At 48.2% G+C, this 60,948-nt stretch overlaps 2 protein-coding genes across 10 annotated transcripts in view; one reads left to right on the forward strand and one right to left on the reverse strand.

Moving 5' to 3' along the window:
- Positions 1-4,712, reverse strand: part of GHRH (growth hormone releasing hormone) — a 10,871-nt gene extending 6,159 nt beyond the window's left edge. The window contains exon 1 of one of the 2 annotated variants that reach the window (XM_015457697.3): positions 4,641-4,712. The gene's annotated coding sequence lies outside the window, so the exon portion shown is untranslated. Of the gene's footprint in view, positions 1-1,065; positions 1,509-4,640 lie in introns of those variants that run through there. The other variant, XM_065523121.1, reaches the window with a different exon arrangement.
- Positions 4,713-32,834: 28,122 nt separating this feature from the next.
- Positions 32,835-60,694, forward strand: MANBAL (mannosidase beta like). Of its 8 annotated transcripts, none has more exons than XR_012419341.1 (5): positions 32,835-32,866; positions 39,166-39,310; positions 44,642-44,847; positions 58,807-59,433; positions 59,753-60,694. XR_012419341.1 is itself a non-coding variant. In XM_045362956.3 (4 exons), exons 3-4 carry the CDS (start codon positions 44,698-44,700, stop codon positions 59,858-59,860), a joined length of 258 nt encoding a protein of 85 aa, XP_045218891.1. In that variant the 5' UTR covers positions 32,835-32,866; positions 39,166-39,310; positions 44,642-44,697; the 3' UTR covers positions 59,861-60,694. The 8 variants fall into 8 exon arrangements, 3 of the variants coding, with proteins under 3 accessions (XP_045218891.1, XP_005569015.1, XP_005569013.1); XR_006689876.3 differs by having other exon boundaries at positions 58,807-58,970; XR_012419342.1 differs by lacking the exon at positions 39,166-39,310 and having other exon boundaries at positions 32,835-33,192.
- The last annotated feature ends 254 nt before the right edge of the window (positions 60,695-60,948 follow it).

The raw sequence follows: 60,948 nt of genomic DNA on the forward strand, positions 1-60,948 counted from the left end.
CTGACTTCACTTTCTTCATCTGTAGAATGGGTATGATGGAGCTACCCTGCCAACCACATAGGGTTGAACTGAAAACCAGTGACGGTAGAGAAATTTCCCCTTGCCATAAGGCATTAGAAGTGGGATTTGGGGCCAGGCACGGTGGCTCATGCCTATAATCCCAGCACTTTGGGAGGCTGAGGTGGGCGGATCACCTGAGGCCAGGAGTTTGAGACCAGCCTGGCCAACCTGGTGAAACCCTGTCTCTACTAAAATTACAAAAATAAGACAGGAGTGGTGGCATGTGCCTGTAATCCCAGCTACTCGGGAGGCTGAGGCATGAGAATCCCTTGAACCCGGGAGGCGCAGGTTGCAGTGAGCCAAGATCATGCCATGCACTCCACGCTGGGTGACAAAGTGAGACCCTGTTTCAAAAAAAAAAAAAAAAAAAAATTAAATAAATAAAATAAAATGGGATCCCTTAGCAAGGAATGGGGAAGGTCAAAGAACCTTTTCTCAATGCCCCCTCATTCAACCCCATCCAGTGTGGCAGTGATGGCAGGCAGCAAGGGCAACTGCTCCGCTCTGAGTCAGACAAACTGGAAATTCAAATCCTAGCTCAGCTGTCATTAGCTGTGTGTCCCAGGACAAGTGGCCTCCCCTCTCTGAGCCTTATTTTCCCTGGCCATAAAACTGAGATGGTAACTAGACCTCCTCCTTTGGCTCCTGTAAGGATCTGGTGAGGTGAGGTGCCTGAACCAATAGGGAATTCTCTAGAAACCTTTGCTGTGGCTACCTAAGACTGACCCTCTGAGAGGGCAGGCTCTTCCTGTTTTAATTTTGTTTGGAGTTGGAGAGAGGGGAGAAGGGCTCTAAGTCTTGCTCCAGACGCTTAGATTTCGCTGAAGGGTTTTAGTCCTGGAAGAGACCGAAGAGCCGGGGGAGCCAGCGTGGCACAGTCGTCCCATAGGTCCTGTAACTACCCTTAATTGGGGCCTGCGGACACCATGCTCTGCAATTAGGGGAAGAACAGCCAGCAGGGGACAGAGCCCGCCCCTGCGCAAGTGCCACTGTGTCGGCCCAGACCTGCCTGAGCGTGGAAACACGGCTGCCATCGGGCGACTTGGCCCCCTAGGAATTCGGTCCTCCCATCTCCATGGGTTTCTCCCTCTCAGCAGGATGTCTCCTCCATGGGGGTGTAGATCCATCCAGGGGCCCAGCCGGCCCCGGAGATGGCCAGCACCCCCGCCTTTCCCACGATCTCCCGACATGGCTTCCTTCCCTCCGGCTCCTGGGTCCTGCTGAGGAGTTCCGGCAGGCAGGGCCAGCGCTGGCAGAACCCAGCTTGTTCTCCCGGCCCTCTCAGGGTATCGCCCTCCTTTCCGAAGGCACTGAAATCTCCTCTAACCCAGGGATGCCTTGGGCCCCCAGGCAGCACTCTCAGGGACCGCTCATTGCAACCTGAGACCCTGTGCCTGCAGAGCTGGAGGGAGCAGCAGCCCAGGCCTCAGCGGTCAGTCCCTCCCTCCCTGACACAAGCATCCCCACTCCCCTACCCCGCCCCGAGCGCACACTGGCCGTCCTCCACTTCCTGCTCTGCTCGAGTGAGCACTGGCTGCCAGTGAATGACAGGGAGCTCACTACCCCCAGCCCTGGGGCTTACTTCCAAGTGGTTCTTTATTTATTTATCTTGAGACAGGGTCTCACTCTGTGGCCCAGGCTGAGACAGAGTGGTGCAATCATGGCCTCAAACTCCTGGCCTCAAGCAATCCTCCTGCCTCAGCCTCCTGAGTAGCCGGGACTGCAGGCATGTGCCATCATGCCCAGCTAATTTTGAAATTTTCTGTAAAGATAAAGTCTCACGATATTGCCGAGGCTGGTTTCAAACCCCCGGGCTTAAGCAATCCCCCCGCCTCAGCCTCACAAAGTGTTGGGATTACAGGCATGAGCCACCATGCCCGGCCCAGGCAGTTCTTATTGTTAGGAAGTTTGTCTCATCATGTCAAGCCCAAATCTCCTTCTTCTGCAAATATTCGTTAAGCCTCTACTGTTCCGGTAAGGACTGGGGCTAGAGAAAAGATGAGAACATGGGATCTGCCCCGAGGGCTGGCTGTGTAACTTCCGCCTGCTGGGCCAGAGCCTCTGCACCTGCAGCCAAACGACCAGCCCTTTAGATACGTCTCGCATCTGACTTAAGCCTTTGTTCCTCAGACCAAGGCTCGGCAGCCTTCCGTCCTCCTCATCGCACCATACCATGTCTGGTCCCCTTCTCCCCACCTGGTCCAGGCTGCCTCTCCAGAAGTGGAATTTCCTAAGCTGGGAGACCTTTGGACACAAGCAGCGCCCCTTGACAGAAACCACTGCCTTTCCTGCCTCTCCGCTGCGGCCTGGCTTTCTTGCCTTCTTTGCTGCTGATGTTTAAAGATTCAGGCAGATCTGGGTCCCCGATCACCTCCCTCCCCTGCTCAGAAGCCCCTGGCTCCCCACTCCCTCCAGAATAAAGCTCAAACCCCTTGTCTTGACTTAAGCTTTCCCTCTGCCTCCTGAGCTCCTGCCCCTTCTCCCAAGGACTGGCACAAGGGATTCCCAGCCCCTGTGCCCTACCAGGCTCTACAACCCACCCTTGCACTCTCCCTCTGGAGCAGGCATCCCCGTGCTCCTCTTACAGCTGAGGAAAAGAGCCCAGAGGGGACAAGGACCTTTTCCATGGTCCTCCATCAAATTAGTTTTGGAGTGGGCACTTCAGAATGGGCCTCCCCATTCCCAGGCCAGCAGACTTCCTCCCGCTCCATGCAGCAGCTTCCCAGGTACAATGCTCTATTCACAGCATTCCCCGTTCACAAGGGGCCTCAGCCTCCATCGCCCGCACGTGGGAAAGGGTCTGAAAAAAAGGAAAACTTCTTGCTCTTTGTCGTTGGGCCTCTGGGGAAGAAAGAATGGAGACAGACAGGAACACCTGCTTGACCGGCCCCTCCCTATGCACACCCGGTAGTTTCAAGGAGTTGAAAATAACCTTATAGAAGGGCAGACTTTGATGGCGAGGGCAAGTCACAGTAAACATGATAATACCCCGCTCATTCAAGATAAGGCTCAGTAACTGCACAGGCTAACCAAGGGGCTCAACATTTGCCACAAATCCTGTGCCCCAGGCATAGGTCAAGACACCATGGCAACCTCTGAGCTATGAGAACCTAATCCATGGGTTTGCAGATCCCACTGGATGAAAATGGGAAACAACAAGAATTACCCAGTGTAGGGTAAGATAAGAATAGAGGTTATGTCACTAAGGATAAAAAAGCTCCAGCCTGAGCAACATAGCGAGACCCCATCTCTACAAAAAATGAAATAAAATAAATTATCTAGGCATGGTGGCACATGCCTGTAGTCCCAGCTACTCTGGAGGCTGATATGGGAGGATTGCTTGAGCACAAGAGGTTAAGTCTGCAGTGATCCATGATAGTGTCACTGCACTGTAGCCTAAGTGCCAGAGCAAGACCTTATCTCAAAGAATAAAATAAAATAGCTGTCAACAGACATATTCCACATGACAACTTAAGGAGTCAAAATTCACCGAATGAAGTGTAGCCAAGCCCAACAGCATTGCTGACAACGCTGATGACTGAAGGCACTCCAGAGTTTATAATCTATCATGATCATTGGTTAGCTTCCTGCAGTGCTTACTGATTCTGTGATTAGATGTACTTGAGATTGCCTGGATTCAGGATAAACAGGCACTTAATCTACATCCGTTGGCACCTTTTGCCAGCCTTCATGTCAGGAATGTCAGGAGAATTCTGCAGATTCACCTGCAGCTAACGACAGAGGTCAGGTCCCAAGCACCCAAATTCGCAAGGGCATTTTTGAAAACCCAGGGAAAGAACATCTTTAACTTTCCTTGAACATTCCCCTTTGAAATTTGAGCACCCCAAAGCATCGACATCCTGATCTGGTTTATAAACTGTTTCACCGACAGCACTCTAAGTTAAAAGAAATCTAAGTTTTTAATGAGGAAGCATCTTGAACTGTCATTCAAAAGAGTGATACTCCAGCTCATTCCAGAAGGGGTTTGAGGCGGTCTATGGTGAAAGACACAAATACTTCAGGATCATTAAAGCAAGGATCAGGAGACAGGCGTGGGGTAGCGGAGAACTCCAAGGGCAGATAATTGTGTCTAAAACCTGGAGTAAAGAGTGCGGCTGCAATTGAGCAAGAAAGCAAAATGTTATCAATTTCCCAGCAATTACACTGAATCAGTTCTGAGTGATCAATGAGCAGTATTGATTTGCACAGCCACTTGGCTCATCTCTGATCCATGGCAGAATCCCATCGCTGACAGGAAAATCGAGCCAACTCACATTTGCCCCCGAAGCCTGCCCACGCACCCTTGAAGGAGCACTGAGACCTCAACGCCTGCGACAGACACCTGGAGCCAGTCCGCCACGCGCCCAAGTTAAGAGAAGCCCCAAACAGCACCATCAAAAGCCTATTCCAGAGCCTCTATTGAGGGGTGGTTTTATCCAGAGAGGGGCTCAGATGTACTCACCCGTCCATGGGTAAAGAGGATGGTGGTGGGCCTCTTGGACTCAGTGTTTCTGAGTTGGTGAGAAGGTTAACTTTTCTTGCCCCCAACCAGCCCAGCCCCCAAGGGCCACCCCTCTCACCTGATGCGGCAGATCTCCCCCTGCTCCGAGGCACTGCTCCAGTCCACGGGCCCTGAGCTGGGTGTTGGCTCCGGCAGCCGCCTGGCGTCCCCATCATTTATCCCTTCATTTTCCTAAGCGTCGTCAGCGTCAGAGAATCAATTACCCACAAGTCAACCAAAGGACTGTTTTTAGCATCACATCACACTGACAAACCCTAATAGGTGAAAGAGGTTTGGCCCCTTGCAAATTAAGACTCCTGGTAAAGTCTCCCTTTACCTTTGACAGGGTGGACAGAGTACAAAGTTGTAACATCATTCCAAGAGGATATAGAGAATATATACTGCCATAATAATGATCGGAGAACTCGGCTGGGCGCGGTGGCTCACACCTGCCATCCTAGCACTTTGGGAGGCTGAGGCGGGTGGATTGCCTGAGCTCAGAAGTTTGAGACCAACCTGGGCAACATAATGAGACCCCGTCTCTACAAAAAATTTAAAAATTAGCTGGGCGTGGTGGCACACAGCTGTTGTCCCAGCTACTCAGGTGGCTGAGGCAGGAGTGTCACCTGAGCCTGGGAGGCGGAGGTTGCAGTGAGCCAAGACCACACTATTGCACTCCAGCTTGGATGAAAGAGCAAGACTCTATCTCAAAAAATATATTTTTTAAAAAAGAAAAAATATGTGTTAAAAATAATTGGAATACTCATAAGACTGAAACACCAAGAGTTTATTGATTCCCCAAGATAAATGTGCCTTTTTAAAAGTTCCTATAATTTAGTTTTGTCCCTGTGTAATTTTATTTCACTTTTGGGAAGACACATTACGAATAAACGTTATTCTCTCCTTAGTGGGGAATTCGTTCACTATCTCCCTTGTCGTCCAATTATCAGAATTCTGCACTATTTGATTTACACCTGCTTGGTCACCCGCTGTTTTCAACAGCTAACGTGGGAGCATCCGTCGTCATTTGTCAAGGCAGCCAGACATTGGCAGTTGCCTCAGAGAAGTGTGAAGTGAGAGGGAAGAGATGGAAAACCGTGGGAGAGTTGTGCTTCCAGATTTCCCTAGCCTATAGCTAAGAAATCCTCACGAATGACATAAAAGCATAGGAGGCAGAAGCTCTGGTTTCCCAGGCGGCCATTGTGAAAGTGTGGAAAGAGCTCCAAGCCTCGAGTCTAGGGACCTGCTACCTCTTCCAAGCCTGTCAATCATGACCTCTATGACCCTTAGGAAGTTACTTCTACCTGGCTGGGCACGGTGGCTCACACCTGTAATCCCAGTGCTTTGGGAGCCTGAGGTGGGTGGGTCACGAGGTCAGGGGTTTGAGACCAGCCTGACCAACATGGTGAAACCCTGTCTCTACTAAAAATGCAAAAATTAGCTGGGTGTGATGGTGGATGCCTGTAACCCCAGCTACTCAGGAGGCTGAGGCAGGAGAATTGCTTGAACCCGGGAGATGGAGGTTGCAGTGAGCTGATATCGCGCCACTACACTCCAACCTGGGTGACAGAGCGAGACTCTGTCTCAAAAAAAAAAAAAAAAAGGAAGTTACTTCTACCCTCCAGGCCTTAGTTTCTATCTGGAAACTTGAGAGTTGACATAGAACAGCAACTTCCAAACTTTTTTTTTTGAAAGGGAGTCTCTCTTTGTCGCCCAGGTTGGAGTGTAGTGGCGTAATCTCGACTCGCTGCAACCTCCACCTCCCAGGTTCAAGTGATTCTCCTGCCTCAGCCTCCAGAGTAGCTGGGATTACAGGCGCGTACCACCACGCCTGGCTAAGTTTTGTATTTTAGTAGAGATGGGATTTTGCCATGTTGGCCAGGCTGGTCTCGAAGTTCTGACCTCAGGTGATCCACCCCCCTCGGCCTCCCAAAGTACTGGGATGACAAGTGTAAGCCACTGCACCCAGCCCAAACTTTTTTTAAAAAGTGGCAAAACTCTTTCTTTGGAAACCTACAGAAACAGGTTTTTAATATGGGGCTACTGTGGTTGAAGAGGGGGAAGTGGAGTGGAGACCACCTTGCCTACCCCTGAGGTACCTCAATGGGTCACAATTACAAGCCAGTAGTTTCCAAGAGTCCCCTTAGCAACACTATTTTGTGTTTCTGTTTCTTATCCTGCACTGAGCCATGTTCTCGGCATCTAGCAAATACGGGATGTTTCTCATAGAAGCAAAGCTTGAGTGGTATGTCACCTTGCTGGCCAGGATATGAAGTGGTCAGGTCAGGCCAGATCCCCAAGGATTAAAAATGGGCTGATAGTGGTCAGGTGCAGTGGCTCATGCCTGTAATCCCAGCACTTTGGGAGGCCAAGGCGGGCGGACTGCCTGAGCTCAGGAGTTCAAGATCACACTGGGCAACATGGTGAAACTCCGTCTCTACTAAAATACAAAAAAATTAGCTGGGCATAGTGGCACGTGCCTGTAATCCCAGCTACTGGGGAGGCTGAGACACAAGAATCGCTTAAGCCCCAGAGGCAGAGGTTGCATGAGCCGAGATGGCGCCACTGCACTTCAGCTTGGATGACAGAGTGAGACTGTCTCAAAAAAAGTAAAAATAAAAGGCAGGGCGTGGTGGTTCATGTCTGTAATCCCAGCACCTTGGGAGGCCGAGGTGGGCGGATCACGAGGTCAGGAGATCAAGATCATCCTGGCTAACTTGGTGAAACCCTGTCTGTACCAAAAATACAAAAGAATTAGCCAGGCGTGGTGGTGGACGCCTGTAGTCCCAGCTACTTGGGAGGCTGAGGCAGGAGAATGGCGTGAACCCGGGAGGCGGAGCTTGCAGTGAGCCGAGATGGCGCCACTGCTCTCCAGCCTGGGTGACAGAGCGAGACTGTCTCAAAAAATAATAAATAAATAAATAAATAAATAAGCTGATAGCTTTAAATTAATTATTATTAGTTTAATTTTTTGGAGACAGGGTCTCGCTCAGGCTGGAGTGCAGTGGCGAGATCTCAGCTCACTGCAGCCTTGACCTCCTGGGCTCGAGCAATCCCCAACCTCAGCCTCCTGAGTAGCTGGGACTGCAGTTGCATGATACCATGCCCAGCTAAGTTTGTTTTAGTAGAGATGAGGTCTCACTATGTTGCCCTGGCCAAAAATTAAATACTACTTAAAAAAAAAAAAGTGCAGATCACAGCATCAGGGAGCAGACAAAAACGTTGGGAGACCCAGGGCTATGGGCTCTCGCACAGTCAGGAAGTGTGGGGTGAATCCTGGAAATGCAAAGTGTGGACCATTCAGAGCTGGGCACCCAGAGTGGATGCTGGGCCAGGGCACAGATGCAGGTTATACGGAGTTGGCTGGAGAAGCCATGGGACTCAGAATCCAGTCTCGGTTGAAACTGTGTGCCAGGCATTGTGCTACAGACTTCACGCCCTACCTCAGTTTTCTTATTTGTAAAATGGGAGTGATAGAACTCAACTTATGAGTCTGTTGGGTGAAGATTATTGTGACATTGCATAAGGGGCAGACCTGGCAGAGGACAGACCTCACAGTTTAGCTTTGACAATTGCTATTCTTGTCATTGCGATAAATGAGGAAACAGGCATAGAAGGCTACGTGCTCAGCCACAGCCACAGAGCTAGTCAGTAACTGGAAGAGCTATGAGTCAAACATGTTTTCTGACTTCCTTGCAGCCCCAGCTACTCGGGAGGCTGAGGCAGGAGGATCACTTGAGCCCAGGAGTTGGAGGCCACAGTGAGCTATGTTCATGCCACCATACTCCAGCCTGGGCAATGGAGTGACACCCTCCCTGTCTCTACTGAAAAAAAAAAGGAAAAAAAAGTTTTCTGATTTCCGATTTTTTTTTTTTTTTTTTTGCCCCACAATATGGCCCTTCCTGGGCCTACCAGTTCTAAATTTTTTTTAAGAAAAGAACTTTAACAGTTTGGCTGGGCACGGTGGCTCACGCATGTAATCCCAGCACTTTGGGAGGCTGAGGCAGGCAGACTGCCTGAGGTCAGGAGTTGGAGACCAATCTGGTCAACATGGTGAAACACCATCTCTACTAAAAATACAAAAAAATTAGCCAGACCAGGTGGCATGCGCCTGTAATCCCAGCTGCTTGGGCGGCTGAGGCAGGGGAGTTGCTTGAACCAGGGAGGTTGTAGTGAGCTAAGATGGCAGCACTGTGCTCCATCCTGGGTGACACAGTGAGACTCCGTCTCAAAAACAAACAAACAAAAAACAATTCACGTATCATAAAGCTCACTTGTTTTAAGTCTATGGCTGCATGAGTTTTCATACATTTATACAGTGGTGCCACCATTGCCACAATCCTGTTTTGGAATGCTTCTGTCCCTCCAAAAGTTCCCTGTAGCCCATTTGCTCTCAGTCCCCATTCCTGCCCCCCACCCTAGGCAACCCCTAATCTGCTGTCTCACAGTTTTTCCTTTTCCTAGGAAATTCCTGTAAATTGAATCTTTTATATGATGAGTAAATCATAATAAATCAAATAAAGTACGCACTTTTTGGTGTCAGGCTTCTTTCACCCAGCACAATGTTTTTGTTTATTTGTTTCTTTGTTTGTTTGTTTTGAGACGGAGTCTCGCTCTGTCGCCCAGGCTGGAGTGCAGTGACGGGATCTCGGCTCACTGCAAGCTCCGCCTCCCGGGTTCACGCCATTCTCCTGCCTCAGCCTCCCGAGTAGCTGGGACTACAGGCGTCCGCCACTTCGCCCGGCTAGTTTTTTGTATATTTTGGTAGAGATGGGGTTTCACCGTGTTAGCCAGGATGGTCTGGATCTCCTGACCTCGTGATCCGCCTGTCTCGGCCTCCCAAAGTGCTGGGATTACAGGCTTCAGCTACCGCGCCCGGCCTCAGCACAATGTTTTGATCTTCATCCATGCTGATCCAGGTATTAACAGTTTGTTCCTTTTTATTCCATTGTATGGATGTATGACTGTTTGTTTACCCATTCACCTTGATGGACATTTAGGTTGATTCCAGTTTGGGGCTACTGTGAATTATGCTGCTATGAACTTTTTTTTTTTTTTTTTTGAGACAGGATCTTGCTCTGTCGCGTAGCCTGGAGTACAGTGGCACAAGCTTAGCTCAATGCAGCCTTGACTTCCTGTGCTCAAGTGATCCTCCCACCTCAGCCTCCTGAGTAGCTGGGACCACAGGTGTGAGCCACAGGTGTGAGCTACAAAATTTTTTTTGTAGCAGTGGGGTCTCTCTATATTGCCCAGGGTCTCTCTCTATCAAACTCTTGGGTTAAAGTGATCCTCCCACCTCGGCCTCCCAAAGTGTTGAGATTACAGGTGTGAGTCACCCTGCCCGGCCTGCTATGAACATTTCAGTAGAAGACCTTGTGTGAACATGTTTTCATTAATCTTGGGTGGGTACCTAGGAGGGGAATCGCTGGGTCATATAATGAGGGTTTAGCTTTTTCAGAAACTGCCAGTCTTTTCCAAAATGGCTGTACCACTGACTTTCCCCCCAGCAGCGATGGGGGTCTGTCCCTGAAATTCTTAAATGAGCATCTATTTCCTCATCTCACAAACCTCTCTTAAGCAACTAATTAGGCCCACGTAGAGCTTGCTGGATTAGCTGTCCAGCTCCGAGTGGCTTGGTCCCTTTTGTGCAGTTACGGGAGTGGGGCGGGCCTCTCCCCTCCGCATAGCATCTTCTGGGGTACTATGAGGAACGTAGAGTGTTTGGACACAGTGCTTGTCTTCAAAGAGCTACAGGAGGAAGCTGAATCACTACCCCGGGCAGGTAGATCCAGAGAGGGACACAGTATCCGTATAAACGCTCCAAGAATCGAGAGAAGGGAGAAGTCACGTAAACCCAGGAGTTCATCAGACACGAGTAGGGAGAAGCTTAAAATGGGAGCACAGGTTTAGGGGACAAATGGATTTGGATTTGAAACCAACTCTGCCATTTGCCCCATGTGAGATTCTAGGCAAGCTCAATCCCTTAATCTCTCTGAGCCTCAGTTACTACATCTGTACAATGGGGTGATAAGAACTACCACTCCAGGTTGTTGTGAGAACCAGAAATACGCTTGGCCAGGCGCGGTGGCTCACATCTGTAGTCCCAACACTGGGAGGCAGAGGCAGGCAGGTTGCTTGAGCCCAGGAGTTCGAGACCAGCTTGGGCAACACAGCGAGACCCCCGTCTCCACAAAAAGAAAGAAAGAAAAAGAAATATGCATGTTGGTGTCTGATATGTAAGTGTCTTGGCAAATGGTAGCAGTTATTGTAGTTTTTCAGAGCTGAGCTCTGAAAAAACAGGCAGCTTGGTGGCAGCCTGGCGGCGGGAAGGGCTGGGAGCCATCCTGGTGACAGGCTTTATTTGCAGTAAATTCTCAAACCCACTGAGAAAGAGCATAGTGGGGCGGGGGGTGGGGGAGGATGGGGAACTAGAAAGAACCCAGAGAATGAAAACCCAGCCCCTTCCACCGATTCCCACCGCCGCCTTGTCCTTGTCCTCCGAGTGGTGATGAGAACGCCTCGGTCGCCGCCCAGCTCACTTTCCCAGGACGTGTTTTAACCCAGCGTTAATTAGTGATTGTGGCTGCATCTAGGGCTGGGGGCTTGAGCTGAAGAAAGAAAGTGCCCCAGAGAAAGGCAGACTTTAAAAGGCCCCAAAAGGCTGGGGCAGTGAGGCTCTGCGGAGAAGGAGACAAGCCGTGCATTTGTGTTGCAAATTTCCAGTGTGTGCAAGCCAGCCATTCAAAGAGGGCGATGCTACTGGCAGCCGGCATGGGGGTGGGGAGGGAAAGGAAGTCCACAAAGGGGGCCTGTCTGAGGACCTCAGACCCTGCTTTGTGAAAGCTGCTTTCATCCCCCTCCCTGGTTGATGGCAGTGTTCCCAGTCCAAGGCCACTGTGCAAGGATGCAGAGGCCTGGACCCCAGACTCCCAGATTATCTTGACCCTCCCTGCTTGCCCTTCTAGGCCTGTTTTTGTGGCATCACCAACAGCAGGTGTCTGAGTGCTCCCGGGTACTGTGTCAGAGGAGACCGGGTTTAAGTGGTGTGGGCTTGCTAGGTGGCTTCAGGCAAAGTCACTTGACCTCCCTGAGTGTCAGTTTCCTCTTCTGTAAAATGGAGCTGATGTGGTCCTTTCTCCTGCTTCACAGGGTCCTACCCAAACAGAAGGGCCTGTGATTGGATGGCAGCTCAGAGCTTCATTTCTTTCTGAAAAAGTCTGCATCTGGGAAAGTCATTAGAAGAGCTCTTTTAATGAAGAGATGAGGTCAGTTGTACTTAGCGAATCAATGATGCAACTCTGGGCTCCTTGGAAATGTTACTCCCATGAGTATTTTAATTTTTTTTTTTTGAGACGGAGTTTAGCCCAGGCTGGAGTGCAATGGCACGATCTCAGCTCACAGCAACCTCCACCTCCCGGGTTCAAGCAATTCTCCTGCCTCTGCCTCCCCAGTAGCTGGGATTACAGGCATGTGCCACCACGCCCAACTAATTTTGTATTTTTAGTAGAGATGGAATTTCACCATGTTGGCCAGGCTGGTCTTGAACTCCACTCACCTCAGGCTCCCAAAGTGCTGGGATTACAGGCATGAGCCACCGCGCCCAGTTCCATTTTTTTTTTTTTTTTTTTTTTAGACAGAATCTTGTTTTGTCACCCAGGCTGGAGTGCAGTGGTGTGATCTCTGCCCACTGTAACCTCCGCCTTCCAGGTTCAAGCGATTCTCCTGCCTCAGCTTCCCAAGTAGCTGGGACTACGGGCATGAGCCACCATGTCCAGCTAATTTTTGTATTTTTAATAGAGACAGGGTTTCACCATGTTGGCCAGGCTGGTCTTGAACTCCTGACCTCAAGTGATTCGCCCGCCTCGGCCTCCCAAAGTGCTGGGATTACAGGCATGAGCCACTGCACCTGGCCCATGAGTATTTTGAACATTCACCGTGCTTGGAAACTTTGGGCCTGCCACAAGTCAATGAGGCACGCTAGCCAGGTTGGTTTTTGAGTTGGTAGACTTGGTGCAGGTGCCAAGCTGCTTCACAGGAGGCTGTCCCCAGCTGATCCTCGGGCAACCTCTCCCTGGTGAAGATCCGACCATACTTCAAAAGCCTCTTGGAGGCCATCTCTCCAAGAAGCATTCTTCCTCCCTGGCCTTGCCTGTGGTTGAGTGATTTTGTAATTTTATATGCAGAAAAATGTCTGCTTTCCTGAGACCCTTGGGATGCCTGGGACCAAATCTTTGAGCCCTCTAAAGCTTTCTAATCAAAGTGTGGTCCATAGACCAGCAGTATTGACAGTACCTTGGGGCTTGTTAGGAGTGCACAATGTCAGGCTCCACTCTGGACCAACTGAATCAGACGCTAAAATCTGTGAGGATTCTAAAGGCATCAGGCACCCTGCTGTGTAAACGCCCAGGATTCTGATCAGATAAGAGGGCCATGGCCTCAGGCAGCCGGGAGATGTCGCTGTTCCCCAGTCACTGGCGTTGTCAGGTTTTACTACCAGTGCCAGAGGCCCCGCGTGTGGGGCTTTGTTCGCTGTGAAATCCCAGGACCACGAAAGGGTCAGGTCAGGTTTGTCATGCCACCCTTTTGTCGGCCACTCAACCTGCCCCTCCTCCCATCTCTCCCTGCCTGTTCCTGTCCTGGGTTCCCAGCGATGTTTCCAGATAGGGAAGACTGTGTGATCCCCAAGCCCAGCCCTGCCCCAGGATCTCAGGAGAAAGCCCACAGGAGATAGTGCATCTGGCCGGGCGCAATGGCTCATGCCTGTAATCCCAGCACTTTGGGAGGCCGAGGTGGGTGGATCACTTGAGGCCAGGAGTTTGAGACCAACGTGGTGAAACCCGTCTCTGCTAAAAATACAAAAATTAGCCGAGCATGGTGGCATGCGCCTGTAATCCCAGCTACACGGGAGGCTGAAGCAGAAGAATCACTTGAACTTGGGAGAAGGAGGTTGCAGTGAGCCGAGATCGTGCCACTGCACTCCAGTTCGGACAACAGAGTAAGACTGTCTCAAAAACAAAACAAAACAAAACCAAAAAAAACCCCCGAAAAACCAGAAGTGTATCCTACAGGGTCTCCCTCAGCCTGACTCATCAGACAAGAAGAGCTCAGACCAGCAAGGAGGAGGTGTCTACAGGGACGACCCGCCTCGCTTGGAATCTCTGAGTTGGGGGATCTTAGTGACAAGAGGACCTGCAGACACAGTGGGAAGAATTCCCATGATTTGAGTGTCCACAGGCAAAAGTCAAGGCCTGCCTGGGACTTCAGTTTCCAGTTTCTATTTTCTGTGTCAGGAGCCAAGTTATCTCATGGCCTTACTTCCCCTCTGTGGTTACAGTGCAGCTAAAGGAACCCTGATAGCCTTGACTGCGGCAAACTCAGGTTCGAGTCAGGGCCAAACGGACCTCACTCCAGACTGGAAGCAGAGTCACTGGGGTTTCCCTCCAGGGCCTGGAGCTCCCACTCTCTGGGCCTTTCCCACCCTGCCGGGTTTAGCCCCTGAACACCCAGGCCACAGAGCAGAAGGAAGAGCAGCCTCCACACCCAGGCCCCCCAGCTCCTGACTCCCCAGTGGCTGCGCCCTGTTGAAGCTGGAACCTCCTCTAAGGCCCAGAACCTGGGATCCATGGCTGAGACCTGGCTTCCTGCCTAGCTCCTGTGCCCCCGGGGTCAGCCCCAGTCACCACCACCCAGTGACTCACGGAGTCCAGCTATCCTGGATTTCCGCAGTCTAGCAGTAACATCTACGTGCCAGTCACGTAACATATATGATCTCATCTCTTTCAACAACCTTGAGCCTTAGGGACACATAGTGCTCTCATTTCATGGTGGAAGAAGCTGAGTCTTGGAGATACTGGGTAACTCATCCAATCTCATACAGATAGTACATGGAGAGGCCAGGGTTAGGAGTGGGGCTTGCCTGCCTCCAGACAAGCCCACCTGCCCCAGAACAGTGCTATCCCTGACCCTGCCTCAGCAGCCTACAGGTGATTTCTGCCAGCTTGATTTCCCATGGCTTGGTATCAGTAGGGTCTCTGTGGGTCCTGCGAGGTGGAGTGATAAAGGTGATGTGAGGATTTCCTATAGCAATGACAAGGACCCTGCAATGGAAGATGGCACTGCACTTTACACTCGCGCTTGTCATGGTGATAGTGACATTTCTGATTAACATCAGAACTTTGGTCTGCTGATTTCACCCGTGAACCTGGAGCCAGAAGCCCCAGGATCCCATCTGACCTCTGACCCAATTCCCACATCCTTCAGGTGAGAGATGGTTCCAGGCATGCACAAACATTCCAGAATATTAATTGATGATGAAAAGTCATCATTAATTTATTGGCATATTTTATCTTTTATTCCTGCCTCCTTCCATCCTTTGATAATTTATCCATCAGATATCAATGAAGTAATACACATCAGGTGCTAAGTGCCGTGTTTGGTGTCCAGGAGCCAAGGAAGAGTAAAGCACAATTCAAATGAATTGATATTTATCAGGTACCGCTCTGTGCCATTCACTGAGTTGGGGGCTCCAGACATTCTGTGGACTTGCTTTGATGCAATTTTCATCCTAGCTAGACAAGTGGGCAAACGGATAATTACACAGTGTGATATACACAGTCTCTAATGGAGGTGCATACAAGGAGCTGTGGGAGCAGAGTGGGTGGGGACTTCTCCCTGCTAAGGAGCAGGAAAGGCTTTGCCTAGGATGTAACTTTTTTTTGGGGGGGCGGTTGGGGGGACAGGGTCTCACTGTCACACAGACTGGAGTGCAGTGGCATGATCTTGTCTCACTGCAAACTCTGCTTCCCGGGCTCAAGCGATTCTCCTGCCTCAGCCTCCGGAGTAGCTGGAATTACAGGTGCGCGTCACTACTGCCCGGCTAATTTTTGTATTTTTAGCAGAGACGGGGTTTCACCATGTTGGCCAGGCTGGTCTTGAACTCCTGACCTCAAATGATCCACCCCTCTCAGCCTCCCAAAGTGTTGGGATTATAGATGTGAGCCACCTCATCTGGCTTCTTTTTTTTTTTTGAAACAGGGTCTCACTCTGTCACCCAGGCTGGAGTGCAGTGGCTTGATCTGGGCTCACTGTAACCTCTGCCTCCTGGGCTTGGGTGATGCCCCCACCTCAGCCTCCTGATTAGCTGGGACTACAGGCACGTGCCACTATGCCAGGCTACTTTTGTATTTTTTGTAGAAACGGGGTTCCTCCATGTTGCCCAGGATGGTCTAGAACCTGTGGGGTCAAGCAATCCACCTGCCTCAGCCACCCAAAGTGCTGGCATTATAGATGTGAGTCACTATGCCTGGCCAGGATGTGACTTTTAAGCTGGATCTTGAAGAAAGAGGAAAAATTAATCCAGCCCGAGCAAACACCTGGTTAGTGAATAGCAAATTATTTGGTGTAGCTGGAGTGAAGGTTCTCACATCTTTTTGGGCTTCGGACCTGGACCCCAGATTCAGTTGTCCAGGGTAGGGCCCAGGGTTCTGAATTTCTAATCAGGGCCTCACGTGGTTCTGGTACAGGTGTGAGGGTCCACAGACTAGGAGACCTAGGCCTGTGGTTTCAGCGGCAAGAAACGTGGATGAATCTGGAATAATGCATTAGGGCCAAGCTATGCAGGGTGTCAAATGCCATGCTAAGGAATTTGGACCTGTCCTGTTCTCAGTGGAGACAGTCCACTGGAGGCTTTCAAGTCCTGCAGTGGTGGTTTGGAAGGAGAACACTGCCAGCAGCCTGGTGGGCGGAACAGAGACCTGAGAGGCTGGAGGGAAGAGGTTCAGTGAGGAAGCTGTCACAGCTGTCCAGGCCAGCCATCCTGGAGGCCTGAGCCAGGGGGTTGAGGGGGCAGTGGGCAAGGAGCATGGGAGTGGAGGCACTGGATTTGAGAGGGCTCTGAAAAATGGGGCCCAGGCCTGCAGTAGATGGATGAGGAAGGTGAAGGAGAGGTTGTTGAGAATGGGCTGGGGAGCCCCAAGGGCTGATCAGGATGCACCAGGGGGCAGTGGATTGAGGGGAGGAGCAACAGAGCCGATTTGCACGTGTTGAGTTTTTCACTCATGGGACCTCCAGGAGGATGTGGGTAACAGGCATTGGATCTTGTCTGAAGCTTGGAGAAGGTGGTTGAAGTTGAGGGGAGAGTATTTTTTTTTCCCCTGGAGACAAAGTTTTGCTCTTGTTGCCCAGGCTGGAGTGCAGTGGTGCGATCTCGACTCACCACAACCTCCGCCTCCCTGGTTCAAGCGATTCTCCTGCCTCAGCCTCCCAAGTAGCTGGGATTACAGGCATGCGCCACCACACCTGGCTAATTTTGTATTTTTAGTAGAGACGGGGTTTCTCCATGTTGGTCAGGCTGGTCTTGAACTCCCAACCTCAGGTGATCCGCCCACCTCGGTCTCCCAGAGTGCTGGGATTACAGGTGTGATCCACCTCATCCAGCTGAGCCTTTGAAGAGCAAAGAGGTATTGGAGGACTGTAAACTGCTTACGAATCTTCAGGGCGCGTGGAAGCAGAATTAGAAAAAGAGGCCAGGTGTGCTGGGCCACACCTGTAAGCCCAGCATTTTGGGTGGCCAAGGTGGGAGGATTGCTTGAGGCCCGGAGTTTGAGACCAACCTGGGCAACAAAGCAAGACCCCCCCTTCCCATGGCGAAAGAAAGAAAAGAGGCAAGAAGAACCCACTAGAAAAGTAGGCTGTTTGGCTGTTTGTCAATTTATTATATCCACTTTGCAGATGGGGAAACTGGGACTCAGACAATTAAATAACTTGTCCATGGCCACTAGGCTCATCAGGGTAAGGCTGGAGTTTTGAACCTAAGTCTCTTTGGCTCCAGTGCCCATATTCTCTTGACTGAGTCTCCGGGAGGCAAATCCTGTCCCCAGACACAAAATAAACAAATTCAAAGACTGGGGGTGAATGGGTGGAGGTGAGGAAGATGCAGCAAAAAGAACTTGCAGGAGGCCGAGCGCAGTGGCTCATGCCTGTAATCCCAGCACTTTGGGAGGCCGAGACAGATGGATCTCCTGAGTTCAGGAGTTTGAGACCAGCCTGGCCAACGTAGTGAAACCCCGTCTCTACTAAAAATACAAAAATTACCCGGGTGTGGGGGCAGGCACCTGTAATCCCAGGTACTCAGGAGGCTGAGGCAAGAGAATCACTTGAATCCGGGAGGCAGTTTGTAGTGAGCCGAGATCATGCCATTGCACTCCAGCCTGGGGGACAGAGTGAGACTCCATCTGAAAAAAAAAAAGAATAACTTGCAGGACAGAGGCAGGGGAGACCAGCACACCAAGTGAGCCTATTTTTCATTCCTTCTCCCACTAGAATATATTAAAGCAAATCCCAGACTTCACATTATTTCATCCATAAATATTTCAGTATGTATCTTAAAAAGATAAGGCTCTTTTTTAGACATAGTCACAACCCCATTATCACACTTTAAAAAAAAAAATCTAACAATAATTCCTATTAAGGGAACCTATTGAGGACAATCTGACAAGACCTCAGAATGGAAGTGGGCTTGTGTATCTTGAGCCGGCACTGTCACAAAGCCATGATAAGGAATTTAAATTTTCCCAAGATAATTACAGCCAAGGCGAACAGGGGATTGGAAATGCAGGAGATTTGAGAAGCTTGTCTGGCTCTGGAAAGAAAATGTTATAAAGGAAGAAAAAAAAAAAAAAAAAAGACTGGAAAGGTTTACAGAGTACAAAAGACAAGATTCTCCTTTCTTTCTGACTTCCCCTTTCCTCATGCGAGGGTCTTTAGTCATAAATGAGAAATAGGAACCCGGGCTAGAGTGAAACCAAATGGATAAAAATAACACAGCAAATACAGTATTGCTAAATGCAATGATACAGGCATGGGGTTTATTTCCCACCAAGGCCGTGCAAACTGCTCACTTCTTAGATAAAGGCTAATAGTTGCTGCTATTCAGAATCCCAGCTTCCTGAGAGGTCACGTCCATTGTTTATTAACTGGCTATTGTGGATGCTGACCTTCTACTAGGTAGGCATCAAGAAATCAGATTTCTAGACCAGGCGCAGGCTCACACCTGTAATCCCAGCACTTTGTGGGGCCGACGCAGGTGGATCCCTTGAGGTCAGGAGTTCGAGACTCAGACTGGCCAACATGGCGAAACCCCGTCTCTACTAAAAATACAAAAATTAGCCAGGCGAGCCAGGCACAGTGGCTAATGCCTTTAATCCCAGGACTTTGGGAGGACGCGGCGGGTGGATCACCTGAGGTCAGGAGTTTGAGACCAGCCTGTCTAACATGGCGGAACCCCGTATCTACTACAAGTACACAAATTAGCAGGGCGCGGTGGTGGGTGCCTGTAATCCCAGCTACTCAGGAGGCTGAGGCAGGAGAATCGCTTGAACCTGGGAGGTGGAGGTTGCAGTGAGCTGAGATCGTGCCACTGCACTCCAACCTGTGCGACAAGAGCGAGACTCCGTCTCAAAAGAAAAAAAAAATAGCCAGATGTGGTCTCTATGAAAGATACAAAAATTAGCCAGGCATGGTGGCAAGCACCTGTAATCCCAGCTACTCGGGAGACCAAGGCACAAGAATCGCTTGAGCAGTGAGCTGAGATCGTGCCACTGCCTCCAAAGGCAACAGAGTGACTTTGTCTCCAAAAAAAAAAAATTTATATATATATATATATTGGTCCAACTCCTCCATGAAATTGCTCTGTGACCTTGGACAACTTCCTTGACTTACCCGAGCTGTCTGTAAAGTGAGGGTATTAGACTATAAGACCTTGTCGTTTCCTTTAAGATCTGAGTTCTCTGATTCAGTGAATACCTAGTAAAACAGTGCTTACTTCCTAGGGTTTAGAAAGCCTTACTAGGATTTGGCTCAATGTTACGCTGCATCTGCAAAATGCTTGGATTGGCTGGGTGCGGTGGCTCACGCCCTGTAATCCCAGCACTTTGGGAGGCCGAGGTGGGTGGATCACCTGAGATCAGGAGTTCAAGAGCAGCCTGGCCAACATGGTAAAACCCCGTCTCTACTAAAAATACAAAAATTAGCCTGGTATGGTGGCGGGTGCCTGAAATGCCAGCTACTTGGGAGGCTGAGGCAGGAGAATCGCTTGAACCCAGGAGGCAGAGGTTGCAGTGAGCCGAGATCATGCCACTACACTCCAGCCTGGGTGATAGAGTGAGACTCTGTCTTAAAAAAAAAAAAAAAAAAAAAGAATACTTGGCTAACCTCGATGAAGGATGCTATGGAGATGCCATGTGTTGATCATGCAGGTTCATGCTACAAAATCACCCAGCATTGCTCTTGGCTGATCCCCCAGAGGAAATCCGAAAGGCAGCACTACGTGAGGTCTCTGGAAATGGACAGTGGATGGAGAGCATGTGGAAACTGCACAAAGCCATCCACAGATGGAGCTGGCTGCCTGAGGCCCAGGAAGCAAATTGAAGAAATAAGTTGAAATGACAGCCCAATGTGGTTTTTTTGTTGTTTTGTTTCATTTTAATGGCAGGTAAAGGGGTTGATGGACGGTGACCAGGGATGTGGGACTGAGATGGAGCTAAAGGGAAGGCGGCTGTGAAAGCAGTTGCCATATGTTGCTGGGATTCTGGGACTTTGACCTGGGGAACTGCATTTGAGCAGAGTCTTAAGAACTTGAGAAGTTCTTAAGTGAGGAAGATGCAGAAGAACTTGAACCAGAAAGGGCAGGGGAGAAACAAAACAGACCCCATCCTGGGCCAGAAGAGAAGCCCTTTTCTGACACCTTGCCCTCTGTCCGGCTCATCATCACGTGAGGAAGGAAAGGCTGTGTGGCTCATGGCTCCAGCTGCTCTGATTTCTTTCTTCAGTTCCTCCTAGGTGCTCTGTTCTTTCTCCCTGCACGGCCTCTGCTGTGTCCTCTCCCTGGAAGGCAGCTCTTTCTCCCGATCAACTTCCACTCAGACCTTAGCTTAAATCTATTGCCTCCAGGAAGCCCTCCTTGGCCTTCTGATAAGACAACCACTTCATTTTAAGTCCTTACATCATTATTATAGTGCTCCTCACTGTTATCATTCTTATTTATGTGATTTTATCATTCTTTAATGTATTTAATGAATTTATGTGTATTATGTGATTTATGTGTTTCAAAAAAATGTCTAATTTTGAAATAATATCAAGCTTTTAGAAAAGTTGCAAGAATAATACAAAAAACTCCATGGGCTGGGGGCGGTGGCTCACGCCTGTAATCCCAGCATTTTGGGAAGCCCAGGCAGGTGGATCACTTGAGCCCAGGGGTTCAAGACCAGCCTGGGCAACATAGCGAGACCTCATCTTTACAAAAACCAAAATAAGCAAATTAGCTGGGTGTGATGGCACGAGCCTGCAGTCCCAGCTACTTGGGAGGTTACGATGGGAGGACTGCTTGACCCAGGAGTTCAAGGCTGCAGTGAGCTATGACTGTGCTGCAGCACTCCAGCAAGACCTTGTGTCTAAAAAAATAATATTTCAAAAATTAAATAATTTAAATTAAATTAATTTTATTTATGTATTTATGGAGATAAGGTCTCACTCCGACACCCAGGCTGGGGTGCAGTGGCACAATCTCGGCTCATTGCAGCCTCAATTTTCAGGGTTCAGGAACTTCTCCCACCTTAGTCTCCTGAGTAGCTGGAACTCTAGGCGTGCACCACCATACCCAGTTAATTTTGTGTGTATATATGTGTGTGTGTGTATATATATATATATATATACACTTTTTTTTTTTTGAGACAGAGTCTCGCTCTGTCACCCAGGCTGGAGTGCAGTGGTGCAATTTCAGCTCCCTGCAAGCTCTGCCTCCCGGGTTCACGCCATTCTCCTGCCTCAGCCTCCCAAGTAGCTGGGACTACAGGCACCTGCCACCATGCCCAGCTAATTTTTTGTATTTTTAGTTTACAAGTGTGAGCAATTGTGCCTGGCTTAAATTACCTTTACCTTAATTAAATAAATTAAATTTTATTCAATTTTTAAAATTAAATAAAAATAAAAATAAAAAGAACTCCTGGCTGGGTGGGGTGGCTCAAAGCCCAGCACTTTTGGAGGCCAAGGTGGGTAGATCAATTGAGCCCAGGAGTTCAAGACCAACCTGGCCCTCATGGTAAAACCCCGTCTCTACAAAAAAGTACAAAAAATTAACTAGGCATGGTGGTGCACACCTATAGTCCCAGAGACTTGAGAGGCTGAGGTGGGTCTCTTGAGCCCATGAGGTGGAGGTTGCAGTGAGCTGAGATTGCGCCACTACACTCCAGCCTGGATGACAGAGTGAAACTCTGTCTCAAAAAAAAAACAATAAAAAAAATTTTAAAACTCCCAGATTCAACAATTGTTAACATTTTGTCACATTTCCTTTGTGATTCTCTCACCCCGTCTCTTCATATATATGTATATGTATAGATTATATGTCACATACTTACATACACGTAATATATGACTGTTATTTTTTCTGAACCTCTTAAGCGTAATTTGCAGATATCTTGCTCCTTTACCCCTAAACATTTAAGCATTATTTCCCAAGAATAAGATCATTCACTTAACAGCCACAGTTGTATAAATGATCGGATTTTTGGAATAACATCTGTTTTGACTTAAATGTAGGTTCCATGAGGGTGCAGCAGTATCTTGCTTTTCACCCATGTGTGTGTCTCCTAGCATAGTGCCTGGTGCATAGCTGGAACTCAAAATATTTGTTGAATGTACGAGAATTCCTGAATTCCAAGGGCTTGTCATTAATATGGTATTCTTGCCCAGCGGCCAGCTTTCTCACTCAGCCCGCTGTGCATGTTGGATGGAATTGGGTGTTCAGACTTCTCCTGTCCATCTCTCAGTGGGGAATCAGGATCCCATCAAGGTAAATCAGTGCCTGAAGATTTGGCTTCTGTCATTTCTGTCAAATCCTCTCCAGCCAGCTCTGACCCTTGCCGAGCTACATTCCTTTTTTTTTTTTTTGAGATGGAGTTTTGCTCTTGTCCCCCAGGCTGGAGTACAGTGGCATGATCATGGCTCATTGCAACCTCTGCCTCCTGGGTTTAAGTGATTCTCCTGCCTCAGCCTCCCGAGTAGCTGGAATTGCAGGCGTGCGCCACCACCCCTAGCTAATTTTTGCATTTTTAGTAGTGATAGGGTTTCATCATGTTGGCCAGGCTAGTCTAGAACTCCTGACCTCAAGTGATCTGCCTGCCCTGGCCTCCCAAAATGCTAGGATTACAGGCGTGAGCCACTGTGCCTGGCCCTGAGCTATATCCTTGACTGGCAGCCGCCTCTCCTCTGGCTCAGTGGCAACTATTAGCCATCACACCCAGTTAATTGACCCCATGAGAGAGTTCTGGCAAAGGCAGCTGAAATGCTGGCCAATCTTCCCAGGCAGTTGCCTCTGTGAGGGACTGGCCTCAGCCTTGGAAACTGCCCTCTGTGCCCTTGGCCCACCAGGTGCTTCAGTCTACCTTACCGCCCGTGTTATGCTCTCCTGTTAGGATGTCATAGCTTTTAGTACAGAGGAGGCCAATGAAGGGCATGATGTACTCAGGGAAAGTAGGAGCTGGGGCCCACAGCCCACCGAATCCTGAGTTGGAGAGGCTTTTAGATATCAGGTAGGACAGTGGTTTTCCAAATGTGGCCCCCAGTCAGCAGCAGCCGTGCCTCCTGGGCACTTGGTAGACGTGCCCCACCCCAGCTTTATTGAATCAGGAGCTGATTAGGGCAGGGCACAACTGTCTGTGTTGTAATCAGCCCTTCAGGAGGTTGAGATGCATGCTCAGGTCTGCAACCCTTTGCTTTAGGCCCACCCTGCAGTTTTCAGGGTGGGGGTGGCGGGTTCACTCTGCTCCCTCCTCTCACATAGCACATTCTCTGCTCGTTCTTGCCCATCTGCAGCTACCGGCTTTTTAAAACAATGTTTTCAGAATAAAAAATAAGCTTATCACGGAGTTATTACATTACCATGGCAACCTGGCAGCTGACTAGACAGAAGCAGGTAGCACAACTGCCTTGGGGTCTCAGTGGCACTAAAGTAATCGTGGATTTTTGCTCTGTGGGCTGTTCTGCCTATGCACAGCTTCGTTTCTCTTGTCTTTTCCTCCTTTTTTCTCCTCTTTTCTGTTTGGACCCTTATTCCTCTCTCATCTCATCAGGAGCAACAAGTGTTCTCATTGTTTTAGATTTTCCAAGAGGCTGCCACATCTGACCTCTCCTTTGAAACCGACAATAACCCCAGGAGGTAGCTGATATGAGCAGGGCTGTTTGACTGCGTTTTTTGTTTGTTTGTTTTATTTTTTTAGATGGAGTTTCGTTCTTGTGGCCCAGGCTGGACTGTAATGGCACAGTCTTGGCTCACTGCAACCTCCGCTTCCCGGGTTCAAGCGATTCTCCTGCCTTAGCCTCTCGAGTAGCTGGGATTACAGGCATGGGCCGCCATGTCCAACTAATTTTGTGTTTTTAGAAGAGATGTGTTTGTCAGGCTAGTCTTGAACTCCCGACCTTAGGTGATCCACCCTCCTTGGCCTCCCAAAGTGCTGGGATTACAGGTGTGAGCCACTGCGCCAGGCCTTGACTATGTTTTTATCCTCATCAAAATGTTGTATTAAAATTTTCTTGAATCGATTGATTTATATTTCAAGAAGGAACATGCACAGAAGGCAAAATTCAAAAGGTACAAAATGGTGCATGTTCAGAGTAAGTCTCTGCGTGATTCTGTGTCCAGGTCTCCTCCCTGGGGTGGGGGTCCCATGATCTGTTTCTTGTGCTTCCTTACTGGCTTGCTGAGATAGCCTACACACATAAAAGGTTTTTTTAAAAAAACCTTCTTTCACCTTTGTTATTTACACAAATGGCAGGTTCCATCCCCACTGCTCAGTACCTTGCTTCCTTCATGCAGTCTGTCTTAGGTATCCTTCTCCAGTGTTTAGAGTTGCCTTATGCATTTTATTTATTAATTAAATTAATTTTTTAAAAATTTGAGACAGTCTTGCTCTGTTGTCCAGGTTGGAGTACAGTGGTGCGATCTTGGCTCACAGCAACCTCTGCCTCCCAGGTTCAAGTGATTCTCATGCCTCCGCTTCCGAGTAGCTGCGATCACAGGTGAGCACTAATTTTGTGTTTTTAGTAGAGATGGGATTTCACCATGTTGGCCAGACTGGTCTTGAACTCTCAACATCAAATGATCTGCCCGCCTTGGCCTCCCAAAGTGCTAGGATTTCAGGCATGAGCCATCGCACCCAGCCGCCTTGTGCTTTTTAATAGTCTATTCCATAGTGTAGATGTATTATCATTTAAGCAGTCCCCTGTTGATAAATATTTGGGTTGCTCCTAGTCTTCTGCTATTTTCATCCTCATTTAACAGCTAGAAAAACTGTGATTCAGAGAGGGACATGACCTGTGAAAGTTCCCAAAGCAAACGTTGGCATCTTCAGGCATTGCTTAGCTACAGAATGTAAGAAAAAAGGAAGAGATGACTGACCCCTGAATTAGAGAAAAGACAGAGCCATCCAGGGACCCAATTTCCTCTTCTGCCGCACTAGTGTCTTAACTAGTTCAGTTAAATTCTTCTAACATTGCCTGATATGTAATTAAATAATCATTTATGGAAGTATTTTAAATCTGTCTTCCTTGCTAGACAGTAACCTTTGTCAGGCCAGGGGCTATGTTTTCCTCACTCCTTCATCCCTAGGAAGGACTACACTCCTAGCAAGTACTGAGCATATAGTAGGTGCTCAATAAATACCTGTTAAATGAATGAACGAATGGATCAGGATCGTGTGTGGTTAAGACAGTGGACTTAAGAGATCTCGCTTTAGAGATCCTGGGTTTCACAGTTATTATTATGTAATCCTAGATCTATCATCCAACTTCTCAATACCTCCATTTCCTTAGGTGTGACATGGAAACGCTCCCTTGGGATTGCTGGATCAGGTGAGCAAATGCAGGTCAGGTATCCATCACAGGGCCTGTGTGCAGTGAGGCCTCAGTCATTTCTCCTAAGCCAGAGCTTCTTCCAACATCATATGCTGCCTGGAAATTCTGATGAAGGAACCTAAGAATCTTCAAGGCGGAGGTAATTTGAGCTGGGCCCTGAAGGAGGAGTAAGATTCCAGCTTATGTGGCCAGGGCCAGATTTCTTTACTGAGTTCATCCAACTACAAAATGGAGATGATGACACCCAGTTTCTGTCTCCCTCTGGGAGCGCTGGTCTGGCTTAAAGTCTCTCAAGAGGATAAACATCATACAATTAAAAGGCACCATCATTACTCAAGTGGAAAAGTGCCCTCCCGGGACAAGTGATTCTGCTTGTGCTGTGTATGACTGGGTATTTGGTGTGGATTTAACCCAGGGCGTCAACTGTGCTGTCACTTAGAGCTAAGTGTAACGGGGCACTTAGTAAATGTGGAGGTAGATAAAGCCGTCCAGATGCTGGATGTGGGTGAGCTTTGTGCTGCCTCTGGGACTGAAGTGCTTTAGAGAGATGAAGTTCTGGAGTCTCTTCTTGAGTGGCACTGGGAGTGTAAGCCCCAGCTTGGGCCTTTGCTGCTGCTGTACTCTTCTGCTGGAGACTAAAAGACACCTATTCTGGGAAGCCTTCCCTGATCACCAAGACAGAGTCTGATGTTCTGGGTTTTTCTGTCACCCCACACACTTCTCACAATATCCTATTGTCTTAGTTTGTTTCTCTGCCCATCTTCCCCAACCAGAGCCCAAGATATTGTCCCTAGGATTTTTCTGACATACAGTCGGTGCTCAACAAGTGTCTGCTGAATGAAGCTTTTCACTTTTCACAACCGAACCGTGGGAAATGTTGAGTCTCAAGAACAGATCAAGGGGTTTGATTTTCCTGGGAAGGGTAGACCCTGTGTGGTTTTGGCATGTGATCCCTCTTCTGATGGAAATTCTGTTTGATGCCCTTTCTAATAAGCCCAGGGTGGAAACGTGAGCCTATCCTCCTTTGCAGCAGACCTGAGCCTGCAGATTTACAGATATCTGAGTGTGGAATCCAGCCTTGAGTCCCTACCTTGTAGAAAGCAGGAGGAGAGCAGGCCTTGAACAACTGAAGTTGCTTATCTGCTATGAACCTCCTGGATGCCCAGAGAAAGAATCCAGAACGTGGCGAGTCTCCACTGCTGCCTGGGCCCTGTTGGCTCAAAGATGAACCTGTTGCTGGCTTTTCTGGCACACGGAGACTGTCCCCACTGCCCGGAGAGGCCCCTCCTTGTGGTCCTGCATTCTGGATTCAGTGGGATCCACCACACTCAGCATTCTTGGCTTCATGCTGGAGCTGAGCATAAGGCGAGAAGGAGTTGCTGGGAACACTGTGATACCTGGCTCAGGCAGGAACCACCCAAGTCAGGTGTGATGAGATCTTGGACTGAGAGCCACCTGCTCTGAACAAGGCCCTGGACTCTGGACTTACCACCATCTCTGACCAACCCTTCCAGCTGGTCTTTCTGCCTCTGGATTCAGAGTCTGGAGTCGGGCTTCTGGCTGGTCATGGTTAGGTCCAGTGTCCACGCTCCAGCAGGAATTGAGGGGAGCGTGTCCACCCCATTCGTCTGCATTTATCTCCCTGCTTCTTGGGATTCCCACAATGGGGGCTCAGATGCTGGGCAGCCCAAGTGACAAATGCTAGCAGGGTTCCCCTTCTATGAACTTGATATTCTCTTCTGGAGGGCTCCATCTCCCAAGCCCATCTCTGCCCCATGCGGTGTCTGCTGAGGTGCCTAAGTCTGGAGAATCCACTTTCAAGATAGTTTCTTTGTTCAAAAAATGTTTTATTTCTTAATTTTTATTTGAGACGGAGTCTCATTCTGCCACCCAGGCTGCAGTGCAGTGGCACGATCTCAGCTCACTGCAACCTCCAACTCCCTGGTTCAAACAATTCTCCTGTCTCAGCCTCCTGAGTAGCTGGGATTATAGGCACACGCAACCAGCTAATTTTTGTATTTTAGTAGAGACGGGGTTTCACGATGTTGGCCAGGCTGGTCTCAAACTCCTGACCTCGTGATCTGCCTGCCTTGGCTTCCCAAAGTGCTGGGATTACAGGCGTGAGCCACTGTGCCTGGCCCAACATTTTAAAATGAAAAATTAAAACATATACAAAAAAGCCAAAAGAATTGTTCAAAAAACACTATACCCACCATCTATTAAGTTGGAACAAAAGTAACTGCGGTTTTTGCCATTCCTTAACCTAACAGATTCTACGCTTCACTTTCATTCTGCCACATTTACTTTATCACACATGCATCCATCTCTCCACCGCCCCGAGGTGGCTGCTTCTCTCTTGGGTCTGATGCCTGATGCTCCCTGCACTCTTTCTCCCTATGTGACCTGGGCTTCTCACAGCTCGGTGGTCTCTGGGTAGTCATTCTTTTTACATAGTGGCTGATTTCCAGGCCAGTTCAACACCATGCTTGAAACTGACACATCATCTCTTCCATAGTTGTCTACTGCTCAAAGCAGTCACTGGGTAGAAGAGCATGTGGGATGGGGAATACCAGCCATCCTTAGGATAAATAGTCAGCTGCAAAGGGTGGTCAGTGGAGCCTTGAAAAGGAGGTATTGGGGCTTGGTGTGGTGGCTTGGGGCTTGGTGTGGTGGCTTACGCCTGTAATTCCAGACCTTTGGGATGCCGAGGCAGGTGGATCGCTTGAGCTCGCGAGTTAGAGACCAGCCTAGTTAACATGACAAAACCCCATCTCTATCAAAAATACAAAAATTAGCCGAGTGTGGTGGCACATATCTGTGGTGCCAGCTACTCAGGAGGCTGAGGTGGAAGGATTGCTTGAGCTGGGGAGGTGGAGGTTGCAGTGAGCTGAGATCATGCCACTGCACTCCAGCCTGGGAGACAGAGTGAGACCCTGTCTCAAAAAAAAAAAAAGAAAAAATGAAAGAGAGAGAAAGAGGGAAGAAGGGGAGGGGAGGGGAAGGGAGGGGAGGGCAGGGGAGGGGAGGGGACGGGAGGGCAGGGGAGGGGAGGGGACGGGAGGGCAGGGGAGGGGAGGGCAGGGCAGGGGAGGGGAGGGGAGGGCAGGGCAGGGGAGGGGAGGGCAGGGGAGGGCAGGGCAGGGGAGGGGAGGGGAGGGCAGGGGAGGGCAGGGGAGGGCAGGGCAGGGGAGGGGAGGGGAGGGCAGGGGAGGGCAGGGGAGGGGAGGGGAGGGGAGGGGAGGGGAGGGAAGGGAAGGGAAGGGAAGGGAAGGGAAGGGAAGGGAAGGGAAGGGAAGGGTGGGAAGGATTGGGGCTAAATCCTAAGGAAAGAGAATGAACTTGTCTTGTGGACAGCCAGAAGAGAGCATTCTAGACAGAGAGACCAACAAAGGCAATGACTTGAAGTGGAAAAGCGAATCTTGTACCTCTACTTTCCCTTTTCCACATCCATATCCAGCCCATCATTCGGGACCCACATGGAGCTGCCTCCCCCACGAAGCCTTCCTCGATACTTCAGTCCCTGCTGATCCTTCCCCTCTTCCTAGAGCCTTCATGTGTGTACACTCATCTGACTTGCACAGGAAGGCTGGGTAGTGCAAAGGTTATGCACGCAGTCTCTGCGAGGCCTTAGGGAAGTTGCTTAACTTTTCCAGCCTTAGGTTTCTTCACCTGTAATGCCTATTTTATAGGGGTGCTGGGGGAGAATATTGATATGTGTAAAGTGCTTGGCACCTTTACACATATGAATATGCAATAAACAGCAGCTACAATTAATACAAAACTGGCTCACTCGGTCAAGTGTGACTCTAAGAAAATATTTTTCAGAGCAGAGGTTATGGCTTTTTTGGATTTTTCCTTCATTGTGCAATCACTGTGCCTTGCATAGATATTAGGATAGAAATAAGCCTGCCACAAAGCTCTCCACCGTGCTGTGGTGCTCATGGAGCCATGCAGGGAATAGAGACAGCAAAACTCAGCTGCAGGCCTCTAGGAGCTTCTAGAGAGTGAGCAAGTAGCTGTGCCTGTCACTGGGCCTGCAGCAGTCACTCGGGCGATCTTTTACATTTGGATACAGAGAGTAACAGGTTTCAAAGAACCTGCATACTCGGATTAGCATGCAGGGGCTGCTCTAACAAAGTCCCACAAACGGAGTGGTTTAAACAACAGATATTTACTTTTTCCCGGTTTTGGGGGCTAGGAATCTGAAATCAAAGTGTCGGTGGCACCTTCTGAGGACTGTGAGGAGCCTGTCCTATGCCTCTTGCCTAGCTTCTGGTGGCCTGCTGGCCATCTGTGGTGTTCCTTAGCTGTAGAGGCATCGTCCTGATATCTAACTTCATGTTCACATGACGTTCTATGTGTGCATCTGTGTCCATGTTCCCCCTCTTTTAAAATAAATTCTTTTCTTTCTTAGAGACAGGGTCTTGCTCTGTCACCCAGGCTGGAGTGCAGAGGTGAGATCGTAACTCACTTCAGCCTCCAACTCCTAAGCTCAAGCGATCCTCTCATCTCAGCCTCCCAAAGTGCTGGGATTATGGACAAGAGCCATCACGCCCTGTCGAAATTTCCCCTTTTCGTAAGTATAGCAGTCATACTGGATTAGGGACTACCCTAACACTCTCATTTTAACTTGATTACCTTTGTAAAGCTCCTATCTCCAAATAAGATCCCATTGCGAGGTACTGGGGGTTAGGGCTCAAACACAGCTTTTTGGAGGGACACAATTCAACCCAGAAAACACTCTCCTCACTCACACCCCGCAGTGAGTCCAGGGCAAGTACCAAGTCCCGTCCTAAACATGTGCACCCTGCAGGCCTCAGTGTAACCCCCTCAGCTATTCTTACGCCCCAAGCCATTTCTCACTACCCAGCCTTTCCACTACCCATCGTGCTTTTTCCTCCTTCTCTTTGCCTGGCAAAGTCCTCCTCATTCTTCATTTCTTTTCTTGAGATGGAGTATCACTTTGTTGCCCATGCTGGAGTGCAGTGGTGCGACCTCGGCTCACTGCAACCTCTGCCTCCCAGGTTCAAGCAATTCTCCTGCCTCAACCTCCCAAGTAGCTGAGACTGCAGGTGCACACCACCATACCTGGCTAATTTTTCGGGTATTTTTTTTAGAGACGGGGTTTCGTCATGTAGACCAGGCTGATCTCAAACTCCTGGGCTCAAGCAATCTGCCCACCTAGCTTCCCAAAATGCTGGGATTATAGATGTGAGCCACCACTCCTGGCCTCATTCTTCATTTCTTACCAGAAATGCGATATCCTCAGGGACGTCTTCCCCGATCACTTCTCTTGATTGTATCTCCCGTGTTATTTCGTCTCTCACGGTTCCCCCTTCTTCCTTCCCAACACATCTCTTGGTTTTTAAGTGTACATTTATCTGTGTGAATGATTAGTGGGGGTGACACATTGACCCCTAGTCTATAAGCACAATCAGGGTAGGGACCCACCTACTCACCATTGTCTTCCCAGTTTCATAGTGCATGATTCAGAGTAGAAACTCCATAAATATTTGTTAAATGAATAAATTATGCATTTTGGGTTCCCCATGCCACCTCACATAGTATGGGATTAGTGAATGTTGAGTGAATTATTTGTCTTCCTAGAGAGTGAATTCCTTTAGGGCAAGATATAGGTCTCTTTTTGTTTTTTGTTTTTTTTTTTTGAGTCTCTGGTATCTAACCTCTGTTCCTTGAGCCTCTATGTATGTTATACTGCATAACCAATTATCCTAAGACTTAGGAGTTTAAAACAGTATCATTTAGTATTTCACAACTTCTGTGAGGCAGGCATTCAAGTGACGTTGCCAGGTGTTTCTGGCTCAAGGTTGCTCTTAAGTTTATATTGAAGATTTTGGCCAGGCCACAGTCATTTGAAAGCTTGACTAGGACTGCTGGAGCCACCTGGCTCATACACACGGCTGGCAAGTTAGAGCTGGTTGTTGGCAGGCAGTTCAGTTACTCCCCATGTGAGCCTCTCCACAGGACTGCTTGAGTGTCCTCACAACACGGATTCCCCACGAGTGATCAAGACAGAGCAAAGAGGAAGTTCCAATGTCTTTTATGACTTTATCTTGGAACTCGTGCTCCAAGATTTCCGCAATATCTTAGAACTCGTGCTCCAAGATTTCCGGGTTATAGAGGTCAGTCCTATTCATGGTGGGAGGTGACTACGCAAGGGTATGGATACTAGGAGCCAAGAATCATCGGGGTTTATGGAGGAGGCTGGTTATCACACTCTCATCTAGGTTTCTTTTTCTCCTACTACTTGCCCCCCACCCCTTCTTAATCATGGAACACTGTTCTTTGCCTTCAAAAAACTTATCCTGTTATATGATTACACATTCATTTAATTAGTCTGTCTCCTTCCAACAGACTGTAAGCACCACAAGGGCAGAGACTGTACGTGCCTGGTTTAGCACTGTGTCCTCAGTTACCAGCACAAAGCATAGAGTAGGCGCTCCGTGAATGCTTTTTGAATGAATTATAATGATTTGCTTCTGTCTGAATTATAAGAGGTGTTTCTGTTTGTCTCCTCTCTGCATTGTAGGCTCCTAGCTTAGGACCTGGCATAAAATAAGGAAATGAATGTGAGAAACACTTTTGAAATGGTGACAACACATACATATTAACATTTTGCAGGACATCTGCACACCCGTTTTAGCTCACCAGCTACCAGTTGTGACTGTGCTCTGCTCTGGGAGACGGCTTAGCTTTGCATAGGACAAAATTCTAATCTAGTTTTGCGCAGTTCTTAGGAATTTGTTACAATGAGACGGGCCAGGCTATACAGCCCATTGCTATGAATAAGTAACTTTTTTTTTTTTTTTTTGAGGCAGAGTCCCATTCTGCTGCCCAGTCTGGAGTGCAGTGGCGTAATCTCGGCTCACTGCAACCTCTGCCTCCCGGGATCAAGAGATTCTCTTGCCTCAGCCTCCCAAGCAGCTGGGATTACAAGCGCCCGCCACCACGCCTGGCTAATTTTTGCATTTTTGGTAGAGACGGGGTTTCACCATGTTGACCAGGCTGGTCTCGAACTCCTGACCTCAAGTGATCCGTCCAACTCGGCCACCCAAAGTGCTGGGATTACAGGCGTGAGCCACCGTGCCCAGCCCCTAGAAATAACTTCTTTTGTTTCAATTAAAAAAAAAATGTGCTGAAACGAGCTGAGGATATAGGAGCTTAAAAAATTGACAAGTTCGGGATTTCGTTTCCCCAAACCTCTTTGTCCAGCTCAAACCCACAGAACAGGGACAAAAGTCGACAAAACCCATCGGTGGCTCACCCAGAAAGCAGGCAACGCGGGCGGAACAGAGCCCGTTGGTTGCTCAGTGCGCGTCACTTCCGGGACTCAGGGTCGCGGGGAACTACTTCCAGGGGAGCGGCGCGGCGGCGCGGGAGGTGAGTGTAGAGGCCTCGCGGCTGGGCGGGAACCGAGAGAGAGCCGTGCTTGTCGCAGCGGTCTGGCTTTTCCGGCCGGCGTGTCCCCAGCGGCGCCGCTCAGCGGGCCAGGCTGTCGCTCCGCTCAGGGCCTGAATAAGTTCCCGCGGCGGTCGTTCAAAAATTACTTCCGGAGGGGAGTTTGAGCCCCCCGGGAGGCGGAGGGCCTCGCCTGGTGCAGCCCTGCGCTGTCGTCCGGAGGCTGGACCAGAACCCAGGGCTCCTCATGGCCTGGTCCGGGCCTTTCCTCCCACGGGTGGAGCAGTAGGAGAACCCTGAGCTCCAGAGTGAGTCTGGCTAGGGTTGGAATCCATATGGCTGTGTTACCGTGGGCAAGTCACGGTTCCTATCTGGCCCTCAGTTTCGTCCTCTAAAATGGATATACACTCTTGTACTGCGGGTAAAGCGAGGTGGTAAATGTGAAGCCCTTAGTAGGTGCACAGTGCGTGTTTGTTGGACGAATTCTTTTTAAGAGAAGCGAGAAATGAATATGAGAAACACTTTTAAAATGGTGACAACACATTTAGATTAATAATTATATTTTGCAGGGCATCTGCACACCAGTTTCAGCCCACCAGCTACCAGTATGACTTTGCCCAGAGAAGTGGCTTAGCTTTGCATTCTAATCTAGTTTTGCGCAGTTCTTAGGAATTTGTTATAATGGGACAGGCCAGGCTATACAGCCCATTGCCGTAAAGCGGTAACTTATTTTCTTTTTTTAAAAAGCCATTCTATTTATTTATTTAGAGATGGAATCCCTCTGTCGCCCACGCTGAAGGGCAGTGGCGGGATCTCGGCTCACTGCAACCTCCGCTTCTTGGGTTCAAACGATTCTCCTGCCTCAGCTTCCTGAGTAGCTGGGATTACAGACGTGTGCCACCACGTGTGGCTAAGTTTTGTATCTTTAGTAGAGAAAGGGTTTCACCATGTTGGCCAGACTGGTCTCAAACTCCCGACCTCTGGTGATCCACCAGCCTCGGCCTCCCAAAGTGTTGGGATTACAGGTGGGAGCCACCACACCCAGCTTTTTTTTTTTTTTTTTGAGACGGAGTCTCGCTGTGTCGCCCAGGCTGGAGTGCAGTGGCCGGATCTCAGCTCACTGCAAGCTCTGCCTCCCGGGTTTTTACGCCATTCTCCTGCCTCAGCCTCCCGAGTAGCCGGGACTACAGGCGCCCGCCACCTCGCCTGGCTAGTTTTTTGTATTTTTTAGTAGAGACGGGGTTTCACCGTGTTAGCCAGGATGGTCTCGAACTCCTGACCTCGTGATCCGCCCGTCTCGGCCTCCCAAAGTGCTGGGATTACAGGCTTGAGCCACTGCGCCCGGCCTTTTTTTTCTTTTTAATTAAAAAAAAAAAAAAAGTTCAAATAGAGATGGAGTCTCACTATGTTGCCCAGGCTGGTCTCGAACTTCTGGAGGCAAGATATCCTCCCTCCTGGATCTCCCAAAGTGTTTGGGATTACGAGCGTGAGCCACTGTGCCTGGGCTAAAACAGTAGCTTCTGACACTGGTTTCTACTCCCCAGTCTGTTTTCAGTTGAATTTTCACAACAGAATTTAAACTTACTTCATTAGAAGCCAAGAATGGCCTACTAGCACAGTACACAACGTTGGGAGATGGTAAGGCCTGTGGCAGTTGTGAAATCTGAGTTTTTTAGTCTTAGGAGAAGATTTAGTATTTGCTAAGTCTTGAGAGCTATACTTGTCTCAGTGGTTATTTATTTGTTTTGAAATGTTGACCCATTCTTTTTTTCCCCAGTAACATTTTTGTTTTAGAATAATTTTAGATTTACAAAGTTATTGCAGAGATACTTGAGTGCCCATATAGCCTACATTTCCCCTATTATTAACATCTTACATGTTGTCACAATTACTGAACCAATATTGATACCTTATTATTAACTCTAATCCGTACTTTATTCATATTTCCTTAGTTTTTCCCTAATGTCATTTTTCTGTTGCAGTGTTATCCGGGGCACCCTATTACATTTAGTCATCATATCTCCTTAAGCTCCTCTTCTCTGTTATCGTTTCTCAGACTTTCCTTGTTTTAGATGAACTTGAGGGTTTTGAAGATAGTACTGACTGGTCAGATATTTTGCAGAAGGACCTTTAATTAGGATTTGCCTATTTTTGACATGAGTAAGATCAGGGTAGTAGGTTTTGGGGGAGGAGGACCACTGATAGGGTTTGGCTGTGTCCTCACCCAAATCTCATCTTGAATTGTAACTCCCATAATGCCCACATTTGAGAGGGACCTGATGGGAGGTCATTGAATCATGGAGGTGGGTTTTTCCCATGCTATTCTCCTGATAGTAAGTCTCAGGAGATCTGATGGTTTTATAAAGGGCAGTTTCCCTGCACATGCTCTCTTGCCTGCCGTCACGTAAGACATGCCTTTGCCTCCCCTTTGCCTTTCGCCATGATTGTGAGACCTCCCTAGCCATGTGGAACTGTGAGTCCATTAAACCTCTTTTATTAATTACCCAGTCTCGGGTATTTCTTCAAAGCGGTATGAAAATGGACTAATCCAACCAAGGAGGTAAAGTGCTGTTCTCATCATATCATATCAAGGGTACATACTATCATTATGAGTTATCATTGACATCTGTTGACTTGGGCCACCTGGCTTGAGGTAGTAGTCAGGCTTTTCCAGTGTAGAGTTACTTTTCCTCCTGCACTTTCTGCACTGTACTTTTTGAGAAAGTCATTATGTACAGCACACATTTAAGGAGTATGGAATTATGCCCTATGCTTAAAGGCAGAATGTTACGCAAATTTTTTGGAGTTCTTCTCTGTGGGACATGTGTCTGTTCCCCTATTTATTTTTTGCTTACAGAGCCATTTATTTGTATCGGTGTGAACTCATGGATTTGTTTTGTTTTGTTTTGTTTTGAGACAGCCTGTTGCCCAGGCTGGAGTGCAGTAGTGCAATCTTGGCACACTGCAATCTCCACCTCCCGAGTTCAAGCGATTCTCCTGCCTCAGCCTCCTGAGTAGCTGGGATTACAGGCACCCACCACCATGGCTGGCTAATTTTTGTATTTTTAGTAGAGTTTCACCATGTTGGCCAGGCTGGTCTTGAACTCCTGACTTCAGGTGATCCACCTGCCTTGGCCTCCTGAACTGCTGGGATTACAGGCGTGAGCCACCACACCTGGCCTGAACTCATGGATGTTTATTTTATACTTTGGACCAGAATCCAGTGCTACTTTATTTTGTTGCTCAAATTATTCCTCCATTGGCCATTGGGAGCTCTTCCACTTGGCTCCTGTATCCCTTTGACATATCCCCCTCTATGTGTTTTGCTTTGTTTTGTTTTGTTGAGCACCTTCTTTCTATTCCAGACTCATCTAGTGTGTTTCTGCCCCAGTCCTAGAATTAGCCATTTCCCAAGGTGCCCTGGCTCCTTTTATTGGAGAATGGCCCAGAAAACAAGATCTGGGCTGTAGGTACGCTCAGTGCTTCTCAATGTCCTTGCTTCTAGGCCTTCGCAGTGGACAGAGCAAGAGACATATATATAGATGCCCAGATGTAGAAGTATTTCCATATATAACCACCTGTATCTGTGTTCAGCTAAACATAACTGATGTCCAGCTCTTATCATGACCACGTGGATTGTTCTAGCTCAGCAGTCCCCAACCTTTTTGGCACCAGGGACCTGTTTCGTGGAAGACAATTTTTCCACAGACTTGGGGGTGGGGATGGTTTTGGGATGATTCAAGTGCATTACATTTATTGTGTATTTTATTTCTGTTACTATTACATTGTAATATATAATGGAATGACCATACAACTCACCATAATGTAGAATCAGTGGGAGCCCCGAGCTTGTTTTCCTACAATTAGACAGTCCCGTCTGGGGGTGATGGGAGACAGTGACAGATCATCAGGCAATAGATTCTCATAAGGAGCACTCAGCCTAGATCCCTCACATGTGCAGTTCACAGTAGGGTTTGTGTTTCTATGAGAATCTGATGCAGCCGCTGATCTGATAGGAGGTGGAGCTCAGACAGTAATGTGAGTGATGGGGAGCGGCTGTAAATATAGATGACGCTTTGCTTGCTCACCTGCCGCTCACCTCCTGCTGTGCGGCCTGGTTCCTGACAGGCCATGGACTGGTACTGGTCTGTGGCCTGGGGGTTGGGGACCCCTGTTCTAGCTTCCTTTTCTTGCTTATCTGTAACCTCGCACTCCGCCTGTGACGAACCCGACTCCCACCATTCACCATACATTTACTTAATTGTTCATCTTAGCATACATGTATCATGGTTTTAGAATTGCTCCGCCTGTATCCCCTGTGGGAAACAACTTATCAGCTAGAGTACAGTGTGTATGTGCAGTTCCTTTTGCCTTCAGTCTTACGGCTCCACTCATTTTCAAAGTTACTTAGGTCAGCACCCTATTCCCCTGCCACCCTTTCAGTGAAGTTGTTTAATACATTTAGATTCAAAATGTCACATTCTGCATTCCATCCTGGAACACCCTGACTTCATGCGTGTGTGTGTTGGTGTGTTTTAAAAACCAGGTCTCACTATGTTGCACAAGCTGGTCTAAATTCCGGGGCTCAAGCAGTCTTCCTGCCTTGGCCTCTCACAGTTCTGGGATTATGGGTGTGAGCCACTGCCACGGCCTTCCTATGTGTTTGTAAAAATATTTGCATACATTAAAAAGTTTACGCTTTGTGCTGTCAAGTTTTTTGGGTTTTGACAAATGCTTAATATTTTGTATTCCTAATTATGGTGTCATACAGGATAGTTTCCCCTCCTTCAGGGATTATTTTTAACTTCTTTCAGATTTCACCTCAGCATTCCTGTTGCTTTTCTCCAAAATATATCTATAAGCTGAGAATTTACCACCTCCATAGCTACCACCCTGGTACAAGTGTGTCTTTTGACTCTTAAAGTAGCCTCTTCACTGGTCTCCTTGCTTTCAGTCTTGTCCCCTACAGTCTATTGTCAACAAAACAGCCAGAGGCATCATTTTGAAATGAGTCAGACCATGTGATTTCTTTGCTAAGAACCTTCCAGTAGCTCCCTTTTCACTCAGAGAATGGCCAGAGTCCTCATAACGGCCTGCAGCTTGCTTACTTGACTGTTCTTGATCATGACGCTTATTCCTGCCTCAGGAACTTGGCCCTTGCTGTCCCTCCATCCTGGGATACTCTGGCAGATGTTTAAATGACTTATTCCTTTGCTTTCTTCTTTCCTCTGTTGAAATGTCACCTTCGCAGAGAGGCCCTTCCCCGACCACTTCATATTAAATAGTACCCTCTTCCTCCTTCCTGTATGTATTGTAATACTCACCCCTGACATTGCATGTGTATGTGTGTGTTTGAGTACTTCCAGTTGAATGGAAACTCCGTGACAAGGACTAGACCAGTGCCTGGCACATAGTAGATTCACAGTAAATATTTGTCCAATGAATTAATGTCTTCTGTCAGCAGTGTCTGGCACTCAGGGGTGAACTTTGCAGTATCTAGTAACCTCACGAAATTATTTGCCTCATTCAGTAATAAATAATTAGGCACCTTTTGTTAAATTCTGATAGAGGTATGAAAGTCTCCCGGTGTATGAAAACCTCTACCCGTAAGCAAGTCTGGAGCAGGACAAGGCTAGAGGCCAGGATAGCAGCTCTGCCCTGACTCACCAGTAGAGTCTAGGGAAACCTCGTGGCCTCTCAGCTCCTCCTTGTTGTTAAATGATGACGCTGTTGGTTGAGGCATCTGCTCTTGCTTTCAAGGTGGGAAACAGAGGCATAGGCTTAGTCATTTACCAGATATTTACGAGTCAGGACCTGGCATAAACTCAAGATATACTCAAGATCCTTGCTGTTCAAGAGATTACAATGGATCAAGTAGAAAACAGTAGATTCCAGTGTAATATTTCTCAAAGAATAAGAAATAACATTCTAAAATTTGATCCAGCACATACATGCTCAGATGTAGATGGGTGTTTAAAAAGCTTCAGCATATAATACCGGCCCTTAATGTGATACTCTCTGGTATTTTCTATTGTTATTTACCTACTTAAATAAAGTGCTGCCTAATAAAAGAAAAAATGCTGGTTGCAGCCCCCTAAATGGTTTTCGTGGCTCACTAATGAGCCACAGCCTACAGTTTGAAAACAATTGACATAGTGGTTAAGAGCCCTGGCTCTGGAGAAGCTGGCCCCTTTGAATCTTGCCTTTGCCACTTACCAGCCAGGTTATCCCTGGGTAGGTCACATAACCTCTCCAAGCCTTGGTTTTGTCATCCTCATTAGTAATACCACCTCCCAGCGTGGTGGCGAAGTGCATGAGTTGCTGCCTGTAAAGTGCTGTTCACAACACCTGGCCATTCATTTGCCGACTGCTGCTGCTGCTGGGACAATGGCTGGGGAACAAAGCCTGTCACAGCGAGTTGAAGGGGTAAGTGTCTCCTAGTTGAGATCTGCAGGATGAATAGGACTTGTTTGACTTTGGTCATCAGGAAAGAAAACTCAGAAATACTGGCAGGAGAGCTGGGAAGTAAAGCGCAGAGGTGCAGAGAGAACTAGATGAGAGCTGTACAGCGCACACAGTATGTGTAGAGCAGTTTGTTTTCCAGAACCTTTTCACAACCAGCCTCCTATTATACCTGTGCTGTCCAGTAGGGAAACTTTGGCCACATGTGGCTTTTTATGGTTAATTAGTTAAATAAAATTAAAAATTTAGTTTCTCTGTAACCTCATTTAAGTTTTCAATAGCCACATGTGGCTGGTGGCTACCATTTGAAGAACACAAATACAGAACATTTCCATCACTGCAGAAAGTTTTATTGGACAATGTGTCATTATACCCTAACAAAAGTCTTGTGAAGGAAGTAGGTAGGGCATAGATTTTTCTTAGATACTTTATTGTTTCATAACAGTCCAAAAAATTAAAACTCATGACTTCACCTTAACAGCAACTATTTATTTCTGTGGCCTCTTTTGATCTTTGGCCCATGAAATCAGCTTATAGATGGTTCCAATCATAGTGTTTATACAATTGCTTATTTTTTTTTCAATTAATGTTACTTTGCAAAGACTTTCCACTGAGCTGATCCACAATGTTTGTGTTTGCCATGTTAGTGAAGAGGGATTATACGGTGATGTACCCTCACTGGGTTAACTGCTTGCTGATTGCTGGACGCTGGCTTGCTTCCTGTTTTTCGGTATTATGAATAGTGCTGCCATGAACTTTTTTCTACCTGAAGGCTTTTTCTTCTTTTGAATTGTTTCCTTACTATAAATTCTAGGAAGTAAGTTATTCAGTCAAAGGATATAATCACTATTATGGCTCTTGTTATATTTTGTCTAATTGCCTTTTTTTTTTTAAAGGCCTAAATGTATTATAGGTATTATTCTTGCTTGGCTCATGAGAACATCCTGTCTCCAGAGGTCAAGGGATTATTAGCCCAAAGTGTAGCTACTTGCAGATAGAGCCGGGGCTTTTGTCCTCTGCTTCCCGACTCTTGCCCTATCTTTCTATTGTACCACTCCAAATATTTATTATCACAATGTTGCTGTTAGTAGTAACACTAGTGAATCCGGGTATTTATAACCTCATAAAGCTTGTTACAGCCTTAAGCAAAAAGCTTGGGGCCAAGGGCATTTTAAAAAATGCACACTTTATGAGGTGCAACTGCGGAGAAATGAGAACGCATTCTTAAGCGTTGGTATTCACGTGGTGGTGCTGGTAGAGGCTGTTACATTTCTTCCAGTGAAGCTGTTCTTGCAGCCGCCTTGGAATTTACTTCAGGGCCAGTTTATGAGCCACCCCAAGTAATCTGCTTGGAGTCTGAGCATCATACCTTGTATTTGACCAAAAATGGTATTCCTGAGCTCAGTGCCACCTGATTCACTGCACTTGGAACCAGATGATGTTGGGCTCTTTCCAGAAGTCAAATCCTTTCTGGGAGGATGAAGATCTGCCAGCTCTGAGGATTCTGGGAAAAAAAAAAAAAAAGCCTCAAGCTTTGAAGGCCATTTCCATGGTAGACAGACTGATGTGAAAAGTGGCCATCCTGTTGCCCCAGGCACATGACCTTCCAAAGTGACCAGGTTGAAAGGGAAGCAATATCGTGTGTGAGTCCTGCTCTGTTTACCTACGAAGGTCGTTTTTATTATTCTCGGTGACTTCATGTTGGAAACATGGTGCAAAGCAGTGAAGCAGCAGAACCAAGGTGGAGACAGGCCTTTTTTTTTTCAGATGGAGTTTCACTCTTGTTGCCCAGGCTGGAGTGCAATGGCGTGATCTCAGCTCACTGCAACCTCCATCTCCCGGGTTCAAGCGATTCTCCTGCCTCAGCCTCCCAAGTAGCTGGGATTACAGGTGCCTGCCACCATGCCTGGCTAATTTTTTTGTATTTTTAGTAGAGGTGGGGTTTCTCCATGTTGGTCAGGCTGGTCTCAAACTCCTGATCTCAGGTGATCCGCCCGCCTCAGCCTCCCAAAGTGCTGGGATTACAGGCGTGAGCCACCGCGCCCTGCGAGGCAGGTCTTTAGGATTGTCTCTACCCCAGGGCTTCCCCATGGAAATATACAAGCTATGTATAATTTTACATTTTCCAGTAGCCACATTTAAAAAGCAAAAAGGGGCAATGCCTGTAATCCCAACACTTTGGGAGGCTCAGGCAGGAGGATTGCTTGAGCCTAAGAGTTTGAGGTTACAGTGAGCTATGTTTGTGCCATTGTACTCCAGCCTGGGTGACAGAGTGAGACCCTGTCTCTAAATAAATAAATAAATAAATGAGTAAAAAGAAACAGATTTTTTAAAAATTGTGACAAAATATATGTAACAAATTTACCATTTTAACCATTCTTAAGTTTAAGATTCAGTGGTATTTGCAGTGTTGTATAACCGTCATCACTGTCTATTTCTAGAACTTTTTCATCTTTGCAAACTGAAACTCTGTACCCACTAAACAGTAACTCCCCGTTTCCCTTCCCTCCAGCCCTTGGTAACCTCAATTCTACTTTCTGTCTCTGAATTTGCCTGTTCCAGGTACCTCATATAAGAGCATTCATACAATATGTGTTCTTTTGTGTCTAGCTTATTTCATATATATTTATTCAAAGCTCATAATGTTTTCAAGGTCCATTCATGTTGTAGCATGTATCAGAATTACATTTCCTTTATGGCTGAGTAATATTCCATTGTATGTATATACTACGTTTTGTTTATCCATTTTTCTGTTTATGGACTCTTAGTTGTTTCCATCTTTTGGCTATTGTGAATAATGGTGCTATGAACATTAGTATCTTGAGTCCTTGCTTTCAATTCGATTTTTTAAAATTTTAAACAGGGTCTCTCACCCTGTCACTCAGGGTGGAGTGTAGTGACGCAATCACGACTCACTAACTCACTGCAGCCTCGACCTCCCAGCTGAAGCAATTCTCCTGCCTCAGCCTTCTGAGTAGCTGGGACTACAGGTGTGCACCACCATGTCTGGCTAATGTTTAAATTTTTTATAGCGACAGGTTCCCACTCTGTTGCCCAGGCTGGTTTTGAACTCCTGGGCTCAAGTGATACATTTGCCTTGGCCTGTCAAAGTGTTGGGCTTACAGACGTAACCCACCGTGCCCAGCCAATTGTTTTTTACGTGTATTTTTTGGTGTCATGGTGGGATGGGGGCAGGGTCTCGCGCTGTCACCCAGGCTGGAGTGCAGTGGCATGATCACGGCTCACTGCCTTGAGCTCCTGGGCTCAAGTGATCCTCCCACCTCAGCCTCTGGAGTAGCTGGGAATACAGGAGTGAGCCACCACTCCTGGCTAATTTATTATTTTTTTTGTAGAGATGGGGTCTCGCTATGTTGTCCAGGCTGGTCTCGAACTCCTGAGCTCAAGTGATCTGCCCACTGTGGCCTCCCAAAGTGCTGGGATTACAGATGTGAGCCACTGCAGTCATTTCAACATGTAATCAATATGAAAACATTATGAATGAGATAGATTACATTCTTATTTTCATACTAAGTCTTTGAAAATGGGTGTCTAATTAGCATCTAAATTCAAACTCGCTGCGTTTCAAGTCGTAATAGTCGTGTATGGCTCATGGCCACCATATTGGATAGCTCAGACTTAGCAAAACATTGCATTGTGGCACAGATCTCTGGAAACACAAAGGGTTTTAGATTCAGATAGGCCTGATTCCAAAGTAAATTTGCCCCTTTATCATTGGGATGGGCAGAAGAAAGCCACTGATGGGTGCTGTGGTAGAGGGGGAGCAGTTCAGTCATGCCAGTGGAAGAGGAGGGTGACAAGAAAGGCATGTTGGAGAGATGACACTTGAGCTCAGCCTTAGAGGCAGAGTTGGGGCTTTGTCAAACAGTCAAAGTAGGAAAGGACATTCTTTGCAGAGTATGCAGCTTGAGCAGAGGCCCAGGATTTTGAAAGAGCCCAGTGCTCTTGGAGAACCACAGCAGTTCTTTCAGCTCTACCAGGATATTAGGAGCGGGGGCCCTGCCGAGAGGAGAGGCTGGAGAGCTGGGCTGAGGCAGGACCTTGCACCACTGGCCACCACTGCCCCTGTCATTCACGCCATCAGCAGCTCTTGTCTGGCTTATTGGCAGGGGCCTCCTCCTGGCTCTCCCTGTGTCCACTTTGCCCCTCCCCTTGTTGTCCCTCCTCCATTTAAAAATGGAAGTCAGATCATGTCACTTTTCTGCTCAAAACCCTTCAGTGGCTTTACATTTTACTCAATCAAATTGGAGGTATCAGGGTCCGACCCCGTTCCTCTCTGATCTTACCTCCTTCCACCCTCCCTCCTGATCACTTCTCTCCCTGTATTGGCCTCATTTCCCCACCCTGGGGCCTCCACACTTGCTTTTTTCCCTGCCTGGAACATGTTTCCCTCAGATTCTCAAATGGCTCACTCTCTCACTTCTTATCTCTTCCACTCTATTCCCATCTCTGTTCTTCAGAGACAGCCTTCTTGTCACAAAATAAAGTGATGCCCTTAAGTTTTTTCCAAAATGCTTATCACTACCTGGCATATCACATCTCAATGTGTTCATTGTCTCCTTCCATCCTGAGCATGTAGGCCCCAAGAAAGCAGGGGTTTGTCTGTTTTGCTCATTCTTCAGTGCTTGGTATTCAAGAAATACTTGTTGAATGGATGACTAGATGAATAAATAAACAACAAAACCTGAAACGTGGCAAGCCTTTAGTAAATGTATGTTGATTTGAGATTTTTGTTGAAGTGCTTCCCTTTGCATTTATTTATTTTTCTCAACTTTATGTTTGGAAAACATCAGACGTACAGAAAAGTTGAAAGAATGGTTCAGTGACTAACCATATGTCCCCAGCTTAGATTCAAGAATTGTTAACATTTCACAATTCCTGTATATATTCTTGGGGGGATGTGTGTGTTTGTTCAAGCTAAAAGTCAGTTGCTGGGTGCGGTGGCTCACGCCTGTAGTCCTAGCACTTTGGCAGGCTGAGGCGGGCAGATCACCTGGGGTCAGGAGTTTGAGACCAGCGTGGCCAACATGGTAAAACCCTGTCTCTACTGAAAATACAAAAATCATCCGAGTGTGGTGGCCCATACCTGTAATCTCAGCTACTCGGGAGGCTGAGGCAAGAGAATGGCTTGAACCCAGGAGGCCAAAGTTGCAGTGAGCCGAGATCATGCCATTGCATTCCAGCCTGGGTGACAGAGTGAGACTCCATCTCAAATAAATAAATAAATAAATAAAAGTCAGTTACAGAAATATGACACTGACCCTTTGCATTTACAAGTTGGCTCTGAAGAGTGGCGAGTCAGAAGAGACATCAGGCAGCCAGCAACTTGGGCCATGGCCTCTGACCTAGACTTCTCACCTCCGGAGGTGCCCGAGCCCACTTTCCTGGAGAACTTGCTACGGTACGGACTCTTCCTGGGAGCCATCTTCCAGCTCATCTGTGTGCTGGCCATCATCGTACCCATTCCCAAGTCCCACGAGGCGGTGAGTGTTTCCTTGGGAGCTTGAGCTCCTCTGAGTGCCAGGCTGGATTCTGAGTACTAACAGTAGATGCCACCGCAACTAAAATCAGCGGGGTCTACAGTGGGCCTTTTTGATTTAGCGCGCCCCTGAGTTCCCACCTGGTGGGTTGAACCACATAGTTAATACTTTATTTGTTCATGTACCCATTAAGGAGATTTTTATTTAGTGCCTACTACATTTCAGATTCTGCTGAAAGATGTAGTGTCTGCACCTGAGGAGCATCTAGTCCTTGGGAGGAAGGCAGATAACAAAAATATACCCCCATGTGCTCCCATGGGAAGTACAGAGTACATCGAGGGTATATAACAAGGGGGAGAGACCTGATCTTACCCTGGGCTGTGGTCCCTGACAAGGAGACAGTGTTTGAGCTGAGACTGAAGGAATGAGCAGGCTTCTGCCAGGCGAAGTGGGCAAGGGGCGAGGGCAACATTCCAGGGAGAGGGCATTGCACGTGCAAGGGACTCAGAATAAAGGAAGGGGCTAGTTCAAGGAACCGAATGAAGGTGACTGTGGCCAGAGCACAGAGGGACATGATGAGAGGTGCAGCCAGAGGTGTGGACAGGGGCCAGAGGGTTTTAAGTATGAGAATGATGTCAAATTGGCTTTTTTGTTGTTGACTCTTCCTCTGTAAATATCTTCATAACTATACACCCTCCTTCTGCCCATTTTCTTGCCCACTCATTTGCTGATGGCATTGATTTGTTGGAGAAAGCAGGTCATCTATCATGTGGGATACCTACATCCCAGGAATTGGCTATTGCTTCTCTGTGGTGTCATTTAACGTGCTTCTCTGTTCCCTGTGTTTCCTATCAACAGGCGTTCTATGTAGAGGACTGATTCCATTCCAATCAGGTTATTGGGTGTGAATACCTCAGAGCTGGTGCTGTGTACTCCCTACTATGTGGCATCAACAGGCATGTGATATCTGGCTGCTGCACATTTAGAGATTCTAGGATTGATCGGTGGGTTTAGGTGGTACCAGCTGATGAAAATCCCCTGTCAGTCTTTCATGTAAGTGATTTTAGCATCCATTGATGGTCGTTGCTTAGATCCATTATTTCCTTCTGCATCTGTTAGCTGGAATTCTTTAACAAAGACTTTTTCCTTATCACCTGTATGATTACTCTGAATTACTCTTCATAATGAAGAGCAGGAAAAATGCTTGGTTCTTTCCCTTTATTTATCAATTTTCAAAGTTGTGAATTCAGGCTCTAGCAACCTCCAGTGTTGACCAGTGAAGCTTTGGTTTTCATAGCATTTTGAACATATTTTTTATATATTTGATATGTTTTAGTTGTTTTTTTTTTTTTTAGGGCACTTGTCTGCCATTAATTTGTTTTTTATGTTCAGTGGGAGCCCCTTTAAGTTAGTATCTTTGTTCTTTGTCAACTTCATTAGTCTTTGATATTTCCTTGCTTCATGGTTCAGTAAGATGTCACAGGCTTTTTGTGTGTGTGTGTGTGTGTGAGAGACAGGTTCTTGTCTGTTGCCCAGGCTGGAGTGCAGTAGCACAATCACAGCTCACTGCAACCTCTGCCTCCCAAGTTCACGCAATTCTCCTGCCTCAGCTTCCCAAGTAGCTGGGACTACAGGTGTGCCACCATGGCTGGCTAGTTTTTGTATTTTTAGTAGAGACAAGGTTTTGCCATGTTGCCCAGGCTGGTCACAAACTCATGGGCTCAAGCCATCCACTTGCCTTGACCTCCCAAAGTGCTGAAATTATAGGCATGAGCCGCTGCGCCTGGCCCCAGGCTCATTTCCTGCCCCAGACTTGGAATCAGTCATTTCTCTAAAATGCTCTAGTTCTTTTTAGTTAGAAAATAGTATTTAGAAGCTACAGTTGGGGCATTAGAAATTCTCGGTGCTACTGAGCTCTTACTGCATCTAGGCCTTTCAATAAACGGAAATAGAAAATAAACATTTTTTAAGAAATGAAAAAGTTGTGAGTTCATACTAGTATTTCCAATTCAAATGTAAGGTGATAGTGTTTCTATTTATTTGATTTTATACTAGAGTCTCGTATTTCTTTATCTTATGCTGGAAATCTTGTTCTCAATAACATTAACAAAGTGATGTGTCTGCTAGAGCCTTCTGTATCCGAGGTCCTCAGGACCACCCCAGGTTCAGTGATGCAGTAGGGGGACTCTCAGCTGTGGCAGTGAAATGGTACCAGGTATGGCAGCACAGGGAAAAGGTACATGGGGCAGAGACTGGAGGAAACAGGCACAGGCGTCTGCATGCTCTCCCATTGGACACCCAGAGGAAGGAGTTGCGGCAATGTGTGTGAAGTGTTATCTAGCAGGGAAGCTCGTTAGAGACTCAGTGCCCACAGCTCTTATTCAGGACTGGTCACAGAAGCACCCTTGGCCTACCATGTACCAAAATTCCATATTTCCAGAAAGCAAGCAGGTGTTCAGCGTGAACCGTATTGTTTACACAGTTTAGGCGTGGTGAGCCACTCTTATCATTTCTGGGAATTGTGAGAACCACCTGGAATCCAAGTTCCCAGATGCCAGTCAAGGGCCAACCTTGCAAGCATGCTTCTCTAAGATTAGCGATGTATATTAACTTTATTCTGCACATCTACAATATGCCAGTTACATTTTTAAAATAACTATATGTTTACTACTAAGATTCAGAATGAAATTTAGACTTCTTTGTGGTTCTTCTTTGGCCTTAAAATATGTCTCTGTGGAGATATAAGGTCAAAGTGCTGTGTTTAGTAACTATTTTTCTCTGTGTAGGTCTCCCATCATGAGATATAGTTCGGTTAATTTGCTTCAATCTGTTTTTAATTTTTAGGTATTTTTAACATTTTTATTTAATTTGTTTTAATTATATAATACATTTATATACAATATTTCTCAAAGTCAAAACTATATAACAAGGTATATTCACAGAAGTTTGCTTTAATCTCGTTCTCCTCCACCCTGTTCTCTTCCTTCCCACATAGTTAACAGTTGTTATTAGTTTATCTTTTCTTTGTTTCTTTTTGAAAACAGTAACAAATGCATATATATGTGTGTGGTGTGTACATATATATTTCTATTCCCTCATTTATTAAATAAAAGATAGCATGCTATTAAACACAGTTTTGCAACTTTCTTTTCTCACTTAATGTACCCAATATGTTCTGGAGATCCATATATCTTGGAGATCACTGTTCCTGGAGATCCTGCTTCTGTAGCTGGGAGGATGATGGGGAATTACTGATACAGTGTGGAACCTATTGATGCAGTGGGGAACTATGGTGAAGGAACAGGCTTAGGGTGGGTGCAGGGAAGGAACATACCAAGTTCAGTTTTAAACAGACGCTTTAACATATCCAGGTGGTTCTGTCAAGAAAGTTGGTGGATTTACAGGTCTCTAGCAGGAGGAGTGCATAGACTGAGTGTTGACCAGCATGTGAGTGTTGATAAGATGTCATCTGAAGCCATGAGAAGGGACAGGGTCTCCTAAGGAGAGAATATGGAGGGAGATGAGAAGAGGGCCTAGGCCAGAGCCTGGCGGGGCTCCAGCGTAAAGGGGACAGGCAGGGGAGGAGCAGCCAGCAAGGGTGGGAAAACCTTGGTGAACAGGGACAAGTTTGTGGCCTCTAGGTTGTCTTGTCCATCTGTTATTCTGGTGTCTTGAGAAAGATCACGATTGGAGTTCTTCCACCCACAATTGTATCACATTTTAAAAACATCACCCCTGTGCTCTTGGGCTCTGCCCCCACAGATGTGTGCTATTCGGTATTATAAATAACAAACGTGGTTGTTGGTGGTGGCTGATGAGGCCTGCAGAGAGTCCTGAGGGAGGGAGGTGATGAGCCTTCTTGTTTTATAGGCAGAGTTGTGTGGCTGTTTGGAGAGCAGGGAGGCTGCTCACCTCCTGTTGTGCTTGAAGCCCTTAGAGGTAAGCCACAGAAGCCTGGGTTAGTTCAGCAAACTTCAGAAAAGGAGCCCCTTTATTGTTCTCTTTAAGGTTTTCAGTGGGATAGTGTGTTAAAGTCTTTTGAGGCAGGGAGTTGACAAAGGGTTCAAAAATATGCCACCAACCCCCCCCCACCCACTGCCATTTAGAGGTTAATTTTGGACAACAGCCTCATCTTTTTAAATTTAAATATAGTACATGACATCTCTCATTTTTATTAATCTTGCATTTAGGGAAACAAGGCTCACACAAGTGAATTGTCTTCATAACTGAAGCTTACTGTTTTAACTTTTTTTTTTTTTTTTTTTAGCTTTTCAATGGATCAGTAGCAAAAAAATACAGTACTGTTAATCTTAACTTTTTACTGGTGCATCAGGGGAGCAAATGGCCCCAGGTTACACAGGGGGCTCTATTGCTAGCTCTCTGTGTGTCTCCATAAGGCAACCTTTCTCACTCCCCAAACTCCTAACTAGATAGAAAGGGAACACAGCATTCTGTGCATAAACAGGATTACAAAGAGAGGGTAAGTGCTGAGACTGTGCTGCTTAGAAGTTGTCCCTAATAGTTGAGATTTGGAAGGAGTTTGGAGGGGAAAGAAAGGGGTTTTAATATGGGGATGGGGTACTTTTAAGGAGAAAGGGAGCCCATGGGAGCGCGGGCAGCTTGTAAGACTCTAGGCAGCCTGAAGGCAGTTGGGAGATACCTGGAAGTGGAGGGTGGCAGGAGGTAAGGGAGGGAGCAGAAGTGAGGGTGGGAGGACCCAGAGAACAGTCTTGCCGCCTTTGCCGTTTTGCTTAGGGCAAAATCTTCCCTCTTGCTTAGCCTATAGAAACAAGGTTTATTAGTGGCTTTTTGGGTCAGAAGATAATATTTTTGGCTCTAGATGATGGGAAAGCCTTTGAAAAGCAAAAGAATGCCTTTCCTGTTGTTCCAGTAAGCCGATTTTTTGCAACTCGCTTATGACTTCAGTACTTCAATACTTAGCAGATTATTTGAAAGCTCTTTTGGGGTTAATCATGGAGGAAAAAAGGGAACACATACAAATGCTTCCCACCCCACCCCCTTCCTTTTCATAGTAGGAGCAAGAATCAGTTCGTAAAATGAAAACCCATGTCCCTAGAATCGTAAGCCAAATGAAAAGGTTTTCTTATTGGTACCTCATTAAACTCAGACCTAAAAAAACAAACATTTGTTTGAGCCTGATGGAGGTGTGGGCCACACTTAATCCAAGCATTTTCTTGTAGGCTGGATTCTAAAATAGAAGATAATAGGTCCTAGTACCATTTCCATCTAGTCCAGGTTAGCAGGTAAGTTTCATCTCTCATGCCAAGTCTGATCGATTGCATGGTGGCCATGGTGAAAAGGATTCTGGGGGCTGTTGCTTTGCTCTGGAGGAAAGAAATTGACCGATGCTATCTGTTCACTGTGAGCTGGGATTAGAGAATGAGAGTGCTGGTGTTTGGACTGGTCAATGATTCTCCATGAGGCTGCACATTAGAACCATCTGGGGAACTTTCAAAGGCCTAGACCTCACCCAGAGATTCTGATTCAGTTGTTCTCTGAAGCCTTGGATCAGTATTTTCTTTTTATTTATGTAGAGACACGGTGTTGCTCTGTTGCCCAGGCTGAAGTGCAGTGGCATAATCGTAGCTCACTGCAGCCTTGACCTCCTGGACTCAAGTAATCCTCCCTTCCTCTGCCTCCTCGGTAGCTGGGACTACAGGTGTACTCCACCACACCTGGCTAATTTTTAAATAATTTTTTGTAGAGACGTGGTTTCACTATGTTGCCCAGGCTGGTCTTGAACTCCTGGGCTCAGGTGATCCTCTCACCTTGGCCTCCCAAAGTGATGGGATTACAAGCATGAGCCAGTGTGCCCGGCTTGGATCAGTATTTTTTTTTAAAGTGTCCAGGTGATTGTAATATGCAGCCACTGCTCAAGTCTTTAGATGATTTCCCTCAAACAGAAACCAATTTTAGGAGGACAGGATATGTTCAGTTCTTAGATGTGTTGTTTGAAATAATAGCAAAATGTTCCATGTGGGAAAGGAAAAGTGAACAAGAAGTTGGGAAATAGAGACCTGATAATTATTTTATTAACAGAGCATTATGATGTCTGGAATCCCAGCACTTGGGAGGCTGAAGTGGGTGGATCACTTGAGGTCAGGAGTTCAAGACCAGCGTGGCCAATATGGTGAAACCCTGTCTCTACTAACAACACAAAAATTAGCCAGGCGTGGTGGTGCGTGCTTGTAATCTCAGTTGCTAGAGAGGCTGAGGCAGGAGAATCACTTGAATCTGGGAGGTGGAGGTTGCAGTGAGCTGAGATCGCGCCACTGCACTCCAGCCTGGGCGACAGAGCGAGACTCCATCTCAAAAACAAACAAACAAAAAAAAACCAAACCAAACAAATACAGCATTATTACTTGAAACCCAAGAATGAGTTGCTAAGTTTTTCAAGGGAAATGAAGATCCAGGAAAGACGTGAACTTGGAGCATACCCAACCTGTTGAAGTAGTTTCCTTGCAATGTAGGTAGACTGAGAAGGTGCAGGTGCTGTCCTAGAACCCAAGAGCAGGAGTGCGGCAGCGCCTCCGGAAGTGGCGGGAACTGGAACTTACTGCTCATCACCGGCATGCCCTCTGCCTCCCTTCCTGTTCCTCTCCTGCCTTTTGCTTTTCTAACGAGGACCCTGCTTCTCTGCTTGCTGGCCCTGTGATGAGATGCAGCACAGACACTAAACATAACCATGCCTTCCTGCCGGACTCAGTTCCAGAATCCCCAGGGAAGGAACTGTGGCTGACCCAGCTTGGGACAGCTGTGGCCAGTGTGGGGGAGGGGAGGGTTCTGTGGCGTGACCTCTTGAGTGGGGATGGGAAGGTCCATTCCCACAGGGGGAGTGCTGGGCAGAGAAAGCTGGGGTCTCCATTTCTCTCCCTCTCTCAAGTGACAGAGCAGTGGGCAGGGGAGCAGGACAGTGTGGCCTGCCTGAAGTCCACCGAGTGGTCCATGGAGAGCACATGTGAGACCAGTGCCCTGGAGATGATTGAGGAAAGCCGGCCCAATCTGATGCCACCACTGTGTTCCAGCTGCTCTTCTTCAGAGTTGGGTTTCAGTAGAAGAAAGTTCTCAGTAGGGAGTTCCTGGCTTTCTAGGGAAGTCTCGGGATAGTTTGAGGGTCTGTGATCCCTGTCAAGTTGTGTACAAGAATGTGAGGTTTATATGCCCAGGCATATTTTCTGGGGGAGATGGTCCATAGCCTCTCTACATGGAGTGCAGTGGGAAGTGGGGGCAGGTTTCTTCTCAAGGTAGGGAGCCTGTCTCCCTCCTCCCCATAACCCTCCTCCAAGCCTCTTTCGGATCGATTTCTACATCGAGTGTTGATTCAGCCAACCCTAACTAAGCATGTGGGTGTTGACTCTGAGTTCAGCAACTTGTGTGGCGGATGGTCAGTCATACACGGTAGTGAATCAGAAACTCTCCTAGCTTCAGCGTTGACTATTCTCATCTGTTCATGTGCTTATGGCACATCTTGTCAGCTCACAGCCAGCTGTCTGCTTCTAGAAGGCAGGTCCTTTCACTTCCATACTGCTATGTTTGTTGATTGCCACCGTCTTGTATTAGTGGGGACTCTTCCTGTTGCAAGTTCAGAAACTCAGCTCCAGCAGCTTCTCCGAATGAAAACAGTATTGGCTCTTGGAACTGGGAATTTCAAGGCACAGCTGGATTTAGGGGTTCAAGGGGTCTCCAGGGCTCCATCTATCTGTCTCCTGGCTTTCCCGGGAGTGCTGGCTTCCTTCCTGGGCCCTTGCTCTGTGTTGGGAAAGATGGCTGCAGCAGCCACAGTCAGTGCCCTTATCAGTCAGGATTGACAGGTGAGAAAAGCCATTTTTCTGCCTCTCCTCACCTTCTGAGTCTCATGGAAGGCCTCTCCTTGGCCACATACACCTTGCCCCACAGGTGGGAAATGGGAATGAGTACTGTCTTTGGCCAGGCCACATGTAGCTGCCTACTCTTGTGACCCCAGTGACTGAGAGTCCCCCTGAACCCCATGGGATAGGGAAAGGGCAGGGCCCCCATGGAAAAGAGGTGCTGGGAAGACAGATAGCTGATGGCCAGCATTGCGATCTAGTGGAGGACTCACCACAGGTGATGGTGAGAGTGGTGGCTCCCAATGTGATGCCCGTGGCGACTTCACAACCAACCAGAAAGCCCTGCAGTGTTTAGACCCCTGATGATGTTTTGTCTCATCAGGGTGGTGAGCCACCTGCACCTACTGCACCACAGGTGGCTCATTCCTGTGGTGCAGTAGGACAGTGGCCTAGAAGGTCAGGACTCTTCTGGACAATTTTGCACAAGGGTCTTGATTTTAAACGAGGCCCCTGGTTTCCAGTGAGGCCTGCTGTAAATAAATAATGAACCGCAGGCAAGCATCCACCCATTCTCAACACCTCAGGACACAGGCTCACCAGAAGCAACTTTGCATTTCTGCTCAGTGTGGTTTTAAAGCTTGGGAGGAGGTTGCAGTTGAATTGGGAGGCAGGCTGTTTTTTGCTTAATGACCCGTTCTGGGGATATTGCCGTGTGGTGGGCAGGATGAGGGTATAAACATGCTCCCACCAGCCTGTGGTCTGGAGATGTGTACCGACCGGTTCTTGGGAGAGACGGCTGGACACACAAGGAGCCGCAGAGCAGTCAGTGGGGAGGGCTGGCAGAGTCGTGCTGAATTGTGTCTGGAATGAGTTCCCAAAGGCTGTTCTTTCTAATCACAATTCTCCCTGCCTGCCAAGTGCGTCCTGGACTCCGTGTCTCTGTTTGCCTTGTTGAGTCCACATGGATGGCCTCCCCTGCTCTGTTTCAGCCAGTCCTATCTTTGCTTAAGGCCACTGCTAGTTTCATCTCTGCGAGGACTTCTCAGCTCCCACCCTGTCTCAGGCCCTCATGGCCCGCTGGGATGGGCAGCACCTTCAGCGTTAGGCAGACTGGTCTGAGTGCTGACCTGCTCTTAGTCTGCCTCCGTCATCAGAAGAGGATCTTCCTGCCCAACTCCATTGTTCTTAGAGGGTCGTGCAAGATAAGGTGCATGAGGGTGCCTGAGTGTAGCAGAATGGTTTTCTTTCCCTGGGCCATTTTCAAGGAAAGAGTGGCCTGTGTAGAATGACATTTTGTCCTGATTTACAGTACTAAATCCACATTGAACTGTAGAGTGGAAATCATAAAATTCAATGCACTTTTCTTGCTGGAAGGGATGTGATGTATTGTGGCACAGATTCGATTATTCGAATCTGATGAATAGCAGCAATTTTCTGGCCTGGTAAGCGCTACAGAGCTACTTCATTATTGATGGGGCCTTTGTCCACAGAGGACGCCTCCGTGGACCCAGGAGCCTCCTGGCCGCGGGAGTTTTTTATATGTGACATGCGATTGCTGAGGAAACTTGAGGCTTGCTTCAGAGGAAGCGCAGTGCTCCCAGATTTAAAGGCGGGGCTGTCGGCTTTGTAGTCTGCTGTCTGTGTGGCTGGACTGGCAGCGTACATTTGAGGAGAAATGAAAAGGCAGCCCTTCATTCAGAGTCATTCTTTTCAGTGAAGAACTTGGAGCTACAGGCCCTGTGTGGCTGCCAGGACTCCAGGGCCCAGGTCATGTGGGTCACGGCCGCCTTTGCTTCCCTGCAGCTTGCATGGGGCTATCACCTGGCCTCAGGGAGCCTGAGTGGCCTTGCCAGTGGAGTGTGGCTCGTGGTGGCTGGCTCACCAGGGCAATGGAGAGGCTCGGGGAGCATCCACACACAGACCCGCTAAGTGTGCATTCTCCTCTTCATTCCCCATGGGCACAGTGCCCGCATGTACTGGATGCAGGTAGAGATACAGAGGAGGAAAGGGAGCAGAGTACTGGGAGACACTGGCTGGCCAATAGCCCAGGGTGACAAGAGTGGGCTGTGCAAGGGGGCCTGCCTGGAGACAGGGGCCAAGACTGAGCGAGAGGCCCGGAGCCCCTGCCGAGTGTCTTGGAATTTATCTCACACAAAGGGGAACCAGCAAGGTTTTTAAAGGAGGAAACAGACACGATTGGGATTGTTGTTGTCATTGTTTTTTTTATTTGTTTGTTTGTTTTTGTTTTGAATGAAACTTTTTTTGAGTTTTGCTCTTGTTGCCCAGGCTGGAGTACAATGGCACAATCTTGGCTCACGTCAACCTCCTGGGTTCAAGCTATTCTCCTGCCTCAGCGTCCCGAGTAGCTGGGATTACAGGCATGCACCACCATGCCTGGCTAATTTTGTATTTTTTATTTTTTTATTTTTTTTTTATTTTTTTTTTGAGACGGAGTCTCGCTCTGTCGCCCAGGCTGGAGTGCAGTGGCCGGATCTCGGCTCACTGCAAGCTCCGCCTCCCGGGTTCACGCCATTCTCCTGCCTTAGCCTCCCGAGTAGCTGGGACTACAGGCGCCCGCCACCTCGCCCGGCTAGTTTTTTGTATTTTTTAGTAGAGACGGGGTTTCACCGTGTTAGCCAGGATGGTCTCGATCTCCTGACCTCGTGATCCGCCCGTTTCGGCCTCCCAAAGTGCTGGGATTACAGGCTTGAGCCACCGCGCCCGGCCTTAATTTTGTATTTTTAATAGCGATGGCGTTTCTCCATGTTGGTCAGGCTGGTCTCGAACTCCCGACCTCAGGTGATCCACCCGCCTTGGCCTCCCAAAGTGCTGGGATTACAGGCATGAGCCACTGCGCCTGGCGTGTTGTCATTGTATTAGGAAAATTGACTCTGAAAGTAACATAAAGTAAACTCTGATGAATATGGGGAGGTAGAGGCATGGGCAGGAGAATCTGTGGGAGTTGGATGCAACCAGCGGGGCTGGCAGGGGACCTGGGTCTGAGCTGGGCAGTGGAGTGTGTCCAGAGGGGACTGGCTGGGTCTAGAGCCCGCTGGAAAGTGGAATGGACAGACCTTGGGGATAGGTTGGATGCTGAGAACTCATAAATGACTTGGAGGTGTCTAGCTTGGGTAACTGGGTGCATGACGGCTCTAAAAGCTGAGGTGGGGAAGAGAGGAGGAGGTCTGGGGTGAGGAGGAGACAGATCACGCATTCAGATGACTCGATAACTGTAATATGTACACACACCCACAGAAGACTGCCTTCAGCTGTAAAAAATCAAGTGATCTGGAGTACAAACCCACTTTTCTGACTCCTATAGGGACTTTAGTCACAAACAAGGGGTTTTAAGTGACCCATCGACAGATAGGTTCTCAGAGGAGCTGTACTTATCGTTCCAGAGGCAGCTTGTGGTTCTGGGGGCTGCTAAACAGAGAGTAGGTTTCACAGTTAACTCAGATTCAACGTATTCCTACCCCTGAGGACCCCAGGAAACCTGAGAGAGGCTGGACTCTGTACCCATGAAGAGGTTAGGTTCAAATCTTGGGTCTGCTACTCAGCAGCTAAGACCTTAGGCAAGTCATATGACCTGAGTGTCTGTTCCTTTGTTTATAAATTGGGCCTCATTATGGCACTTTGTGAGGCCGTCATGTCCAGACACATAACACAGGGCCTGGCATATTATAAACAATAAATAATTAGCAGCTGTTGTGGCTCTTGTTATTTTTTAGAGAGGGAGTCTCACTCTGTTGCCCAGGCTGGAGTGTAGTAGCTATTTATAGACACAGTCATAGCACACTATAGCCTCAAACTCTTGGGCTTCAGTGATCCTCCTGTCTCAACCTCTCAAGTAGCCGGGAGGACAGGTATGTGCCACCACGCCCAGCTGTTGTTGTTATTATTGGCAGCTATCCTTAGGCATACTTTAGGCCAGGGTATGTATATTGGGTTTTAAGTCTGTTCATATCCTCTGTGATCATGGAAAAGTGAGGCCTAGTTTTAAGTGCTGTATTTTCATGGGAATAAACAAGAATGAAGTTCTCATGGTTACTGGGAGACTTGGCTGTTCTTTCATTTCATTCATTCATTCATTCATTCATTCACTCATTCATTCATTCAGCAACAGTTGAAGCTATCCCAAAGTGCTCATGGGCTAATAGGGGCTAACATGAAAACATGTAACTATGGGAAAATAATAGTGGCATTATGGGCTGGGCGAAGTGGCTCACACCTGTAATCCCAGCACTGTGGGAGGCTGAGGCGGTTGGATCATTTGAGGTCAGGAGTTCGAGACCAGCTTGGCCAACGTGACAAAACCCCATCTCTACTTAAAATATCAAAAATTAGCTGTGCGTGGTGGCGGGTGCCTGTAATTCTAGCTACTCAGGAGACTGAGGCAGGAGAATCGCTTGAACCTGGGAGGTGGAGGTTGCAATGAACTAAGATCGAGCCACTGCACTCCAGCCTGGGCAAAAGAGTGAGACCCTGTCTTAAAAAAAACAGTGGCATTATAAGGTTCCTGGGTGCCTAGGGGCCCGAGGAAGGAGGAGGGGCTGCCCCCAGCTGGAGGGAGGAGCAGGGAAGGAAGGCTAGACAGTGAGTAGGAGTGTATTCATGGACAGGGCCAAACAATGGGAGCAGCTTGCCAGGTGGCCAAGGAAGCAGGTATTCCTGTTGATGAAGGTGACCAGCGGAAGCTCTGGGGCCTGACTTAGTGTGGGGGATAAAGAGGAGCCCGGGTGAGGCTGGAGAAGCGGTCTCCTTAGATGCCGTTCCACAGAGAGCCACTGGAAGCTTTCAGGTGGAAGGTGCAGTGGCCAGAACCGCACTTTAGAGTAGTTCCTTTGGTGGGTGCATGAGGAATGGACAGAGACAGCGGCACTTCGCTTAGCGGTGGGCAGAACTGAAGGGGGAATTGGACGCTGGAGAGAGTAGCAGAATCCAGAGGTAGAGGGGGTCATGTCAGCAGGACATGGTGACCCACTGGACAGTGGGGAGCAGAGAGACGGTGACGTCACCGGGTCTCTGGTTGCTCCACCAGTGGGAGGAGGGCTGGGCCTTCTGGGGTCAGGGACAGTTCAGTTGGAGGTGCCTTAGAGACGCCAGTCCCGATCTTCTGGCAGACAGCTGGATCAAGGGAGAGGTCTGGGAGGTGCCAGAAGGGTTGAGGCTCCAGAGAGAGGGCCTGTGGAGTGAGGGAGGCACTAGGGTGGCAACTGGGTCTCACTGTCCCTGTGGTCTCTGAACTGAGCCCCATTGAAACTGGAGGAGCCCCCAGCCTTGAACTCAGAAGGCAGACTCCTTCCTAGAGATCCAGGCAGGCCTTGCAAATTTTGTTTTGTTTTGTTTTGGCCAAGTTACATAAACAGAGTAGGGGACCTTCAGATCATTCTGACTTTTGGCGGGAGGAGGTTCAGCAGGCCAAGGGAATCCAGCGCTGCAGTGAGAGGCTGGGGAGGGGAAGCCCTTCGGTTGTCTTGGGACAGTCACTCCTTGGGGGCCTGAGACCTGACTGGCTCTTCATAACTGGTTTTCTCGCCCAGGCGGGAGACAAGTGTTGGCTGATAGGAGGGAGCTGACAGGCCTCTGGATCAGATCCGAGGCAGGGACTGCCCTCCCCTGCATGGGCCCTCCTCTTCTGTAGGGTGGGCTGAGGCTTGGGCCATGGGCCAATGGGGCAAGCAAGGAAGGTCAGGGAGTGTAGTGAGCTGGAAGCCGGGTTGGGAAATGAAACACAGAGGGGTTTTTTCCTCATCTGGAAGTATCCCCCCTCCCAGGAATCTTAGTCTGCTTCATATTTTCCTATTTCTCATAAAGAACACGGGCACTGAGAAACATTTCCCAATCAGTGCTGGGGGCGGCGGGGTGTGGGGGCATGGTCGGCACCTGAAAAGGGGCAGCGCCTCCTCAGCCCATCGCTGCCACGAGGGAATGCAGGGCCAGTGTCACCGGACAGTTAGTTTCAAGAGAATCTAGGAATCCAGATTTAATGGGAAATCTCCCAATTGGCTTGAGTTTTTAAATAAACACTGCAGGCCAAATGAAGTCTGTGGCCTGAACAAGGCCTGTGGGCTGTGGTTGGCGTTCTCTGGGCTAGCCCGGCCTCTCTGACGTCCATCCTTTCTGGCCACAGCACACTGCAAGTTATCACTCAGAGGAGGAGAGGACACTAGACAGGAGCACACGGAGCCTGTTCCAGATTCTTCTCTGACATGAGCCTGCGTGGCCTGGGCCAAGCTGTGTCCCTTCGCTGGAGTCTACCTTCCTTATCAGCACAGTAAAGGCCAGGCTGGATCTGTGGGTTTGAACCTTTTATTCCTTAGCAGCAGAACTTTGTTTCATTTAAATCTTACAAGGGACAGATCACAGTGTATGAAATAGATTGAAAATCAGAGCTGCTCCTGTCGCCAGGGGAGTCTGGAATTCTGCCCCAAGGCTCTCTGCCCTCCCCCACAGAGGCACCTCTGCCAGGCTCCGCAGAACACAGTGTGGAACTGCGTACCTGCTGGCGGGCCCTCTGTACCCCTCCCAGCCCTGGCATTCTGTGGGTTGAATGGGAGGACAAGAATGGCAGCCAGAGGAGGGCAAGCCACAGCGAGTCTGCCCCACAGCCAGCTCCTCGCCCACATTTTGTCCAGTCCCTGACACAGGATGATCGGCCAGCCACTGGATGCAGCTGGCACTTCCTGGCTGCTTTCCACGTAGTTTTGCCTCCTCACATCAGTCCTGTAAGGCGGGCGTGGCTATTTCCATTTCACAGGTGAGTAAACCAAGACACGGAAAGGGGAAGTGAGTTTCCCACAAAGTCAGTTGGCTGGAAAGGGAAGGATCCCAGGTTCTGCCTGGGCGTCTGAGATCCCACAAGCTGCCCCCTCCCCGTGGGGCCTCCTTTATTCTCCACTGAGAGCCACGATGCTCCCGGGGCAGTCCCACATACATGTGGGTGCTAGGTCCCGGGAATGACGATTTCCATCTCTTGTGTTTCTGTGGCATGCTTCTTTGCTTTCAGATGTGCTCTCCTTTTGCTGGCATCAGGCTTGATCCATCTAAGCAGGACTCTCCTTTTTATCACCTCACAGGAGGCCGAACCGTCTGAGCCCAGAAGTGCTGAGGTGACGAGGAAGCCCAAGGCTGCTGTTCCTTCTGTGAACAAGAGGCCCAAGAAAGAGACTAAGAAGAAGCGGTAGAAGAGGAGGCCCGAGGAGCCGGGCAGGCAGGGAGAGGGTCTTGGGGACAGCCCTCCTGGGAATCTACATCCTGTTCCCCCCCATCCCAGGCTCGGGATCTGAGGAGGCTGTGACGCCCTCGGACCACAGAGATCTAGACAGTCATGACAGTCCCTAGGCTCCAGCTCGGCAATCCATCACTTCCTCTTCCTTCTGCTTCTGTGACGGTTTAGAGTCAAGGGGACTGAAACTGTGAGCATAGACTGTATTAGGTTTGTTCAGAAGCCAGTTCAGCTCACAGAGTCACATTTTCTTAATTAGTCATGTGTCCATCCTTGAGTCGCCCCCTCCTTGTGGGTTTACACTACATTTTGGCGTCATTATCTAACGCTGACAAGCACACCCTCTCCCATTATTTGTGCACTGCAAACCTCCTGCTAATCAGTCACTTTTGTTGCTGCTGTGTAGACAGAGCCAGGCCTCACCTGTTTGTTTAGGCCAAGATGCCATGGCCACGCAATGTTAGTGATCCCACTGGCTGCGACAGCCAGGCCCAGAAAATGCCTGGCGTGAGAGCCCGCAGACGGCCAGGCCAGGGTAGGCAGTGCCTGCTTCTGCTCCGTCAGGTGCAGGGTATTTGGCTGAAGGTGTGCATATTTCCTGGGCACAAACTTCCTGAGCCTCCGAATGGGAGGCTCATCAATTTCAGACCAACCTCTTTTCAACCCATCATAGCACATTCAAGGTGTGCCTTTTACTTCTACTTGTACATCCCCCATCCCTTCAATTCTTTCATTCCCTGACCAGTGAGCGAGTTCCTGGGGGAAGTGTGAATAAACTGACATGCAAGCTTCAGAACCTGCCTGTGTTGTCTTTTGCTGAGGGAGAGCGGAAGCCTAGGGCCCTGCCCTGGGGATGAGGGAAAGGCTTGCCCCCCAGAGAAGTGGGACAGTGGGGGCGAAGCTGGCCATAATGGGGTGGCTTTGGCAAGAGCAGCTCTGCAGGCTGAGCCATTCTGGAAGAAGTTTTCAGGAAGGGTCCGGCTAAGTGCTTCGTGTGGCCTTTAGTCACTGGAAACACTTGTGAATGGCCATGGGTGTGTTAGAGTT

Source organism: Macaca fascicularis, chromosome 10, assembly GCF_037993035.2.
Source record: "Macaca fascicularis isolate 582-1 chromosome 10, T2T-MFA8v1.1".
NCBI lineage: Eukaryota > Metazoa > Chordata > Mammalia > Primates > Cercopithecidae > Macaca > Macaca fascicularis.

Excerpts from the sequence above, each read along its gene's own strand:
- MANBAL (XM_005568958.4), top strand. The coding sequence starts at position 44,698 with ATGGCCTCTGACCTAGACTTCTCACCTCCGGAGGTGCCCGAGCCCACT. Across the intron at positions 44,848-59,752 it reads TTCCCAAGTCCCACGAGGCG|GAGGCCGAACCGTCTGAGCC; the intron begins GTGAGTGTTTCC and ends ATCACCTCACAG.